Here is a 63387-nt window from a genome sequence, read left to right as displayed (position 1 = left end):
ACCTCTCCAGCCACTTCGTCCCAGCAAGAAGAGAGAGGTGGTGGGGCCCTCCTGCCACCCGGAGTTGTGTTCCCGTAAAATCTGAATTATCTCCTCCCCACAGCCAAATCAACAGTGTCCCACACGACTTCTCTGCAAGCCTTGGGGCCTTCAATAAGTCACTTTACCTCTCTGGGCTTCAACCCTGTGGATCTGGCAACTCTCCTAGAATCGGGGGAACTTGGGACTTCAATGTCCCCAAACCCCTGTCAGGGCACCAGAGCCCTCTCTGACCACTTGGAAAGGGAGAGGTACCACTTGACATTCCTGAGCTGCCACTGGGCCACTGCCAGAGTGTTGCATGTAGGGAGGAGGAAGGGGAACTAGCCAAAAGGGAGGGTCTGGCCAGCTGAAGCACTTTTTTTTTTTTTTGGGTGGGGGGAACTTGAGGTTTGAAGGGAGTCCCTCAAACCACTCAAATACAGCCCTTGTCCCTGCTCCTGCTGGGCTTCTCCCTGCCACGAGCTGCCACACAAGCCTCTTGTTGGACATACTGAAGTCTCCACCTCTGTGGAGCTACCAGCCACTGTCCTGGACCAAATGATGCTTGTACAGGCCAGCGGGGCTTGGGCAAGAGGCACAGGCATGGCAGGGCCTAGTCAGGCAAATTTAGGAAAAAGCCCTGGGCCTCCCAGAAAGAGCAGTCACAAAGCCGGGCAGTGGCTGTGCAGCAGACACACAAAGCGGACTCAAGTCAGAGCCTTAGGACTTGGCCTTGAGTTAAAGCTCACCACCCTGGGAGCTTGGTTATTAGGCCCTGGACACTGCTCTTCTGTGAAGGCTGAGGTCTGGGGAGGCAAGGGCCACAGAATTACTCAAGAGCCGTGGCCCTACCACCCACCCACACAAGACTCTCCCTGAAGACACTGTGTGATACAGTAGAGCTCCTTTGAATGAATGCCCCTTAGTAAAAAGATGTCAAGCAGATGGCCAACCAGCACACAAAAAGATACTCAGCATCGTTAATACAAATCAAAACCACAGTAAGCTATCACCTCACAGCCAACAGAAAGGCCATTATCAAAAAGTACCAATGTAACAAGCATTGACGAGGATGTGGAGAAACTGGAACCCTCGCACTCTGCTGGTGGGAATGCAAAAGGTCCAAAGGCTATGGAAGACAGTATGGAGGCTCCTCAAAAACATTAAAAATGGAATGACCATATCATCCAGTAATCCCACCTCTGGGTAAATATCCAATGGAATTGAAAGCAGGGTCTCAAACAGCTATCTGCACTCCCATATTCATTGCAGCATTATTCACACTAGCCAAGAGGTGAAAGAAACCTAAATGTCCATCAATGGATGGACAGATAAAATGTGGCATATGCATACAATGGAATATGTCATTCAGCCTTAAAAAGGAAATCCTGTCCCATGTTACAACATGGAAGACCCTTGAAGACATTATGTGAAGTAAAACAAAAAGACCAATACTGCCTGATTCCACTTATATAAAACATCTGAAGTAGTCAACTTCACAGAAACAAAAAGTACAATGGTGGTTGCCAGCAGTGCGAGGCGGGGAGTTGTTTAATGGGTATAGTGTTCCAGATTTGCCAGATGAAAAAAGTTCGGGCATCTGTTTCACGACAACATGAATGTACTTAACACTACTGAATTGTACACGTAAAAACGGTTCTGATGGTAAACTTCATGTGTTTTTAACCACAGTAAAATGAAGGAAAAAAAAGAGATGGGGGCTATAAAGGTCATTTAGTCCAAACTTCCCAACTCACAGGTGAGAAAACTGAGGCCCAGAGAGGAGCAACTTGCCCAGTTGCACAGCCCTGGAAGAATCAAATCAGTACAGGTGTGGCAGATTGTGAAATGTGACTGCAGAATAATGCGTAAGGTCATGGTGGGGCACAGCTCAGGCTCAATGGCCACAGTCCACGCTAGCTTTCAAGAGGTGGCTACGTGTGCCAGGGGCACTTAGAGAAGCCCAAGTGAATTATCTAGAAAATTCACTTCAGAGGAACAACGCCTGTGTGGCTGATGTCAGCCAGCTCTCCCCTCCCAACTCCAAGACCCAAAGCCCTGAGCTCCTTCAGAGAGTTCCCATCCCCACCCCAAGCCAGCAGAGCTGGGGTGGGGGCAGCTGTAAGGGGATAAAAGTGTGGGGAACAAACCTAGATTCAAATCTGCCTGAGCCTCAGTTTCTCCATCTCTGAAAAACAGAACGGCCTAATTCATTACCAGGCACATGGTTAGTAAAAGGAGTCTAGTAAAAGGACAGGTGGTTAGTAAAAGGAGTCTAGGATGCTGGTTAATACTGTGGGCTCTGGAGCTGGGCTCATTCATTCATGTCCTTCCATGCCTCAGTCTATTCATCTGTAAAATGGGGGAAACAGAACCACATTGGGTTGCTGTGCAGATTAAATAAATTCGTTTTGGAACCAGGCCCGGGATATACCGTGTTTTCCCGAAAATAAGACCTAGCCGGGCAATCAGCTCTAATGTGTCTTTTGGAGCAAAAGTTAATATAAGACCCGGTATTATATTACATTACATTATATTACATTACATTACATTATATTACATTACATTACATTATATTATATTATATTATTAAGACCCGGTCTTATAGTAAAATAAGACCCGGTATTATATTATATTATATTACATTACATTACATTACATTATATTATATTATATTATATTATATTATACCCAGTCTTATAGTAAAATAAGACCCGGTCTTATAGTGAAATAAGACCGGGTCTTATACTAATTTTTGCTACAAAAGATGCATTAGAGCTGATTGTCAGGCTAGCTCTTATTTTGGGGGAAACACAGTATTAGCTACTGTCAGGAGATACTGGGGCCAGAGTGTGCGTATCCCTCTGGTCCCTCACCCAGAACCCCTGGTATCTCAGTTGTTGTTTGCTCATGATAGCCCCACCTGCGCCTTACAACAGACGTGCCATCTATCACAGGGGCAGGGAGAGCAGATCTGGGGTGTGGAATTGTCTGCCAGACCTCTGAAATGTTGCCTGGTGTCTCCTGGGCACTGGGTGTGGTTGGGCCAGACATATGGGAGCTGTGGGCAGGAATGGGCAATTCCAGGACCCAGAACTTCATCCTTCTTTGTGCCCCGCTTTGCTATCACAAACCCCTGCCTGTGTTGCTGGCAGACATCACCAATCAATCCGGCCACTGTCCTGTACATGCAGGTAGCCCCAAAGCTTTGACCCTGAGCTCCAGGCAGGCTTCCCTTAGATGGAGGCAGGGAGACTGGAGGGGGATCTGCCCAAGCCCCCCAGCGAGGCAGAGGCAGAGCCAGCCTCAGCATTGGGTCCCCCTGACAGCAGCCACTCCACAGGGGACAGGAAGCCGGCCTCATCCCCCCACGGAACACTGGGGAAGACTCCAGTAGTACTCCCTGCAGCAGTCCCTTTAGGATTTGGGCTTAATCCCAAGCACGAGGGTGGGTGGGCAAGGAACGGATTTGGTTTCATTCCTTTAGATGCCCAAGCCTTGGCCCGAACCCTGGGGCGCAGGAGTGAACGCGCGTGGCTGCCGGGCATCTACCAACAAAGGCTTCCTTTATTAAATAGAGATCGCATTACATTCCTTTCGGAGGAGGAAATCCGACGTGGTGAGGGACGTGTCCAGGTTGTACTCCGGTACCGAGTGGGCTGTGAGGGGTGTGGAGGGGCCCCGGTCCGGCCACCCCACCCCAGTCCTGTGTGTAGGTCTTGGCCACCTCAGCCCTCATTGTCTGAATAGCCACCCACAGCTGAAAACAGGCGTGATGTCCTGAGCTCCTGTCTGTGTTTTACCTTGGGAGAAAAGTGCCCTCCCGAGTCCTTCGAGTGGTGGTGGGGGCAGGGCCTCCTGAAGCACAGGAGGGGATGGAGAAGGTCAAATGAGAGGGGAGGGGGAGGGGACTTGATCCATCTTAAGAATCCCTGGGGGACAGTTCTCAAGCAGATACCAGTTGGCGTGGAAGTCCCTGCCAGCCCCTCCATGGCAGGCCCAGTGGGGCAGTCCAACAGGATGGCCACCTGAGAATGGGGTGAGGGATGGCCACAAGGGGATGCTGGTGGCCCCGGGCTTGGGAACTGGGGGGGGGATACCCTGGCGATCAGGTCACCCAGCATGGTCCCTTTCTGAGGACATGGCAGCAACAAGGTCCAGGTCAGCAGCAGCTCCCAGGACTGGGGGTGGGGGGTGCTGGCGGCCCAGGTGTCCCGTCACAAGGGCTGAGCCCCTGAGTATGGGTCCAGGCTCGTTGGTCTTTGGTACTTTCTGGAGAGTCTCCTGGTGGCTATAGAACCACTGGGAAAGAGAGAAGAGTCACCTCATGATGTCCAGTCTCTCCTGGGATAGACATTTGGTACCGGCTCAGGGCTGTCTCCAGGGCCGGCCATTTGTCTGTCTGTTCCGCTTCCAGTTCAGGGGTGGGTCCAGGATCCTGTCTTCCTGTCTGTCTGTCCGTCCTGGGGCGGCTGTTGGTTCCAGCTCTGAGCCCCCCTCCAAGCCTGGGCCAGGCGCTAGGCCTCCTGGGGGAAGAAGCCCAGCTTGGCCAGTGACATCTCCTTCCGCAGCCTCGTGATCTCCCAGAACATCGGCTCTGCTGCAGGCAGAGAGAGGGCGGACAGGTCGGTGACCGCTCAGGGTCACCTCTGGCAGACGGCCCGGCCCCCGACCCCGGCTTTGGGCAGGGCAGCTGGCGGGCACTCTAGGGCTCCCCAGTTCCCCAAGAAAATGACCTCAGTCAGTGGCGGGACCTTTGTGAGGCTCCACTCAGGCCTTGCAAATTGTTGAGTGCTGAACACACTTGAAGAACCTGTACTGCACTGGTGGAAGAGGTGACAGTCACTGCCACAGTCAGACACAGATATGCCTGTGCGCACTGCCACACACTCGACAGGCTACACGCGTTTCCCAACCCCAGCTCGCTGGGCCGCACGGCAATGAGCGGGGCCGCAGTGCCAGTTCATGAGCTGGGCCGAGGGGGCCCCGCAGGGCTCACCCCGGTCTGGCTTTGGCCTTCCTGGGGGACTTGACCCTCGAGCTGGGGAGGAGAGGCTCAGACTTCAAACTGGTTTGGGAGAACTCATCAGGAACAAAGTCTGAAGGAGCAGGAAGCTAGGCTTTGATGGGAGGAGGGGGACAATGGGAGGGGGGAGGACCTGCTGGGCAAGGGCGCACTGGGAGGCCCGTGTTCAGCGGACGGTGAGGGGGTCACACCTGGAGGGGAGAGGATTCACAGGGGAGGCCCCATCAGGCACGGCCTCCAGTGCCACGCCAGTAACAGGGAGCTGTCCCCTCAGGCCCCAGGGACAAGGAGTACAGGGGTGGCATCAAGCTAGCTTTCCTGGTACTGCGGAGCCCAGGAGGCCCTTTACTAACGCCAAACCTCCCCCCTTGCTGAGCCCTGGCCTCAGAAGGGGAAGCAAAACCCTGGGTTGATGATACTGCTGCAGCTCCTCACCCCTCCCCTCCCGGGCGCCATCCCGCCTCTGGCCACCAGGGGGCGCTCACCGTCCTGCCGCACCAGGCCTTGCTGGATGTAGCGGATGTAGGTAAAGAAGTTGCACACGGCTGTGATCTGTGGGCAGATAGCGGGAGGGTGTGACCAGGCTGTGGTGTTGCCCAGTGGCCAATGGGCTGTCATGAGAGCCTCATGAGCAGGGAGTGGCAGGGAACAGTGAGTGGGCGTCTCCCCCTAGGACTGTGCTTTCGGGACAGAGCTCTTCTCCCTATGGACTCCACTCTCCTCCGTCTCTTCAAGGTGGGAGACACATCCTAGGGGACCGTATCCTAAAACTTACACCCTTTTCATCTCCCATACGGGTCTGCACAACACAGTGGATGTGCAGGCCTATAAGAAACAAAGTTCTAGATTTTGCTACGGGAATGTCTAGCATGGATCCTTCTCTTGAACCCTAGTTGGGATTGGAAAAGGCAAAAGGGACTGGTGACCACCAAACAAGGCTCTGGGCACAGATACATGGGGTGGGGGCTGCAGTAAAAAGAGGCTGGGTTCATAGTGGGGAGACCCGAGGCACACCCCTTTCCTTCCTAAGGCTCAGACTCCCTTTAGGTAAATGGGAGACCAATTCATGGCTGGGGGCATTTGCCAGGACAACACGCTCAGATGTCCTGTGGAAGCAGCAGTCAGGAACATACAAACTGTCCTCACTGTCTAATCTGATACCCAACACTGGGGACATCTGTCCACTTTCGTCCCCATGAGGAGCTCACCAAGCTTTGGAGTTTCCTAACATGTTCTGTTTAGTTCCTTACAATTCTCTACAGCCTATGAGGGGACAAAAGAATGGAGACCACCCCACCCTTACCCTGCAGCTTGTTGAGTTCCTCTGATCCAGCCTGGGTCACACAGCCCAAGAGGAAAGAAGCTGGGAGTCCTGGAGACCCCTCGGCACCCACGGCTGACTGTCAGGCTTGTGTGACAGACATGTCTTAGGACCCTTTCCAAAGCCTGTGGCTGGAGCCCAAGCTGGGGTCAGGAGCCTGGAGCTGTAACCTGAACTCTAGTGTCACTCCCTTGATTAGGGTACATTAAACAACAGAGATGATGGATGTCACTCCTATGATTTCTCAAAGCAAGAAAATGGATACCTCAGTCCTTCAGCCACAAAGGAACTGAATTCTGCCAACAGCCACGTGAGCTTGGAAGAGGACCCTGATATCTGGAAAGGATGCAGCTGGCTGACAAGTTGACTGCAGCCCAGGAGACCCCCTGTGTCCAGACTCCTGACGCAGGGAGAGGAGACTAAATGGGTGTTGTCTAAAGCCACTCAGTGTATGGTAATTTGTTACACAGCAATAGCCAGCTAATACATCTGGCTTCGCTATGTGGCCTGAGTCAGTCTTTGCACAGCTCTGAGCCTGGTCTGTAGATCAAGGTTGTGCTCCCAAGCCTGGGGCCCAGAGTTACAGCCCGGGGGGCCCTAAGGAGTCAAGTGACATTCCAAATGATGACTCACCCTGGCCCGGGAGGACGGCGAGATGTAGTAGTGACTCTCAGAGTCCCCGAGCCGGATTCGGTGGCGACAGGTGCGGGAAAGGCCGCTCAGGGCACATGTGCTGGGGGAAAGCAGAGGAGGCCATGGAGGCCAGCTGGGGCTCGCCCAGCCAGCTCATGCAAGGAGGATGCAGCAGCCAGGAGGAGACACAGAGGGAGGGGCAGCAAGCAGACGTGGGAGTGGGACCTGGCATCCTCTCCCCAGCCCAGTTTCCCACAAGCCCAGGGCCAGGCCAAGGGGTGGGGGAGGCAGCCCCAGAAGTCCCCGAGATGGACCTTTAAACCAAGCTGGACCCCACCTCAGAAAGCTTCTCTTCATCCGCTGGACAGGAGAGCTTGGTCAACCTCATGTCAGGTGTACCAAAGCCCTACCCCCTGTAACCACTAAAAAAGCATCTCCCTACTGTAGCCCTCAGACCCAGTCACCTCTTCTCCCAACTAATCAGAAGTCCACTCTCCCCTGCCCTTGGTTACCAAGTCCCCAGGCTAGGTCATGCCAGCAGGGCATTTTACCCAGCTCCCTCAGCTGGAAGCAACCAGGCCTGTGCCTCATCTCTCCCCTTCTCCATGTTATAGCCAGGGCTCTCCCAGAAATCCACATCGATCCTATCTTTCCCTGCCGCTTTCTTACTGCCCAGAAATAGTTATGGAGAATCCTGAGTAAAGGAAGGTTAAGTAGGCACCTTGGCTGCGGAACTTATTAGAGCCTTTGTTGCCTGCAGCTTCACTGTGACTCTCTGATTGGACCAGGGAACCCTCTTTTCAGGGATGTCTTTGGTGATCTGTGAAATGCTGGCCTAGCGGGTTAAAGCCCAAACCTCATCTGAGGACTTTTACACTCTGGTCCCAAATACCCCCTACCGCCTCAGCCCCATCTCCCTGCCCACCCCACTGATCCACCAGCCAACTCAGTGGTGTTTCTATTAATACCCCAGCTTCTCATACCTGCCCTCATTGTGTTCCTTCTGCCTGAAAGGCCCTTCCCTACTGGGAAAACTGCTATTCATCCTTCAAACCTGGCTCAAATGTCCCCATCCATGATGAAGCTCCCTCCCTTGCAGGCCAGACCCTGGGCTGCTGAGGGGAAGTGCTCCCCGATCTCTGCCCCTTGCTCCAGCCTGGCTATTTTGTTGTGCTCTAGCCCTGCTCAATGTCGGTTGAGTAGCAGGAAGGACAAGATGCTACGGTCGTTCGTTATTTACTAGCAGAAGGCAGAGCTAGCAACTGACATCACTTACATGTCAATCAGAGCCCGGAACCCACTGTGGGAGAGGACGAGTGGGAGAGGGATGTGTATCAGGTCAGCCAGGAAGAGGGAGATCCCAGCTCCCAGACTCCCTGGAGAGCCTGGGGGGTCCATGACCAGGGGCAGGATGGGTCAATGGGCACAGTCAAAGATGCCTCCTTGCCCTCCGTGGGGGAAGCCACTGTCCCTCTCCTATCAGGTGCCCCTGTAGTCCTCCCCAGCCTGGCCCGTATGCCACTGCTCCTGCCCACCCCCAGATGCCATACCAGGACACCCACAGGCAGACCTGAAGCTCAGTCCTCCCTGGCCACCCCCTCGGTAGAGTCAAGGTCAGTGGAGCTTTCCCAAGTAGGCAGGAAGGGGTGACAGGGGCTAAGCTTACTTGGTGCTGCCATACTCGACTGCAGCCACCTTCACTGTGGGCAGTGTTTGTGAAGCCACAGGCTCGATGGTGAGTGTGTTGTCTTCCACGGCAGCCCGTACCAGTGCCGAGAGCTGTGGCAGACCAAAGCGGCAGGTGGGGTGGTGAGGGGCGGGCCTCTGGCTGAGGGGCTGGCCCTCCGGCTAGCCACCTCTGCCCCGCCTCACCTCCTGCATGGTGAAGTCCAGACAGGGGCCCACGTCCTCCCGGTACACCCTTTCCAGGAAGGGGCTGGTCTTGTCCAGGGTGGGCGATTCTCTCCAGGCCTGGAACTCTGCAAACAGGGTTGTGTCCACCTGTGGGGGAGGGTGAGCAGGGTGGGGTAGTCAGGGCGCTGGGGGCCAGCACAGCAGAGACGGGCAGGTGAGGACCAGGCAGAATGCAGGGCAGGCCACAGCATGCCAGCGCGCCTGTCCCCAGTGGCAGTGCAGAGAACAAAGTCCTGAGAAGAACTCCCTTCTTCCCTTTGCATCAAAGGCTCAAGAACTCAAAGTTTCACTTCAGGTTTGTTTTCAGTTTCCTGGCACTAGAGGATTACAGACTTGGCTCCAGGACCTGGCCCTGAAGACCCTCACTGCCTCCTTGAGCAGGGAAAATTGAAGAGTGACCCCGCAGGTATACACCGGTAACCCCAGGCACACATAGGCGCATGCACACAGGAGGGAAGACACACAGGCTGTGAGAGGCGACTCTCTGGCTGCTCTGGGGAGCATGCAGAGAGAGTGAGGCTGGGAGGGGGCAGAGGGGCGGCCCCTCTCTGGAGCCATTACCTGTCGGGAAAAGGAGAGAGAGGTAGCGAAGGTGGGGGCTGTGGGCGGCTCCCCAGGCGGGAGCTGCCAGGCTGGCTCGTAGGTGAGGTGAACCGCCTTGCTGGGGACCACGCAGAGGAGCAGGGAGAGGAGGGGGGGCAGCCCAGGCTGGGCAGGTGGGGCCGGTGGTGGGGCAGACAGACAGACAGACAGACAGGTAGACAGAGACAGATAGGAGGAAGCAGATATTAGTGTCCAATTGGAAGCTCAGAACTCAGAAGGGGGACAAGCGGCCTCTCTGGGAGCTCTGGAGACACAGGACAGCATGGAGCTGGGGGCCACCTTGGTGTTAGAGACCCCCAGGAAGGTGAATCCCACTAGAGCCCCTGTGAATGCTCGCTGGGTGCAGCCCTGAGCTGAGGTCCTAACAGTCACGTCTTGTCAATTCCTCTAGGGTCCCAGGAGTCCCTATTTACTATGTGAGGAAACTGAGGCACTGACAGGGGACCTTACTTGCTCAAGGACCCATCACCAACATCATAGCCCATTGTCCAGCCTGGATCAGGTACCCCATGTACCCAGCCGAGGAGGGGGAGACAGCCCTGCTAAAGGCCAGGCTTGTCTCAGCACCACAGCCAGAGGGTGCCAAGGACCCTCAAGTCCCAGGGGTGTCACAAGGTAGTCCTGGGCCTCAGGGCTGTGGCCACACAGAACCCAGGCAGCCTCTCCAGAGGCCCAGTAGCGGCCTCTTCAGGCCGAGGGAGTGTGTGTCTCTGTGGACCCCTGAGGGTACACCCTCAGGCCCAAGGCCAGCCTCAGGTATAGAAAATATCACCTACTGCTTGGAGGGGTGAGAGGACGTTATTATGCCCCCCAGATTGTACACCCGGAGGCTGAGGGTCAGATGCCTTCTATCATGAGGAGCCTGCCCAGCCCTCATGGCTAGAGGACACACAAGCCCAGAAAGGACAGGACAGGCTCCAGGTCACAGCAAGGGGGTCAGGCCTGGTCCTGTCTCCCTTTCCTGTGTCCACTGCCCACCCATTGCCCCTCACCTCTTTTCCCTCCTTGTCCTGGGCAAGAATGTGGCCTGCAGCAGGGCACACGGCAGGGCAGAGGGAGCTGCTGGTGCTCTTATGACGCAAGTGGCCCTTGCGGGGCCCAGCCTTGGCGGGGCTCAGAAGCTGCGGGTGGAGCTCACGGTTGGGAGAGGCTGGTGTGGACGTGATGACCAGTGTCTTCAAGGCTGTCACTTCTGCCTGCAGCATGTCAATCTGACCAAAATGAGATGGCTGCCAACCTTAGTCCAGAGTTGATGCCACCCTGGCTGCCACTGTCTGCCACCCCATCTCAGTTCAGCCTGTTCCAGCCGCAACTAGCACCTAACACCAGTTACCCTTGGAACAGCCTTCAAGGTGGGGATTGAGACACCCATCTTACAGGTAGGGAAACTGAGGCTCAGAGAGGCGACATGGTGTGCCTGAGGTCACACTGTAAGCCAGGACTCCATTAGAGGCCCACGTCTGGGAGCTGCTTTGGCCTCACACTGAGGGGCCCCCAGGAGCCAGGAATAGACCAGCCATCATTTTTATAGGTGGGCAAATGGGCTCCAAGACAGGAAGGTACTTGCCCAGGCTCATACAGCCAGCCTGAGGTTTCTGCTTTGTAAAGGGGGTGCGGGAGGAGGGAAAAGAAATGAAAATGACCACAGGATCCTCCTAGCCCCTGGAAGGCCCCAGAAAGATTTAGGTGGTGCAGTAGAATTGCAGAGGCAGGCAGCGTCACCTCTGCCCCATTTTCTGGGCCTCCATTTGCCCATCCCTGGTGGCCCCAACGGGCCACACAAGGGTCTGATCGGGTAGGAAGGCCAGGACTTGCAGGGCTAGGAGAAGGGCAGGAGCTCTGGGCAGGCTTTGGCAGGTGGGGCCTCACCTTGCCCCTTGCCTCCTTCAGCTGCTTTTCTGACGCCGCCTGCTTCATATTGGCTTCTCGAACCATCTTGTGGGCTTCCTGGGAAGAAGGAAGGCTCTGTGTGAGTGGTGAGGAGCCACTGGATGTCCAGCAGACCCAGTCCCTTGCACCCCCAGCTGGCCAGCCACCCGTACCTCGAATAGGCTGGCTGTCAGCTCCTCCAGCTCCCGTTCCAGTTGTTCCCGAACTTTGGATAGTCGCTCACATTCTTCATCCTTCAGTTTTAGCTCCTGAGGGGCGCGAGGCAGGTGGCTGTCAGCCCCTCAGGGGCCCCTACACCTGATACTGGGGGAACACCCCCTGTAGCTCCATGCCCCAGGTCAAATCACTGGAGCCTCTGGGCTCTAGCTTGCCTCCTCTGTTCCCCTAGTTTATGATGCGTTTTCCATTTAGCTCCTGGCTTGAGGTTGAAACCCAACAGTCAGTCCATTAGCCTGGAACAGGTTTTCAGCGAAGTCAAGACTTCTAAAAGTCATTTAAAAGTCACCAGAAGAACTGGTCCGTCCTTTGTTTGGACTTCCCTCATGCCTAGCACAGGCCTCACACAGTTGGCCTTGATAGGTGCATGAGATCTCTGGGTATTCGATAAGAGCCCACAGCTCTCCCAGGTGGGCCCCCGCCCCCCTCAGACCCTCACCTTCTGGGCTTTGTGCAGCTCCTCCTTCAGGAACTCAGAGCCCTTCTCGCGGATCTCCATGGACGAGCTGCGCAGGCGTGACACATCCAGCTGGGTGGCTGCAGGGCCCTTCTCACCTTGGGCCTCCTCCCCTACAGAGGACTCCCTGTGGCTTTTGCAGGAGATAGTGCTCTTCCAGGGGACTGAGACAGCCTCAAGGGGTGGTGGGTGGCCCTCGTCAGGATGGGGCTGGCTGTGAGGCAAACAGCAGACTTAGGGTGGGGTCCTGAGACCTGGAGAGCTGAGCCTAGGGACCAACCCTGGGCAAGGCACTCTGGGCCTCAGTCTCCCCATCTGTAAAATAGGGATGCTACCAGGGAGGCCGTCACTAGGGTTGTCACAAGGGCAGAATGACCAAACATGAGGTCTCTCGGGGGCAAGGACAGGATTCATTCATCTTTGTCCACCACGCCCTCCAGTGCAGGACCTAGGGCTGTGTGTGTGGCACACAGTAGGTGGTCAGTTGTGTTTGTCCAACAGGTGACTGTCAATGCATCAGTGTTGAGAATCTGAGTTTCCACTTCCATAAAGTCGTGACAATCCCAATGGCCCTACCTCAAGGGTCATAGAGATGTGCATAAAACCTCGGCACACAGGAGGCACTGAAGTGAGAACTGCCTTTGTCATTAACGTGACAAATTAATGACAAATTAATTTTATGCAAATTTAGGGCGGATCTGAGAGGAAGGACCTAGCCAGCCAGGGCAGGCAGGGCTGAGGCAGGAAAATTCTGCAAACAGCCCAGCAAGGCAGACTCACTTCCTGCCCCCTGGACCTTGTGGGGAGCTGTCCCAGCTCTCTGCTGGTCTGTCTTGTGACCTCAGGCAAACACCTCCCCCTCTGGGCCTCAGGACCCTCTTTTCCCTAAGTTGAAGACCCTGGAGGCACTGTAGGGTGGGGACCACCAGCCTCTGCCTTCACCTCCACCATTCCCCTTTCACAACAGACCCTGGGGAGGGAGAGAAGGAGAGAGGGAAGGAAGAAGGGGGGGAGGGAGGAGGGGCCCCAGCAGCAGTGGTTTGTGCCAAGACAGCACCTCTGGACTTGCTCACTCAGCAAAAGCTGGCGGCTCCTGAGCCAGCAGCTTCTGAGCCCAGTGGCTGGGCTGAGGGTGGGGGGCTGGGCCAGGCCGCTGATAACAGTGGGGAAGTGGAGGGGACAGGGCTCAGACAGGCCCACACAGGAGGGAGGAGAGACAAGGCCCAGGGGTCGTGGGATTCAGGATTGCTGAGAGGAATGTGTGAAAGGCAAGGCTGGACACTGTCCTTCCTCCTTGTCCTCTGGACCCTGGGACAGTCACCAAGCAGACCCTGAGCCTCAGTTTCCCCTAGGGTAACACAGAGGGACTAGGCACCCAGGGACCCAAGCACTAAGCCCATTCCCAACCCTTCCTTCACACAGCCCTGTCCAGCTGCCCTCTGCTTTAGAACTGGCTCAGAGTGTGGCCTTGAGGTTCCTTGGGCTGCGTCCTGCCTGGCCGGGACACAGGGCACACACATCTATACCTCCATCAACAGTGTCTATGCCAGGCAGGGGTCTTTCCTAATACCCTTGTTTAGGAAGAGTCTTGTTGGAAGAGAGTCCTGAGGCTTGAGGGGCGGTGGCAGTGAGATGGTGGCCCTGGGCTGGCGTCTGCGTTCAGGGGACTGACACTACGCTGGATACTACACAGGGTACTCTTCCCATGTTATCTCATTTCACACTCTCCACAGCAGCCGTGGTGTCGTCCCCATTCTACAGATGAGGGACGGAGTCTCAGAGAGGTGGTTGGTGGCAGTGCTGGGACAGGTGGCCAGGTCTTCAGCCCAGGCCCAAAGCTCCCAGTGGGAGGGGCAGTGAGTGGAGGAATCAGGGCTTCTGTCTCAGGATCCACGCCTGATGGGCCCACGGGGACTCAGGAGTCTCTTCCTTGGCTGTACCAGGGAAATCTGACTCAATCCCTGCCCGAACTGGCTTCTCAGCCTCTGCTCAGGCCCAGAAACCACCTTCCAGGAGGGAGGGCCAGGGCCAGAGGAGGTGTGGCTGCGAGCAGAGGCCAGAGTCAGGCGAGCCCAGGGCCATGCCAGGTTCTGACCTGGGGTACATGCCAGCCCCTGGGAATGCTACTGAAATCCTCTGCTCCTGCTTCCGTTCTGCGGACGGTGGTAAAAACCAGCAGCAGGTGCACTAAAAATCAAATGAGAAGTTCCTGGATATGGCACCAGGTGAAAGGTGTAAGTCCTCAGCCACACTGGCAGATACCCCCACCACGCCTGCCCAGGCTCTGAAACTGCCCATCCTGGACAGCTGCCATGCTGGCAGCACAGAGGCCAGGGGCTCGGTCCCATTTCCTCAGGTGAGAAAGAACGGCAGAGTCCCTCAGGAGGAGGCAGCAGTCCCCACCTTGGTGGTGCCCACTTCAACAGAATGAGCAAGAACCGTCGGCCAAGGGTGGGGTGACCTACAGGGACAGCACAGGACACGGACAGGATACCAGGTCTCAGACACCCCACCCCAGTGCCTTTCCCACTGCAAGGACCACCTGTCATGGCCCACGCCCCCTGCCTAGGAGAAGAAGACTTCCAGCCTCTCCCATGGGGGCCAAGCTTCGTCCACTAGTGTGGTCTGGGCCTCTGGCCACAGTGAAAGACGTTAACTCTCCTGCTGGTCCCATGGGCACGGGCTGGGGGTGTGGCTGGACAGTCCCCCATCATTTTCCCAACCACTGCTGGGTGTGGAGGGGTACGGGGTGGGCATGGAGGGGCTCTATTCTGCAGCTAGAGGAGAAAAGGGACCTGGGAGGCCTGAGACAGATCTCTGTGATACCCTCCCCTTAACCCTAGGGGGAAAGCCCAATGCACAAATCCCAATGGCAGAAAGCATGGCAACAGCAGGACCAACCGCCCTGCAGTCACCAACTGTCCAATGCCTGGGCCAGAAGTGCAGGAGCAGGAGGGAAAGAAGGACCTATCCTGCACTGGGAGGGAAGCTCCAATCTACAGACCCCTCCCACTTCCGGGCTGTGAGGCCAGCTTGGTGACTCAGAAATTTCAGAGGAAGGAGGGACCCCAGGCCCCTCATCCCTCGGGTCCAGCCCAACCCAGATTCCCCTATCCTCCACACTATTCAGCCTTCCAGGGCAGAGGCCCCAAAACTTGGATGTGAATCCTACAGTGGGGTGGACTCACGCCGCAGACGTGCAGACGCTACCACTTAAGTTCTGCTGCCCTATATCTCTCCCCCTCAAGTCCATGCCCATGACCTCTGCTCAAACCTTCTCAGTGCCAGTTCCCTGCAGAAACAGAGTCTAGTGTTCAGGATACAATGCTGCAGAGGTCACTGGGAAGGGGTCTGCTCAGGGGCGGGAGATAGTAGGAGTCAAGGTCACAGGTAGGTGAGAGCCGTTTCCTAGAGCCCACAGCAGTTCGTGCAGGAAAGGCCCCACTGGGTCACTTCCCCTGGAAACACACAAGGGTGGAGGGAATGCAGCAACTGCAATCCTCACCCCTGACCCAGGCCTGCCCTAGGAGGGGCAGCAGGTTTTTGTCCCCATCCACAAAAAATGGCAAAATGAATATATGAGGACCCCTGGATTCTATGGTCCCCAGTCACCCAGCAACTCCCACTGGGCCAGAAGGGCCTGTCTAGAGGCCTCTCCTGAGGCTAGAAGGGCCCAACTAGGGTCCTGTGCGCCCCTTCCCAGCCCCGGCCCTACCAGCCTGCCCCTCAGCCTCTCCCTCCCCAACCACCAGTGCCCAAGTCACCTCTTTCAGTTAAAGACCCCTGTGCTAATGGGCACAACAGGTTCATTAAACAAGCAGGCGGGTTGCCAGCAAGGGAAGCTCTGAAACTGGGGGAAGAAGAAGGCTGGGAGGGCACACTGGGACTGCTCTCCCTCTGCTTGGGGCCACCAGGTCCACAGTTTAGGGTGGCTGCAGCTGGTCCGGTCAGCAGGAACCCAACCCAGGGCCCAGCTCCAGGGCAGGGCCATGGCACAGGGGCCTCATTCACATTCGCACTCATGCACTCAGGGACAGTCCAGTAAGCCCTGAGGGCACTGAGGGTGACAGCCAAGTGATTCTCACCAGGGGCCAAGGTTTCAAGGTTTGGCTTCCTGACTGGACTCCAAACCCAGCCAGGCTCAGCCTACAGACAGGGGCCAAGTCTTCAGCTCCAAACACACCAGCACGTTGGAATCCCAGGCCCACACGCACACCCACACCAGCCCACCACTCCACATACCCACAGATATCATTGTGTGTGAACCTCATTATGCCACTGCTGGGAGATGCTCTCCCCAACCCGGTTGGAGCGATGAAGCACCCAAGGTTCAGAGAGGGATGGTGACCTGGCTGGAATACACAGCAAGAAAGTGGCAGGGTGGGAACTGAACCCAGAGCCCAGGCAGTACTGAGTCATGGGACCTGTCACCCAGAGAAGCCTGGACAGGAGGAAAGGGGACGAATGGTGGTTTCGGAGAAGTGAGGCAGGATGCAGACGTTGTTTGAGGAAGTTGGAGACAGTGGGCAAGTGGTGGTGGTAGTGGGGGGTTCCACCCAAGGCTGCTGTGTAAGCCAGGCAGGCTCTGGGCTAGGAGGGGACACGCAGAGGGGACACACAGACACATAAGACTCTGAGACGGTGTTCCTGGGAGAACCAGGGGCTGGATGGGGGGACAGAAAAAAATAAGTTGCAGAAATTAATATAATTGAAAACCGAGGAAAAGGTGAATGAGGAGAATAGTGGTACACAAGACCAGAATGAAGAACTGGGACAGGGTCTTTCGGGGAAAGGAAAGAGGGCGGCTGAGGTGTTTGGGAAGTGGCAGCTGAGGGGAGGCACCAGGACAGAGGAAGCAGCTGCAGCCAGAGCCTGGGTGACAGGATGGGTGACAGAGGAGTTGAGGCCAGAGAGCCAGCATGGAGATCTGACGAGGAGCCATTCCAGGGATTGGAAGGGAGGGTTCCTGAAGAATGGGACGACAGTGTCACATCACACATGGGAACAGAAGAACAGGACCCCAGGGGTGGAAAGGGTGGGTCTGGACCACTCCAGGAAGGGGGCAGTAGATGTGTGCACGGGAGGCAGGAGCAACATCAGCACCGTGCAGAAGAACAGGGAGCAGGAGAGGGGAGAAGGTCAGGGACGGCCTTGGGATGGTAAGGAGGGAGGTGAGAACACCTGAGGCTGGTGGGCCAGGCCACGCCTCTCCCCACTACAGCTCCAGGCCTGACGAGGAAATCCAGCCCTGGGTCTCCAATCAGAGCCAGCACAAGGCCTGAGAGGGTAGGGGCTCCCTTCTCTGCGGGCGCAGGGCACACAGCACTGCCTCACAGTCACCTGTTTAGTCATAGAAGAATCTGATACCCCAAGACCTCAAACGTTCAACACATGCACAGTGAGCACCTGTGCCAGGCACTCTACCAGCCCCAATCCACCCAATCTGCATGACCACACAGATGCTGGCAGCAACATCACCAAGCCCCTTTTTCTGACCATGTTCTAATTCATTTTGCTCCCCCTCCCCCACCCTATTGGGCACAAATCCCTTGAAGGCAGGGGGACAGTCTAGGATAAGCAGGACACTAATGAGGGTCTGAGTCCAGCACTTAGATGTGTTGTTGATTAAGGAATAACAGGAAAGCTATCACCACCTGTTGAGGGGGAAGGGGAGGTAGTAATTCATGGAGGGCTTCCAGGAGGAGGCAGCAGAGGGTTGTACAACCCTCTTCCCTCTGGTCCTGACCCTGGAATCCCCAGGCCATACTTCAGAACTGTCTCAGAGCTATAGTCCCCTATGACTTAGGCCCTATAGACAGGAGCTCACAGATCCAAGCCCCTTAGGGAAGCTATGGCCCAGAGAAGTTAAGTGACTTGCTCAAGATCACACAGCCCTTCTACAGCCCTGGAGCTCCCTAGTATCCTGTCTGCTGCAAAGACACAGTCCCTCATTCCTGGGAGAGTGGGGTGATCTCATCTCATTCCTGGGCAGTCCATCAGACCCTGGCCCTCCTTAAAGATAGATATGATTAGCCCCATCCTCCAGATGGGGAAATTGAGACTGAAGGGCTACATCAACATCATGTGGCCATTTAGTGGCAGAAAACTAGCCCAGAACCCAATCTCTGACTTCTGTTGACCAAGTCCCAAGTCCAACACTGTGTTAGCTGCAGAAGTACCCAAGATGCCATCCTCACTCCAACCCCTCTGAGCAGGCTTGGCACTCAAGACGATGGACATGGAACACTGTGGGGGATGGGGAAGGGAGCAGACTGGTTTGAGGGGAGCTGCTTCTGGGGCAGAGTTCATGATGGCCCATGCTCAGGAAGGCCCAAGAAGGAGGCCACTTGAGCTCCTGCAGTGTCCTACCACTGCCACTAACCCCAGGGGAGCAGCCCTGGGTCCAGGGCCAAGGTGGCCAACTGGCACCAGGCCCTGGCCCTCAACAGCAGTCACTCAAGAGAGATATTTCAGTTCATCTTACAGATGAGGACACTAAGCCCCAGAGACATCAATGGCTTAGCCAGGGTCACTGACTCCTAATCCCAGATTCCTTCTAATCTAGGATGAAAGACTCCAAGTACACACCTGCCCAGAGTTGTCATGAGCTACTGGGGGCCACAAGCACAAACAGCTCAGTGAGAGTCACGAGGGCAAGTGTGACCCCAAGCAGAGTCGCTCCCAGCAGCTTCTGGGGTCTGGGCAAGTCCCTAGGACACCAGGCCCCCAGTAGGTGCTGGCAGCTTGGCCCTGATTGGTCAATGCCTGCCTCCAATAGTCAAGGGAGGAGTCCATGAAAAGGCAGTGGTCCAGGTAACCTAAAAGCTCTGTCTCTCACTCCCCAGGTGCCCAGCTCCTCATTCTTCCCCCTCATGCTTTCCACCTGCATTTATGAAACACCTACTTTGTGCTCTACCCTGGGCTAGGTCCCAGGGAATGCAAATGTTCATAGAAGTAGTAAGCTGACTGAGGATAGTGGGGTCAGCTTGACAGCCTGGTTCATCCACAAGGGCCCGGGGATTACGGCAGAGAGGCTGGCCTGGGACCTTCTCCAGACTTTGAGTAGTCTCTTTGATAGTGTCCTTGAACAGAGCGGCCGTCTCCTGGTGGTTCCCAGCCTTGTCTGTCTGGCCTTGGCCTGGATGTCTACAGGGAAGGACATTGTCTGGCACTGGATCACTTCCTACCCCACAACCTGCTCATTTCACCGAAAGGCCCAGAGCAAGGAGGCCATACTCTTAAGATCACATAGCAACTCAGTGGCTGTGTTTTGTCTTGGGCGCACCTGACATAACAGGTCAAAAGTTTCCTCCAGACCAGGCTGCTGCTCCAACAGTTAACCCCAGGAAGAACTGCTTACTCCAGGTACCACCAACCCACCTCAGCCACTTTCTCCCTAAACTCAGTCTCCTTCCCCCAGGGCGCAATTCCAAAGAGTACACCCTTTACTTCAACTGCCTCCCTTTAAGAGTCTCCTGCTTCCTCTTACACCTCAGCCCTTCCAGGATTCCATTCCCTCAGCACCCCGTTCTTCCTCCCCTGGGTGCTCCCCTCTCATCTCCGGCTTTGCTGAGTGCCATGGAATACAGTGGATCCAGCCTGCCAGCCTCCCCAGGGGCGCTTCCTTTACTCCGCAGCTGTGGCTGGGAGCCCTGTCCTGGGACCACCCATCTGGCCCAGTTCTTTCCACGAATACAATACACTCCCACTCTGGCTGCATCCCCTCCAGGACCTAGTCTTTCCCGGCCATGGGAAAGAGGAAGTGTTTGCCCAACTCCCTGAGAAGACCACAGCCTTTTTGCACATACAGGGCAGGGGTCGGCCGGACCCGGGGACCACCTCTGAGAGCCACTGAACAGATATGGGTACTGGGGCCACGAACCCAGCATCTGGCTCCAGGCTGCAGGGAAATCCCACCCCACACTTCTGAGCCCTGCCAGCTCCAGGAACCCCCCAGGGAGAGGCTCTTCAACTTGCTAGCGACCTTGGCAGAGACCCAGCCCCCCTCCCCACATGCACTGCTTTCTAAGGGTTCGTCCAAGCTGGGGGACCCTCTTCTAGGTGCGAAGCCCAGACGTACTCTGGTTTGCACCCCACCCTCCCATCAAACTTGCTCTCCCGATGAGCTAGGAGGAGTGGGCGCAGTGAAGCCGGGACGCCCTGCCGCCCGCCTTTCACACTCCCCATCCCCAGAGACGCCAGCCCTTCCCGGCGGAGTGTCCTTCCGTCTCTGCGAGGACGCCCGCTGTCCTCGGGCTACAACGGGCTCCTCCTCGGCCGCTGGCAGGGCTGGGGAGCCGAGCACCTCCAAGTGGGAAGCGCAGGCCCCGCAGCGCTCCGCGACCCTCCCAGCCCGAGGCAGCCGCAGCCCGACCCCGCGCAGAACCGCGAGCGCGCGCGGACCTACCCACTCCACATCCCGGCGCCTCGGGGCGCCCAGGCGTCCGTCCCCGCCGCCGCCGCGATCTCGCTGTGCCGCGTCCCCGCCGCCGCCGACTCCGCCCCGGGCCGGCCGGCCTGCCCCGCCGCCTGTCTGTCGGTGCAGCCCCGGCCCGCGCGTGGGCCCCCAGCCCAGCCCCGACCCTGCCCTCAGGGGGTCACGTGGCAGACAGGGTGGCCCGAGGACACGTGCCTGACCCCACCCCCCTCCGGCGGCCAGCGCAGAGCTCGCGCGCTCACGCCCACCCCCACGGCCGTGGGCCTCGGGGCTGTGCCACCGGCGGAGTGCGGGGAGGAGCGTAGCCACATCATGCGGCTGGAGCGCGGCGTTCAGACGCTCCCGGCTGCTCCCTCTCCAGTCACCGCCCCGGCCCCGGCACCGGGGGGGGGGGGGGGGGGGGGGGCGGCACCCACCCTGGGTCACCCTGCTCAAGAGCCTGCAAAGGCTCCTGGGCTTTCAGCTCCCTCATTCTTAACTCAGAGCCAGCAGACAGCCTCCCCCCCTCACCTGGCCCTCTGGCCATCCCTCCTTCCCTGGGCTCCCTGCTCCACCCTGTCCCTGTGCCACATCCTGCCTGTTTGGCAGACCCCCTAACAAGTGTTCTCCGTCTTTGCTCTGAGTGCTTATCCCAGGCAGGACCCACGTTTGGCCCAAGTCTCCAACCCCAGCCTCTCCTGCCATGCCAACCCTGCCCCTCCGTGCCTTTGCCCAAGGTCTTCTGTCTGGAGGAATACACCCCGCCCCCATGCACACACACACACCTGTCTGGTCCTTCATCCGTTGCAAAACTTTTCCCTGAATCCCAGACCACTGGCTTTTGTGTCCCTCAGTGTCTGTGTCCCTGTCACCTATCCTGAGCCCTTTGCCCTGACCATCTGGCTCAACTTCAGCCTGGGGCTGGATCCACTGAGAGCATAACCCCCTTTCTCTCCTGGGGGGACAATGGCTCCCACTCTCTGTGTCTAGAGGAGGACTGGGAGAGTTAAGAAAGTGCTTTTCCAGAAGCTAACAGAACTCTGGGCGCTACTCTTCCAGCCTCATAGAACCAGGGCTCCAGGCTTGAGTGTGTCAGGTTTCCACCTGGGGACACATATTTCATTCATTCATTCATTCATTCATTCATTCGTTCATTCAACCTCTTCTGAGTAAGAACTATGGGCCATACAGGGCTGGGGACACAAAGGGAAACTGCCAGATACAGGCTCTGTCCTCCTGGGGCTCCAGTGTGGTGGGGGAGATGGAAGGAGGGGGACATACTCTCAAGGACCTCCACTTCCAGCACCACCACTTGTCCAAGGCACACTACCTTGCTAAGTGAATGGTATCTTTGTTCCAAAATGACAATGGTACTCCTTTCCTAGGTGGGCACACCAAGGTGCAGGACTTGGTGCGTGGAGGGTAGGCTGGATTTCGTCCCTTGTTCGCTCATTCCTTTGGCTAGTGCCTTGCACAATCAACAACCTGGGCGTCCCTTCCAACGTTGCAGAATCATTCTGCCCAGGCCTCACATACCCTTCACTCTGCAGGGCAATTGTTTCAGCAACTATGGCTTCTGAAGGATGGGGACCTGCTCCTTCTTGGCACTTGTTTCTGCACCTACCCCAGCCCAGGGTCTGGCCGAAAGCAGGTGTCATCATGTTTACTGATTTGAATCCTTCACCAAATAAGACTTGTTGAGCAACTGCTGTCTTCCTGGCCCTTGCTCTGCTCACTATTTAGGGAAAAGGCGAGAAGATGACACAAAGGGCTCTCAGGACAGGCCCCTTACCCTCCAAATCTTCACGAGCCCAGACAGGAGATAAGACCTGGTCCAAGTCTGACAACCCAGACTGGTGGGAGATAAAGAGTGAAGGGTGTGTCCGCTCAGGGCTATGGCTTTAGAGGAAGAATCCTCAGCCTGGAAGGGCTGGTGGGCTGTGGAGGCCCTTGAGCGAGGCCTCAAACGACAAGTGTGGGGTCACCACTATGGGATCATTGACACACCAATTACTAGCCAAAAATATCCTGTCTATGCAGCCAGTTACCTCGGACTCCCAGGCCTCACTAGCTTCTCCTATAGTCCAGAAGTTCTGCTCCTCAGCTGAAAAGGATGGGCTCAGAGAAGTTAAGGAAACTGCCTGATGTCACACGGCCAGGGGTGGTGGGACTGAGACCCCTTACACCAGTGTTCTGAGAAGATAGCCCAGAAGCCAGCGGCCTCACTGGAAGCTGCAGCTGTATGCAGTCAGGCAATAAGAGACGCTACTGGGTGCCTGGCCCACAGGTGGGGAGGGAGAAACAAAAGGTGTGTCCTCTGCCTCCAAGCCCCTTCCTTCCCCAAATCTAACCCCCTGCAATTCCCCTGACTACCCCCATCACAGACCCTTGGCTGGAGGCAGATGAGGAGCTGAACTGCCAGCCAGGATGACCCAGGCCGATTGTGTGCTCAGTTCGCTGTGTGATACACGATGAGTGTCATGCCCTCTCTGAGCTTCAGATTCTGTATCTGTATAACCAAATCAGACAAGACAACCGTGGCCACCCCCTGGCATTCACCTTGTAGGAGGCTCATGGAATTCCTCATTGTCCTAGGCCAGTCCCCGGTTGGGAACCTGGCTTCTCACACCCTCCCCCCACTTTCCTGTAGAGTGGCAAAATGCATCCCTCCCGTCCATGTCCCGGGTCACTAGCTCACCTGTCTGTGTCCCAGGGCGCCTCTCCCAAGTTCCCCTCAAGTGCAGCATAGCGAACAATCCCTGAGCTCATCGCCAGGTACACGGGGCATTTCCCTCGGGCAGGGCACCTGGTATACTCCTCAGAAGAGTCCATGCCTGGAGGGCTGGACCCACGGTCCCTCTGGAGAATGCCAGGCGGCAGGTGGCAGAAGCCTTCTCCCTACCCGCAGGCTCACTCTAACCTTTGCTATCTCTGAGGAGCAGCTGCGTGTGAGGGAGGAGCCTCCCAGACAAGCTTCTATCTCCTTAAACCCCGTAATTATTAACTCCTGTGGCTCAGCTGACAGCCGAAAACGCTGGGGCCATCCTTCCTGGGCTCTGGGCCAGGGAAGGTGAGTCCTCAAAGGGAAACGGGAGCCTTCTTCTACATGCCCAAGGCCCCAGGGCTTCAACTAGGCCCACAGATACAGCTGCCTGTCCCCTCCTTGCCCAGGGTGGCAAGTTGGAAATAACCTGTCCAGCCCTGGCTCTATCACGAGCTGGCCATGTGGCCTTGGACAAGGTTCCCTGCCTCCCCTACCCTGGTCCCTGGCCTCAACATCCCCTTCAAACCTTTAACCACCAACAAAAAGGCACCACTCAATAAAGCAGTTAAAAACACAGGCCTGGAGTCAGGCTGGATTCTACTCCACTTCCAGACTGTGAACCTCTGGGCGTGTTACCCTCTCTTACCTCAGCTTCTCCAGCTGTAAAATGGAATCTCACCCTCTAAGGCACACCAGGCCAGCTGCCCTGATATACCCTACAACCCTCCTTTTCCTCACATTAACCCCTCTTTCTTCGGCCTGCATCCCATTGCACCCCTGCTGATACATTTCTCTTTTGTCATACCCCCTCCTTCAGGAAGCCATCTGTGAATTGCTTTCTTCTTCTCTAGGCATTGGGCTCCCACGCTCAGACGCGTGGTGAAGTGTCATGGCAAGTGCCCCATGGCACTGTTGGACACCCCCACTGAGTGACTCGTGGGCATAGACTGGCACACACTAATCATCAAATCCTCAGTGCCCCCTTGCTAGGCACATGGTTAGCCTTAATCCACCCCAGAGGATTTGAATGTTCCACCCTGTCTCATCTGGCCAGAATTCTAATCCTAGTTCTGCTATTCCCTGGCTGTGTGACCTTGGACAAGTCCCTTAACCTCTCTGGGACTCAGTTCCCTCATCTATAAAATGGGAATAATTCTCCCCTGAGATGTTGTGAACATCTAAGAAGGGAACATTCCTGAAGTGCCTGCCACAGTGGAGACGAAAACAGCGTTTCCTATTCCCTTCTCCCTCGCCTTCCCTCTTCTTTCCTGTCAGCCTCTGAGCTCCCACTGGGGAGAAGCTGCCAGTTCCTGACTAAGTCACACCCCGCCCACCCACTCGCCTGCGGATAACAATATCTCCCACTCAGGCTTTGGGCTTCGAAGCTCTCTCTCTCAGTCTAATGCAAACCAGATGCTGGCCTCCCTTTCCTGGCAATGAAGTTTCCATGGCTTGCTCCCACCCCCTTCCTGTTTTTGCTCCTCACTGATCCCCCTGCGAAATTCTTCCGTGTCCCCACCTTCCTCTGCAGGGCAACCTCTGGGCCCACCTGGAAACAATTAATGGAAAACAGGATGTATGAAGGGGGGAGTCTCCCCATCATCCTAACATGGCAAAAAGGGAAGAGGCTCTGCCTTGTTGGTAACAAAGTATATGACAGATAGTCCCTCCCTGCCAAGCCTCAGCCATCCCTTCAGGGGGGAAACTGAGTCAGAGTTGCTTTGGGAACTGTATAGAAAATTTTGCTACTTTCTGGACACTTGGGCACAGCTGGGACTGTATGGAGAGCTGTAAGAGTCTTGTCCTAGTCTGTGACCTCTTAGAAAAATCAGAGCCAGAAGAGGCCCAATCCTCTCCTGTTGCAGGTGAAAGAAACTGAGGCTTGGAGACTTATCCCGGGTCACTGGTGAGTTGGAGGCTAGAGGCAGCCAGCTCCAAGACTGCAAGCCAGTAAAAGCTGCTGCCGGAAGTGACCTCTGGGGATGCTATCTCAGCATCATTCCCTCCTGCCCTTCCCCCGCTGCTTAGCCCAGTCATGAGGGAAGGCTCACAAGCCCTCCAGCCGCCCACTGTCTAGTCACCTTCTCGCCGGCAAGCAGGCGCTGAGGTGGTGGTGCACATCTGGCCCGGCAGACATGGATTTTCCTCACCAGGGGCTGGGCACTCGGGACGGAGACCTTGGGCAAGCCTAGGAGTGCCTGTGTTGGGGGCTCTTCTTTTATCCTCTGGGCCCTGTGAACTCCATAGGGCAGCCAGGGCTCGCCCTCCCAGTGAAGACTCCACCATTTCCATGAAAACAACAGCCCAAAGGCTTTCAAAAGCCCCAGCTCTAGCCGCCCCTCCCTCCGCCAGCTGTGCAGGGTGTTTGGACAACTGGATGGAATGTTTTGCACGGACAGTCCTCCCTGGATCCCTGAGCTCAGATTTCAAGAGGGAGGGAGGAGAGGATTTTGGCTCCAGGAAGAAGGGAAGAGGATCAAGAAGTCAAACGTGGGCCTGGAGGTCCCCTTCTCAGGACTGACCAAGACACTGCCCACTCAGTCCCAGCATGGTGGGGAGCTGGAGCCAGGCCCAGGCTCCTGGAGCAAGGACAGGGCAGAGGGTGGAGGCAGCCGAATGCTGTCAGATATTTGGTGGGGCCAGACTGGTGAAGTCAGACCCCAGGGACATTCTGGGCTCCAGGAGGGGCTGGACCAAGACAGCACTTCGGGAATGTTAAGCTTCCACGACAGAGATCATTCCATCTACCACCCCCATTTTACAGGTAGGGCAGTTGGGGTCCAGAGAGGGCAGGACTTCGGCCCAAGTAAGTGAACAGCTGGGCTGGAATCCTGAGTTCCTGATCCTAGCTTGCTGGTCTCACGGTCCGTGTTGTCCCCGCCCTCACCCCCAGCCCCAGACACATACATACCCTTGCTCTTTCCCAAATGATGACACAGGTGAGATAACCTACTCAAGGTTCACAAAGAAAATACAGACACTGAGCTCCCTGCCAGCATGTGGATAAGCGGTGGAGACCCTGAGAGCCAGGATTCATGCGCCATCTCCTGCTCTGGGGCCAGAGCCCCCCTCCCCCCATTCCCCACCACAACTGCCCAGGCCTCTGAGAGCCTCTGAGTAAGACTGAGAAGTTCAAGTCCTAGATCCAACTGTATGAAAAATAGTTCGAGGCTCAGTTTACCTACCTTAAAATAGGATTGTCCTTGTTCTGCTTGACTCACCATACTGTGAGTACTGATGGTGAAGGCCAGTGTACCCCTTTGGAGACTTAAACATTTCCCAGTGACAAAACCCCTGTGCTCACATGAAGAAAGGAGAGAGGAGATTCCTTTGGGTCCAAACGGGTGTGGGAATCCCACCAAGGTGACTAAGGGCCTGGGCTGGATTCCTCCAGGTGGAACCTGTTTGCCCACTCCCATCTCCCAAGTAGGAAAGCTCAGCCACCTAATGGAATTCGAGAACCAGTCAAAACTTCAGGGGTGGATGTGACTAGAGGGACAGAGTAAGGTACCCCCACATGTGGCAAAACGGCAGAATGTAGAGTGGGCTGGGACCCTGCTAGGAGATGTACATTTGATATCAGACTTAATTCACCCTCACAGTGACCCAGTGTGGTCCTTCATTGCCTTCTGTTTCCATTTCAAAGACGAGGGAACTGAGACTGAGAAAGGTTAAATGATTTGGCAACAGCAAACAAATGATGAAATTTGGATTTTAATCCAGGTTTGTCTGACTCCAAAAGCTCATGTTCTTATCCCTCTACCATTTACTCTCTCAGGAGGAAGAGTAAGGTGAGGCGTTTTTTGAGAAAGGAGGCCTTGAAGAAACAGCAGAATTTAAATATTTTAGAAATCGAGGATGGGCATTCTATGCAGAGGGACCATCAGCAACAAAGGCTTGGAAGTGGGACAGAGCAGGGCACATACAGAAAGAAGTGAACCCTTCACTTTGGCTAGAGCTCTAAGCTGATTTGGAAGACAGTAAAGAAAAGACAACAGGGGCAGGCTTCAGATGAATCATGAAAAGCCTTGGAAGCAAGTTAAAGAGTTTGGACTTTATTCTAAAGGCTCCAAGGAGACTGCTAAACATTTTTGAGCAGGAGAGGGATGTGATCAGAGCCCTGCTTTGGGAAGATGAAATTGACAGTAGTGTGCATAGAAAATAGAAGTGAACACTTATCAACTATCTGCAGAGAGAAAGACTTTCTAAACTTAGAAGCATTTGAAGAGACCTCAAAAGAAAAATCAATAGATCTGTTTACATTAAAATTTAAAATTTTTCTGTGTTCCTCCCTGCACCAAACAATAACTAACATTAAAAGGCAAATAGCCTGGGGTAAATATTCCCAGCAAACGGCAAAGTGTTAACATCTTTAAAGTATAAAGAATTCACAAAAACCAATAAGAAAAACAGTAGGAGCCCAGTAAACATGTTCATTCATTCATTCAACAAATATGCAACAAATATTTAATGAACACCTGTGATATTAGTGGACAAGACAAAGTTTCTGCACTCATGAAGTATACAGTTTTGGGGATGGGTGTAGAGAAGGCATTCAGACATCTAATTACAACACTGTGTGACAGGTACAAGCATGGGAAGTATATCAAGCACCTCCTAACCTAGACTTGGGGTCTGGGAAATGTTCCCCAGGAAAGAGTCTGGGAGTGAGAAGGGGGACTATTGAGAGAGAGGAGTCTGGGAAGATCACGCAGGGCCTTATATACTAGGTAAGGAGTTCAAACTTTACACTTGAGGACAAAGGAGAGGCATTGAAGTGTTTAAGCAGGAGTGTAATGTGATCAGATTTACACATCAAAAACTGACATGTAAATGGCTCCTATGGATGTATGTAGAATGGGTTGGAGAATTCTGGTTCTAGTGACTTGGAGCACTGGGGAGCTTTCATTCTACAGAAAAAGAATATCCTATAAAGAGGCCATGATTCCTCAAGGCCTTGTTGTCTCCAACATCTCCACAAACCACTTCCTAACTCATAAAGGAAAGTAAGAATGAAGCTGGGAAGCTGGCCAGGAGGAGGAGGGACAGCTGAATCTTGGGCAACTACGCTGAGCCAGGAGCCTCACGGAGGCTGAAGTTCCATGTTGGTGGCAGCCCCTGGCTTTTGGCAGAAGCAGATGCAAATACCCTATAGAGAAAAGTTTCAACTTTAGGTATGAAGGATTCCCATTGGCTAATATGGAGCAGTGAGCTCACAATCAGAGATGGCTAGCACAGAAGGAGGCTAGCCACTATGAGCACGTATCAGCTGGAACAACACACGACAGATTTACATTCTATAGGACTCCAGATATTCAGGTCCTTTATGCAATATAGAAAGGTTATGTATTAACTTCAGATGAATAAATAAGAGATTATCAAAAAAGGACCAAGTAGATTTTTAAATGATCAAACGAAACACACACACACACAGGTATATATATTATATATATAGTTATATACGTATACATTTATTTATCTCCAAAAGGATATGTTAAATAGACTAGACACAGCTAAAGAGAGAATCAGAGTCCTGGAACATGTGTCTAAGGAATTCATCAGAAAGCAGCACAGAGAGTCACACACAGAGGTGGAAAATATGAAAAAGAAGTTAAAAAAGAGAGATAGAAAATAGACTTATAAGGTCTATAAAATCAAAGAATAGAAATAAAGCATGGAGGGGAGGCAATATTTGTTTGGTACGTACAAAGTTTCAATTTGGGAAGATGAAAAAACATTCCGAAGATGGATGAGGGTGACGGTTGCACAACAAAGTAAATGTACTTAATACCACTGAACTGTACACTAAAATGGTTAAAATTATTTTTAAAAAGCATGCATCTGACACACCTCAACGTAAGGATAAGGAAAGGTTGAGCTTGAAAAGTTATGCTAAGAAAACATAGAACAAAAAAAATGTAGTATACCTATATTAATAACTGACCTTTAAGGCAAGTGTCATTATTTTTTTAATTAAAGTTTATTGGGGTGACAATTGTTAGTAAAGTTACATAGATTTCAGGTGTATTCATTCTGTAATGTATTCATTCTGTAACACATTATCTATATCTCACATTGTGTGTTCACCATCCAGAGTCAGTTCTCTTTCCATCACCAAGTGTCATTATTAAGGGTAGAGATGGCCACTATGTAGTAATAATAAAATAATGACAATATTAAGTAAAATAAAAGTTAAATTCACAGAAAGATATAGCAATTATAAATGAATGTATCTAATAAAATAGCCTGAAGCTATTAAAGCAAAACTCATTAGAGCTATAGGAGGAAATTAGACAAACGTATAATTATGGTGTGAGGTATCAACAATCCTCTCTTAATTATGAATAGATCAAGGAAACAACTTATCAGGAACTGGCAGAAACAGAGACCTCTAGCACTGGCAGTAAAGGCTAAAACATTGAGCTCTAGATCAAAGCTGACTGAGAAGCAATTAGATCTCTACATTTCCTCCCCTACTTCACGTCGCTGAGCAACTTCTTTCCAAGTCTAGCATGAGATTGGAAATGTATTCTCTGGAGATGGTAAAACAGAAAGCCTTTGAGCCAGTAGCTGACTAAAGGGATTAAGTGATTGCATACAAGTTGAAAACTGAGACCGCGCCCCCCCTTCCCCCCATCCTCTTCCCTCACTTGGCAGCCAGAATAGTGGCAGTCAGACCTTAACCCTCCAGGAAGTGTGGGTTGGAAGAGCCTTCCCTGGGGACGCTGGCCAGCCCAAGAAGAAAGAACTGAAGACCTTAAGATTAGTGTTGCCCAAGGAATGCCCAGTAAGAACAACAGCGTGAAGCTCAAAGTCAATATGCTTAGAGTCTCCCATCAATTTTTAAGCTCCCATTCTTAATAATGAGCAGACAACCAAAACTATTAGACAACTGAGAAGAACCTGTAACATGAAAGAAATCAAACTAGTAAGCAGAATGAAAGCACCTTGCAAGAAACAGAGACTTTGTAGAGAAAAGAAAAAAACTCTATCATTAATATCCTCAAAGAGAGAATAAAAGTATTACATTCATGAAATAAGTGTGTGATTTTATAGAAGTAAACATTCAGAGAACAAAAAGAACTCTTGGGAATTAATATTTTTTAAGAAAACATCATGGCAGAAACAAAGAATGCTGAAGAAAGGTTGGAAGATGAAACTGAGGGAATAACCCCTAAAATAAACAAAAATTAAAACATGAAAAATAAAGGATTAGAAAATTGGAGTACAAATTTAGGGGGTTCAGCACCTGGATAACAAAGATTCCACGAAGAAAGGAAAGAAGAAAGTGGAGGGAATAAAGCATCATATAAATAATTCAAGATAATTTCCTCAAACTAAAGGATATGATATTTCAAATTGAAAAGCCCCCCCCCCCTTGTGCCTAACAGAGTCAATGAATTTACTAAGATACATCAGAATATGATTTCAGGAAACCGGGGACAAACAGAAGATCTTACAAGCTTCCAGAAACACAAAGACAGTCACAAAAAAGGATCTGGAATCAGAATGGATTTGGATTTCTCAGCAGTGACACCAGAAACAAGAAGAAAATGGAAGAATGCCTGGGCGGCCGGTTGGCACAGTAGTTAGAGAGCGCAGTGCTCATAACACCAGGGTTGCTGGTTTGATTCCCACATGGGCCAATGAGCTGCGGCCTCCACAACTAGACTGAAAACAACGACTTGACATGGAGCTGATGGGTCGTGGAAAAACACACTGCTCCCCAATTAAAAAAAGAAAAGAAAAGAAAATCAAGAAAGCCTTCAAAATTCTGAAGGAAACTTATTTTTAACCTAGATTTCTCTGCCAGCCAAACTATCATTCAAGTATATATGCAAGGTCTCAAAAATGGTTAACTCTTACATACTCTTTCTCAGAAACGGCTGAAGGATGCACTCCAACAAAATGAAGAATAAACCAACAAAGAAAACGGTTAGATCAGGAGACAGGAAGGCCAACACAGGACAAAAGGAAAGGGAATCTTCAGAATGATAATGAGGGCAGATGCTGGGATCCTGTGAGGGCAAAGATAAGAATTAGTCCAAACTGGAGGAGAGAAGATCAAGAAGTTGGTATGATGAGGGTGGTCATCACCATACCGTCTGCCACTGTACGACCACTTTGAACCCATGAACTATTACAGGGCGTGGTCAACCAAAACAGAAGAGTAAGCCACAAGAAAGAAGGAGAATACAGGGAAACAAGGAACCTGACCCAGGAGAATGAGAAAGATTAGTCCAAGGATGAGAAGAAAGTCCCAGGACAATGGCTACATAGCAGCACGGTGAGCACCAGCCCGGATAGAGAAGAATAATGGTCACTAGAAATGATGTCTCAATGGAAAGTCATTGGAACTGATAGATTAACTATGTGACTGAAGATATTGGAAAGTGTGGGAAGAATTAACAATCTGTACAAGAAGAACAAGACAATTGGTAACTTTAGGAAAAACCAAAAGTAGAAAATAGAATCATAGTTTCTAAAACTCAGCAAAGAATGATATTTGAGTAGGCATAAAAATATAAAGGTCAACTATTCCCTTAGCCCCTATTATTTTAACCCACAGTGGTACCAGATAAGTAAATTTTCATCTATCAAATAAAAAGTCAATAGATTGAATGATTAATAAAAGTTGTCAGTCAACTCCTGTGTTATTTAGAGATATGAAGATGGATAAATCTCAGAAGTAACAACTAGAGGGGGACAGGAGGGGAGGTAGGGGTGGAACAGAAAACTGCTGTATTTCATTACAAACCTTTTTGTGACTATTTGATTTTTTAAATTATATACATGTTACCACTTTGATAAAATCAAAATTAATTTTAGAAAGAAAAAGAGAAAACCACTCCAGCTCATTCTAAGGCCAGAAACATAAGAAGAATAGTATGAGAGTGGAAAGTATAAGCCAATCTCATTAGTAAACACAATGAAAAAAAAATTTAATGCAATATTAGCAAAGTAAACCCAACAACGAGCACATAAGGATAGAGATATAGACAAATGAATAGAATTGAAAGTCCAGAAATAAACTCATACGTGTATTGTCAATTGATTTTCAACCATTCAATAGGGGAAAGAAAAACCTTTTCAACAAATACTGCATGAACAACTGGATATATGAATACCAAAAAAATGAAGTTGGATCTGTACCTCACACCGTATACAAAAAATTAACTCAAGCTAGGTCAAAGACCTAAATATAAGAGCTAAATCTATAGAACTCTTACAAGAAAACATAACCTTGGATTTGGAAATGGTATCTTAGGTCTGACACCAAACACAAGCAACAAAAATAAAAATCTGATAACCTGGACTTCATCAAAATTTTAAAAATTGTGTATCAAATGACATTCTTAAGATGAAAAGACAACTCACAGAATAAAAGAAAATATTTGTAAGTCATACCACATATCATTTAAGGATCTAGGACCCAGAATATGTAAAGAACTCTTAAAACTCAACAATAAGAACATAAACAATTCAATTGAAAATGGGCAAATGATGTGGATGGACATTTCACCAATGAAAATATACAAATGGCCAACAGGCACACGAGAAGATGTTCAACATCATTTGTCATTAGGGAAATGCAAAACCACCATGAGATACCATGCACACGCGCTAGGATGGCAGTATTAAAAAATTACAGAAGAAAAATAACAAGTGTTGCTGAGGATGTTGGGAAATTGGAACCGTGATACAATGACAGTGGGAGTTTAAAATGGTGCCGCTGCTATGGAAAATAGTTTGGTAGTTCTTCAAAAAGTTAACCATAGAGGGGCAACTGGATGGCTCAGCAGGTTAGAGCACGAGCTCTGAACAACAAGGTTGCCGGTTCCATTCCCACATGGGCCAGGGACCTGCGCCCTCCACAACTAGATTGAAGGACAACGACTTGGAACTGATGGGCTCTGGAGAAACTGTTCCCCAACATTCCCCAATAAAAAATAAAAGTAAAAATAAAGTTAACCACAGAATTACCATATGACCCAGCACTTCTGCTCCTGGATATGTTCCCAAAAGAACCGAGGACAGAAGTTTAAACAAAAACTTGCACAAAAATGTACATAATAGCCAATAAAATAAAAAGAGGAAACAACTCAAATGTCCAACAGCTGGTAAATGAATAAACAAATTGTGGCGTATCCATGTTATTTATCACAAAAAGCAGTGAAGTGCTGATAAATGGTACAACCTGAATGAACTTTGGAAACAGTATGCCAAGTGAAAGAAGTCAGACACAAAAGGACAAATACAGTATGATCCCACTTATATGAAATGTCAACAGTAGGGAAATCCATTGAAATAGAAAGCAATTTAACGGTTTCTAGGGGTTGGGGAGAAGAGTGAATGGGGAGTGACTATATAATCGGTACTGAGATTCCACTTGGAAATGTTTTGGAATTAGGTAGTGGTGCTGGTTGAATGAACTAAAAGCCACTGCACTGTACACTTAAAATGGTTAAAACGGTGAATTTTATAGTATGTGACGTTTACCTTAATATTAAAAAAAAAAAATGACTGGAATGAAATACATTAAAATAATAACTTTTGATAATTTTTTGTTACTGCTTTGTATTTTCCTGTTTACAAGAAACACACAGTACAATCAAATTTAACTCTCTCTTGTCCTTGTCTGAAGGAAGCCTCTGACACTTTCCTGTGAACACAGATCTCCTGTGGAGTTTGTTAAAATGCAGATTATGACTGAGTCATCTAGGGCGGGGCCTGAGAGTCTGCATTTCTAACAAGCTTCCAAATGAAGTTGTTGCAACTGGGCCCCAGACGTCTCTCTGAGCAGCCAGGTTCTAGAAGTCAGCAGCAGGCGGTAGGGGACCATGGAGCAATTCACTGAAGCTGAAGTGCCAGTACAGAAAAGACTGTTGCTCCTGGGTGCTACCCGCCCCCTCCCTCCCCACAGGAGCCTATGTAACGTAGGTCTTACTTGTGGAAAAGGGGTGGAGTTGTGGTTGTCCAGGCAACCATGCCTCAGGCATCTGGAGGCAACCCGAGGCAGCTTGCTAGGTGGTCCTGTTGACCTGAGATGTCACCAATGTGGCTTACTCTTCATCTGGCATGCCCTTGTGCCACTCTCTGCCTCTGCCCTGGGGTCTGTTCCACCCACCTGGCCACCTCCTGGGGAAGGCTCCCTGGAAACTTATGCACAGACTCTTAAGAGAGGCTATCTGGTCCAACCCCCCGCCACACACACACCCAGCATAGGAGCCCCTCCAGGATGTGTCTGCCAGGCTTCCTCACCCCAACCCCATGGTCAGCAACTAAGGGCCCCAAAGCAGTTTGCACAGTCGTTACTGTAAGGGCTTTGGACCAGGCCGACTTTGGTTTGAGTAGAGGCTCAGGCAAGTTATTTACCTTCTTCTCTGGGCCTTGACATCTACCTGTAACAGGTGGATAACACTTCCTATACCCCTGGGGTTTGTTCTGATGATGAGATGAGATCATTTCTAAAAATTGCTTAGTGCCCTGCCTGGTACCCAGTAAATGCTGAGGACAGTGGAGAAACAGTTGTTCCTTCTCTTCTTTCCCTCCTACAAGGCCCACCACAGCGCTAAGTAAGCACAGCTGCATTTAGCACGTGCTTGTGGAACTAAAACCACAGGAACAGCCTGGAACAGGACACACCCTGCTCTGACCTAGACAGCGACCTCCTTATACCTTCCAGCTCCGGCTCTAAATCTTGGTGACTTGAGGCAAGTCAACTTCTTCCTCTACGCCTCAGTTTCTTTGTCTGCAAAATGAGCAGCTGGATGAGAAACCATTCACATTCTCTCATAGTGTATCAAACAGTTAACATACCCATTCGACAGATGAGGAAACCTGAGGCCACCGACTTGTAGTGAATGTGTGACAGCATCCAGGTCTCACTCCCAGTGCAGTTCTCCAGGAGAAGCCTGACCTGTGATGCTCCTCCTTCCCCTTACCTGCCCATTAGTCCCCATTCTGAGTTGGTGGGGTGGCTGGGTGGTGGCGAGGATGGGGTCTGTGCCTCACCTGGCTGGCTTCAGCGAGGCAGAGTCCATGGGGACAGGGCCGCTCAGAGGTCAGTGTTCTCCCCAACGCTGTGAATCCTCTTTCCTTGTGTCTCTAGTAGAGCTGGCTCTGGCCTATTCATGATATTCCGCTGTCATTGGCAGGACTGGGATTGGTGAAGCTGGACCCAGGCGTGTCCCAGTCTCTCCTGGTCCCTGTGTCTTTCTGCAGGAGCCAGAGCTTATACGTTCATCTCTTTGAATGTTGGGTCTATCAAGCCCTTCAGGGCTCAGGGCTGCCTGGCCCCAGCGCAGAGGTGTCGTCTGTCTTTTTTCCAGGCCCCAGGCTGGCAGTACCCCTCTTCTCCCCTGTTGAGCTGTGCTAAGCCTTCCTTTTCTTTCTTGGCTTCTGCCCTGTTTGTTCTGTGTTTGCCTTAAGAGAGGAGTGTGGGCTGCCAGGTACCGTACATAGAGCCTGGACGGAGCATCCAGACCTGGCTGGCCCACCCCAGGGCCCCTGCCCTTCTTTCTGCCCAGTTGAGGCAGGGTCTGAGAGGACACAATGGCAGGCCCTCTATGATGCCCCTGTTGCCATGGTGATCCTAGAAGAAGGCCATAGCATTCTGCCTCTAGAAGCTGCCCCCATTTGCCCAGCTTTGCTCTGCCTGCCCCTAGAGAAGGCTCTCTGCCGGGGGGCTCCAGAGCAAGAGCTCTGCTGCAATCAAAGTCTCCCCATCCCGTCGACCTCCCTTCAATCCCAACAGAGACCACGACCCTAACAGGTAGAGCTCCACCTCTCAGAACCTGACCTCCACTGGCGAGGTGATGGTGAATAGTGGAAAGGCACAGGATTCAAAATGGAAGAGCCATGTTCCAGTCCCAACCTAGCCCTTCACAGCTGTGTGACCTTGGACAAGGCAGGCCTTGAGCTTTAAAATCCTTCTCTGTAAAATATAGATGATAACGCCATATTGAACCGTTCCTCAGTAATGCCTCTGTGACTTTTCATGGGCTGTTCCCCTGACATGTAATGCTCTTCCATCCTTCTCAGCTCAGCTGAATTACTACTCGTGCTTCAAGACCCCGTTCAAATGCTCCCTTCCCCGTAAATTTTCCCTGACCTCTGTGCACTTGGCACAGATATTAGGCTTGCTGTTCTGTTAGAATTATTTGTTTCCCAGGTTTTTATTTGGTTACGAATTCTTGTTCTTAATTTATTTTTCAATTACAGTTGACGTGCAGTATTATAGTATTAATAGTTTCAGGTGTATAAGTGATTTGACATTTATATAATTTACAAAGTTATCACCCCAGTAAGCCATACACAGTTATTACAATATTATTGACTATATTTCCTGTGCTGTTCTTTACATCCCCATGACTATTTTTGTAATAGGCAATTTGTATTTCTTAATTCCTTTCACTTTTTCACCCATTGCCCCCAACCCCTTCTCATCTGGCAACCATCAATTTGTTCTCTGTATCTATTTTGTTTGTTTTGTTCTTTAGATTCCACGTGTAAGTGAAATCATATGGCATTTATCTTTCGCTGTCTGACTTATTTCACTTATTTCACTTCAGGTCCATCCATGTTGTCGCAAATGGTAAAATCTCATTCTTCTTTATGGCTAATATTCCATTGTATGTACGTACCACATGTTCTTTACCCAACCGTCTATTAATGGACACTTAGGTTACTTCCATATCTTGGCTACAATGCACAAGGAGTGCATAAGTAATGCTGCAATGTACATAGGAGTGCATATATCTTTTCAAATTAGTGTTTTGGATTTCTTCCGATAAATTGGCTATGAATTCCGGGAGGCAGGAATCAGGCTGGTCTCAGTTTTGAGCTCAGAAATGGTTTGTTGAATGACTACTTTGCAGAATGGAAAGCAGAAGAGGTCGATTCTGACTGGGTTGGGCCCCATCCTCAACAGGGATCAATCCTGGGGCCTTTTGTCCAAGCATGGCATCGATTAATCAGAGCCTGGCTGGCTGGGGACATTTTCATGGCCAACATCCAGTGGGAGAGACCATGACTTACGCCTGGAGTATGGCTGTCTTAGTACTGGGGTGGTGTCAGGAGCAAATGGCTGCTCATGGGGTGTCTCTAGGGATATTCTGGGGCATCTGGGAGGGGAAGGGGCTGGAGCAGCACTGTCAGTTGGTCCTGGGGACTTTGGAGATATTGTGAAGAAAACTGCAGTTCAGGGGAAAGGGAAGGATTCCAATTTTTCCCAACTCCCTCTCATGGCTTCTGATCAGAGTCCAGGAAATAAAGGATAAAGGAGCCACCAGTGTCCCCTCCAGGGTCCACACAGACTCTGACCAGCAGATCAGGCTTCTTGGGCCAGCTAGAGCCAGCTGGTCAAGGGCGCCCTCCAGTGGCCAACACAGGGGAGGCAAGAACCTGACCCAACAAAGGCTGATGTTGCATTTATTCCTTCAACTAATAACAAACTGAACATCCCTGTGGCAAGTGTGGTGCCAGGCACATGTTTCAATTGTAATTTAAAAATATGTATTTATTAATCATCTGCTAAATGGAAAGCTCATTCTCAAACACTGATATGTGTCGGTGGGGGAAGAGGGACTACAAGGTAGGAAAATACAACAGTGGTTCTCAACTCAGACTGTCCATTAGACTCACCTGGGGAACTTGAAAAAATACCAGTGCCTGGACCCTATCAGGACTGATTGACTCTAGAGGGGTGGGACGAGGCACTAGGGTTTGCAGACGGTCACCAGGAAAAGTTAACAGGCAGTCAGGCATGAGAGCCACTGGCTTGGAGAGTTGACTAAAACATTCCCCATTCAGCATTCTCATCCAGCTGCCAAAGTGGGTGTTATTGTCCCATTTCACAGATGAAGAGACTGAGGCTCAAGGAAACCTGCCCCTTTCCTCAGTTCAATTAAGGACAGAGATGAGAAAGGTGTTTCCCACAGGGTGCGAGGCAGGGATGCAGCAAATACTCCCCAAGGCTGTCCCTGATCTCTGAAAAGATTCCCTCATAGTTATCTGCTGTGATTAGAAAAGAACCCAAGGTCGAAGTGAAATAGTTTTTTTCTAGGCATTGAATTATCGAGGGATAAATGGTGTGTACCAAAATCATCTGTGATCTCAGCATTGTGAACACTTAGGAGTATGTCAGAGAGACAGAGAGAGAGGGGAGGGAGGAGAGGGGGGTGAATTTATTCTAACGTCCAAGGTCAGATTGCAAATCAGAGCTTCTCAAAGTGCTGTCGGAAGACCACTGGCATAATTCCATAGTGCCTGTTAGAAATGCAGTATCTCCTACATCACAGAATCAGACTCTGGAGAAAGATCCTGAGAATCCACACGGTTAACAAATATTCTTAGCCAATCTTACGGCCACAGAAGAAACAAGGGCCACTGTTGCTTTAAGCTTTCCCTTAAAACAAGAGGAACATGTCCTAGACACGCTTCGTTTCCAGCAGCTTAGGCGGGCCCTCGCGTATTGATTGACGTATTAAAATGTATGAAGCCAGCTGCTGAGATATTAACCAGCTGCTCTTGGGGACCTGGGTACATACTCTATTTCGCATGAGCTGGCTGGGAGCCAGCAGCATGAACACCAGAGCTGCTGTGTCATCCCACACTAGGCCCGGGCCACACACAGCAGCCCCCTTCCCCCTTCTTCCACAGCTCAGACAACCTACTAACTGGATTCTGTCAGCCAGTCACAGCCCAAATAGCCTATGATGTCACCAGCAGCCAATCAGAGCTCCTCACCTGTACACACAGAATTCTGTCATTCTTACAGATAGGGACACTGAGGCCTAAAGAGGAGCAGAGGCCCACCAAGAATCACTGCACACAGGTGACAGGGCCAGGACTTCTGACTGGCTCACAGTGCTGCCAAACCCCACAGGGCCTAGGCGGAGGCTCCCCCTCTGTGGGCAGCTCCTGGCACAGCAGCTGAGGCCCTGCGTCCCCGGCCCCTCCTCCCCATAGCTCTCCCAGCAAGATCTCAGGGGTCAGAAACAGATCCCTTAATCTCTGGATTTTAGGGTCCTGAGAAAATTGCAGGATTGGCAGGGCCTGTGGTGGAAGGGGTTGCCCGAAATTTCTGCCCTGCTCTCAGCCCCACGCCCCTGACCAGGAAGGAATTAGAGGGGTCCTGGCAGATTTTGCTGGCTGCTGCTTACCGGCAGATTACGAGGAGGGGCCAATACGAGGGCTTCTTTGTGGAGGTGCTGGCTTAGGGAGTCAAGTGACCACTTAGTACACGTATGGGCAGTGCCAGCCCTCAAGTGTGGGCAGAGACACTGGCCACAGGACCCCAGAGAGTCCCACAAGTCTAGTGGCCAGACCTTTTGTGGGCTCACCTGACCAGCCTGGTCACCAGACCCATAGGTCATCACCAGACCCCCCTATGAGAAGGGGTTGCCCAGACGGGCTGGGCTGGGGTTTTGAAGGCCTTTGGCATGGATGATGTCCCTGCATATGTGTGTGTGAGGTATACATGCGGGCAACACGCGTGCAGCTGTGTGGGCGCCTGTGTGTCTGTGCAAAGGCCCTGAGGTGGGAATGAGCTTGGTGTGCACCAGGCACAGAAAGACAGCCAAGGTGGCATCAGAGCAAGTGGGGGAGAGTGGGTGTCAATCAGCGCTTCAACAAATTGTAACTGAGCACCTCCTTCGAGAACACAAGATAGAAACCTTCATTCTAAGGAAGGAATAGGCAGTAAACAGGCGGATGGCCTGTAAAATGTATCAGGCTGGTGCAAAAGTAATTGGCAGTTTTTGCAATTCTTAACCTTTTAAACTGCAGTTACTTTTGCACCAACCTAATAATTTCAACTATAACATGATTAAGTGCTGTGTAGAAAACCGGAGCTAGGCGAGGGGACAGAAAGTGTGGGTGGCCCTGGGATGCTATTTCCAGGTAGGGTGGCCGGGGACATGCTTTCTGGGGAGGTGACCTGAAGTGGGAATAAGCCACATAGTTAGATGAGAACGAGTATACCCAGGGCAGAAGGACCAGCAGGTGGAAAGACCCTGAGGCCATCACTCAGTAAACATTATTTGAACATCTCTGCCAGCAGGCTCTGTTCTGGGCCCTGGGACAGGAAGGTGGACAAGGCTGACCAGACTCCTTAGCAATTCTTGCTCCAGGGTGGTTAAGGAAGCTTGGGGAGCTTATAACCAAATGGGTTCAGAACAGAGGACTGAGCACAGTGTGTGGACTTGTCCTATAATTTATGGGCATAGACTTATCTGTGTCTTCCATGCCAAGGCTGTGGGCAGCCTCTGGGCTCACTTCCCACAGTGCACAGGCAGTCAAAGCCGGAAGGGCCTTAGAGGCTACTTCATCACCATCCCGGTGTCCTGAAGGAAGAGCTGAAGCCCAGAGCACGGGAGGGTCTTGGCTAAGGTGACACATGAGTCTAGACAGGCTCTGACAAAGCCACTTACTCAGTGGCTTTCCACCTGTCTGTCCACCAGGGCCCAGCCCACCTGTTGCAGCCCTGGCCGTGACCATCACCTACTCAAGCCAAGTGGCTGCTGCCCGTTGAGGTGCCTTCTCCCGCCTGCTGCTAGGCTGGCGAGGCAGCATCTACAAGCCGCCTGTTCTCTGTTCTCCGGCACATCTGTGACCTCGGTCTTTGGCCTTTCCTGTCTGGGTCCTGGTTAATAAGAGGGACCCCTCTCACGTGCTCAGCCCCAAACAGCACATAATAGGCACTCAGTAATTATTCGCTGAAAGAAAGACGATCGCAAAGGAGCTCCAAAGTCCCTATGGTACCAACTCAGCAGGGACTTAGGCTGAACCCTGGGTCCCCACAGGGCCTGGCCACCTGGCCAGCCACGCCTTCTGCGGGTTCCCCTACCCACTGCTTCTTCATTATGCTGCAGGCTTCATGACCCCCGCAGAACACAAGTACTTAGGAAAATGGAGCTTGCCACACAACAGGTCTGGGTGCCCTGGGTGTGGTTTGCCAACCTGCCAACGAAGGCCTGGATTGGAAGTGGAATCTGGGACCCTGTCCCGCTCCAGAGCCTGCTGACCGCGAGCCCCCACACAGATGGGGCTGCTGCAGAATGGGGAGGGTTGTGTAGGAACAAGGTTTCCTACAAAGAGAAGGCTTGAGTCCCCTGCGAGTCTTCCCAGAGCTTGCCTTGGGGTTGTAGGATCTTTTCCAATAGGATTCTACAGCCCAGTATGGCCCCTCCCAAAGTTCCCTTTCTAAAATGAACCTCTGAGATCCTGGCTCCTTTTTGATAGATGAGAAGACTGAGGCCCAGAGAGGTTAAGTGAGCTGCTCATGATCACACAGCCAGGGCTGGACCATGATCACCAGACCCTGGTACCTGGGGAAGAGCCTGGGAGAGCAGGTGGTGGGCAAAACCCCAACCCTCCGTCCTCCGCCCCCTACCAGGAGATGAACACCTTACGTACATCTGATGTATGACGACCGTATGCCTACGACTGGCTCAGTCTCTCACTGGTGTACACCCAGGTGAGGACTAGGCCAGTGAACATGCTCCTTTGGGAAACTGAGGCTAGGAGGACTCAGGAAGCAACCTGTCATGGCAAGGACTCACTGAGGGGCTGAGAAAGAGGCTCAGCCTGGGAGCTGGGTCTAGAGTTGGCAGGTTCTCTCTAGTGCCAAGTGTGAGGAGTCCAGGCTCCTGCCTGGTCCAGTCTGGTGGAGGCAGTGTGATTATCCCATTTTAAAGAGATCACAGAGACCCAGAGTCACACGAGTGCGTGAGTCAGAGCAAGGCCTTGTCCTCCCAGCCTTGAGTTTCCTGACCCCAGGTCCCCGACCCAGCCCATTTCTGCTACCTCCTTTTCCACCCAGGTGGTGACCGTGGCAGTACGCGGCTTCTTCCTGGCTTGCCTAATTGGGCGGCAGTTTCTGAACCCAGCCAAGGCCTACCCTGGCCGTGAGTTGGCGCTCATTGTCCCCATCTTCACATTCCTGCAATTTTTCTTCTGTGTCCGGCTGAAGGTGAGCCTCACGGGACAAGGCTGAGCTGGGGATATGACCAGAGGGGTCACGGCCAGCCAGGAGAGGACAGTCTCAAACGTTGGAAGTCGGCCCTCTGGCGTCTCTACCTCTTTACGTACAAAGAAATTGAGACCCAAAGGGAAGCGGGACCTGCATGAGGTCTGTTTCTGATCGGAATGCTTCACCCAAGGCCTGGAACTTAGCAGGCATGAGAGACATAGGGAAAGCTCAGTTGTCAAGCCATTTGATGCACCCTCAAGAGAATGTTCTCCGATAGGAGTGGCAGTCAGTGGCAGGCCGTATTGGTGAGGCTACTTCTCACTCACTGTCCCTAGTGATGAGGCCCTGGTCTCAAATTTGTTCCCTTTGCTTAGTAAAACCAAAGCCCTGAGGTTAACCACCCTCGGCCCCCACCCCTTAGAAAGCAGATAAGCACCATCTTTCTTTACTCAAGATGTCTGTTTGGGGTGTCCTTGTCCCCACCCCAAGTGGTTTATCCAAGCATTCCTTCCCATCACATCCAGTGTTTTTCCTAACAGAAGGACCGAGTAACAGTTTTCTCTCCACCTTTTTATCTTTCCATCCATTTCCCACCCACTTGCCCTCTTCCTTATTTTTTGGTAGTGTCTCCCTCTCTCTCCCTTCTGTCCATGTTTTACACACACACACACACACACACACACACACACACACAGTGCTATGCCCTCTCCCCCTCCCCCAGTTATCTACAGATCAAACCCAATCACACCATTTTGCTGCTTGAAATTCTCCTGTGGTGCCAGTGGCTTGCAGGATGTCCCCTGCACTCCCTGCAGCTCACCACCACTGCAGGGCGTTGGCAGGAGATTCCAGAGGTTAGTGTCCAGGAATCTGCCCGCCTGGGGCCACCCTTTAATTCAGCACAGCCTCAGCATATAGCTCTGTTGCATTTGAAAATAATGAATAAAGGAATGTTTGAGAGCATGAATGAGTAACTGAATGAATGAATAGAATTATGCATCTTCAGGTAAGATATAGCGAGGGGAGATAAAGGCGGCGACTGGGTTGAGTGACACACACAGGGCCAGCTCTGGGTATGCAGGGAGAGAGTGGCTTGGGAATCCAGAAGGGAAGGGCAATGCCCACTTGTGTGGGCGGCTGAAGCCCTTACCTAGTGGCTTTAGAGGCAATGATCAGGCAGGAAGGGCATCCTGGGAGGGGTTGGGGTGAAAAAGGCAGGAGCCAAGGTTTAAGGGTGGTGAGCAAGGCTACCCAGAGGCTCATCGACTCCCAGCATGGCAGAGCAGCTCACCAATCCATTTGGAGAGGAGGATGATGACTCTGAGACCAACTGGATTGTCCACAGGAGTTTGCAGGTGTGGGGCTGAGGAAGGAGCCTGTCCCATGGACCCTCCCCAAATTGGACCCATGGGCTCTCCCCAAATTGGATCGGTTGTGTAGGGAGGCCTGACAGTGAATTGCCTCACCCCCCCACCCCCACAACCATTCCCATTCACTCCCAGGGTTCTCACCCCAACTTTTGAGGCTGCAGGTAGGTGTCTGTCTCTCCATTTCACAAGTAGGGAAACTGAGGCCCAGAGAGCTGGAAGTGACCTCTCCAAGTCATCTGGCAAGTTCATGGTCCTGCTTGGATTGATCTTTCTGTTGGACTTCTTCTGTCCCTGGAGACCAGGTGTCCCTGTTGGCTGTGGATGAGACGTGCCGGACCTGCCCCCTGAAGGAGCAGGTCACGTATGTACAGGAATGATGATGTACCTCATCCCCCTGCAGAGCCGCTTCCACCCAGTCCCGTCATCCTTCCTTTTTTGGGGGTAACTTCAATATCAGGTGGGCAGTCCAGGGAACCACTTCAGTGGATAGAAAACCCCAAGTGCAAGGGCCTGCCTAGGACCTTGGAATAGCCTAGTTAATGCATAATCGGTGCTTGCCAAGTGTTGGGCACTGGCCTAAGCTCTATGTACTATGTTAACTATTTTTTTCTTCCCAATAACCTCGGTTTGCTCTCTGCAGTTTTCAGAGGATGAAGTGCAGGTTCAGAGAGGTTAAGTAAGTTGCCCAGCCCACGGTCACATAGCTAGCGAGCAGCTTGTGGGTCAGGGATGTCTGACTCACCTCCACACCTTTCACTTACTGTGTGCCGCTTCAGGAGTCTTAGGTACTTCCAGTCTAAGCCCCTCACTGTGTTCAGAGTTGGAAACTGAGGCCCAGAGAGAGAAGGGACTTATTCAAGTGCAGTCAGTGGCTAGTGATGCAGTTGGGATGTCAGGGCCGGGTCCCCAACTCGGGTCTAGAACTGTGTTTTCTGATAAGCCAGGGTGTTCGCATGGGGAGTTCAGTGTGTGGGGGATGGTGTCCCTGGTATGGGGGAGGGGCAGCAGGCATATTCCAGCAGGAGGCTGGGTCATCCCAGGTGTCTTCGGGGTAGACTTTATGCTACAGAGAAAAGGCCTTGGATAACCCACAGCAGCCAAACTTTTCTCCATGTGGGTCCCGTTTCCCTGGTTTGGTCAGAATCCCTTTTGAGTGGATGCTGGTGCGAGGTGGACTGAAGGGCCGCCCCAGACAGCTCTCTCTCCCCAGGTTGAGAGTGGAGTGGACTTCAGTGCACGTCAGGGTCCATACCATCAAGGTTTTCCTCCACAGTACTAAGCTGTTCTCTTCTTGCTCGAATATCCTATTAAGCTATAATTAGAATTAGCTGGAGTTCCCTAATTGGTGTGAGCAAGATTTAGAAAAGTGATCAAATGAAGGCTTGCTTAGGTCAGAAACATTTCTGGAGGTTGCCCTTGAGTTCTACACGGCCAGTAATCCAACAGCTGAAGATTGGGGAGAAGGAGGGGGAGTAACAGAATAATAATGCCTCCAAGGAACACAGAATTTAGTGAGGGAGCTAACTCTGGACACACAATACAGGTGCGGGACGCCTGGGAAAGGACAGAACATAGAAGAGAGATCACGTTTGGCCACCTGGGAGGTAGCCTCCAGCCGGGCTTGGAGATGGGCCTTGACGCATGGGGAGAATATGGACATGGGCAAGGGCAGGCCTCACCCCGGGGTAGGTGGGCCTTCTCTTGCAGAGTAAAGGCCTTGTGTGCCCAGAAAGCCAGACTTTTCTCCTTGGGGATGCGGCTCTCCAGTGGGAACCACAAATCCTTGGCTTGCCCATAGTCACTCCTGGGCTTCATCTAACTACCCCTACCAGGATACCAGTAATTCAGATTGCCTGGATCGAGGGTCGTAAAAGGGAAGATGTAGGTGATGAAGTTCCCCTTCAATGCCAGGCTAGGCTGTTTGGGTGTTAATGTGGGCAAGAGGGAGCACAGAACAGTGCGGTGAGTCAGAAGGCACAGGATGGGTCAGGGCCTTGTGAGAAGATGTGTCCTTGGCCTTGGGCCAGGAGGGAGCAGGAGGAGGGAGAAGAAAGGTCAGGTTTGGTCCTTTGTTCCCCCCACTCATCCCTCAGTCTCCTGCTTCTTCCAGTCTGCATAAGGAAGAGAAGGAGTTCCAGCCAAACCAGGAGGAGGAAGAGGACACTCACACTGGCGTCATCGGCCGCTTTCTGGGGCTGTGGTCCCATGACCAACCCCCCCCACAGGGCAAGCTCAAAGACCACACTCCTTTTGCCCAAGAAAGAAGTCCTCCATGAGGGCCAGTCTGAGAGCCTCCTGGGAGCCAGAAAGAGCTCTAGGGACCAGCACGACAGCAAGGCCTGGCAGATGAGTGGGGAGGACGCCGTCACGTCCGACGCACTGTATGGGAGGTCAGGCTACCACAGTGCCCCAGACACCCCTCAGCCCCGTCCCAATGGTCTTCCCACCCAGTCAGCACCCTCGTCTTCAGACTCTCAGGCATAGACAACACTGTCAAAGACCAAAGCGTATACAGCCTATGATTCCTGGGACCAAGAAGACTTGAATTGCTCCTGGAGTACGCTGGGGCCTCAAAGAGCACCCACAACTGTCCCGTGAAGACGTCCACTGTGGAGTTGAACCTGACAGGTATGTCAGAGGCCCCTGAAAGTCATCTCAGAGAACCACATACACAATCTACAAGCAAGGCACGTTATACTCAAGGAGCAAGATCCCTATTGGGCCTTGGAAAACAGGTATGTCCTCTCCCCACATCGGGGACACTGCTCTCCCTCCGTGGGTGGCCTCCACCAGCTTCCCTTGCTCTGAACCCATCCTTCTTCCACAATTTTAATTATTTTTATTTATTGGGGTGACATTTGTTAGTAAAATTACATAGATTTCAGGCGTACAATTCTGTATTACATCATCTATAAATCCCATTTCTTCCACAATTTTGTTATGGTACCATCACTGCTAGAGCTGGCCCAGCACTGGCTTGGGGTACACACCTGGGCACCTCAGCAGAGGCCCTAGGGAAGTGTTGCGGAATTTTTGCTCATTTCATCCAAGAACCTGGCATCACCAGGAAGAAGTCCCAGGAATGCAGGTGGAGGAAGATGAGATCATACTGAATGATGCTGGAGGAAGGGCTACCCAGGCAGGCTCAGATGGGCAGATGTTAGCCTGGATCCAGCTCACTTTGAACAGGGGTGGCAGACAGCCATGGGGGCTCTAGGTTGTAGCCCAAGAACTCAACACACTGCCCAGCTAGGGACTGCATGAGCACTGCCCCCTAACCATTCATCCTGAAGCACTCCTGCAGGGTGCCACACCTCTGAGAACTGGCCGAAGGTCAAGGGCACACATGTCCCTTGGAGAATCTTACTGCTCCTGGAACCTCACCAAGACTTCTGAACTTAAATGGGCTCTTCCTGCTTCCTTGGGGTCAACCTAAAGCTGTCACAAAACCACCGATGTTCCCCTTTATTCTGTATTTCCTGGACACTCGTCCAAATACAGATTCACCCTACCTCACCCCAATCCCCATATGGGAGAGAAATTTAACTTCCTATTTCTAGATTCTCAAGCAGTTACTTCTGCAGTCAGAACACACAGCTTTGTGATTAAAAACTTAAAAGGGCTACAGTCTGTCTTGCTGCTAAGGCTAAACAGAAACTTACAAATCACTGTGGCTTATTTAGGAAAGGCTGTTAATAGCTCTGCAGTCTCCTGACATAGGTCACTGGTTTTTAGTATTAAGTCTCAACCTTTGCTTTCCTACTACAGGTAATTTTGTACTGAAATGTTTTGTACCGAAATGAATATGCAACTCGATGTTGCATATTTTTTCCAATTCTCAATAGGGATGAAGCACATTCCTAGCCTGCTTTCCAAGGGGGATGTTTCACCTGCCTGGTCCTGCCTGCATGTACACCAACAACACGCTGACCCAGTCAGCCATATAGCTGTCCACACTGAAGAGTATGTTTTCCTATGACAGCCCGAATTAAATGGTTAGCCCAATGCATAACAAAAAATCAGTAGTTGCAGGACTACTTAACCCTCTTGTACATAAAAATTACAAAAGCTAGAATGAGTCACTGGAAGGAAACATGTAATTCCAAACACCGAATTCAGAATCAGGAGTCCTTTAGTTCTGTCTGAAATCAGCACACACGAACAAGCCTTGGTATCTTTCCCAAACTTAGGAGTTTCATACAACTAAGGATTTTCCTAAGTATAAATCCTCTTAGGCGTACTACATTTTGATTGGTGTGACTGAATTGTGGGCCTAGATATACTTCTAGCCCATCCCAAAAACTCCAAGACAACATCTGGGTACCAAATTACTTTATTTAAAGAAATGGTACAAATGAAAGAACGTAAATAGACGATTTGGTACAACTTATAGAAAGATAAAGGTAACCCCAACATGCATGTACTGCTTTGGTGACCAGGAAGTCACCTCCGTGGCTATTGGAAGCCAGCCAAGGCTTAGCTCTCATTACTGTCTCCCAGGGTGTGCTTGTCAAAGAGATACTCTGCCATGCCAGATTCAGGGGCCCCCATCTTGCGTAAGTTGGTAATGTAGTCACCCAATTCTTTGATGGATTTCACCTGCTCATTCAGGTAATGAGTCTCAATGAAGTCACACAACTAGAAAACAGAAAAGGGAAGAAAGTTATTGGTCAGCTTTCCCAGGCCCTAAGGAAAAAGACTTCCTCCATTTACTCCCACGTTGCCGGTACTCACATGGGCATCATTTTTGTCAGTGGCCAGTTTGTGCAAATCCAGCAGTGACTGATTCACACTTTTTTCCAAGTGTAACGCACATTCCATTGCATTCAGTCCATTCTCCCAGTCGTCACGGTCTGGTTTCTGAATGAGAGGAAGTTAGGTCAATGCATCTATAGTCTCTACCAATAAACCACGACAATTCAGCAGGTACCTAACGTAACCACCGAGCTTTGGCAAAAGGGACATCTGAGTTTCCCTTGACGACAGTTTCCAATGTAACATCCTTGCTCATTACCGTGTGCCTACTTTAGCTAAGATGGTAGGCCTAAAAGAGCACGAAAGACAAAAGCCAAAAGTATCCGTATTGTAAAAGGGCAACTGCTAGTCTGACTGATTTCTGACACCTGAGAACTGCTAGACTCTGCACGCGTGACAGCCGTAGGACCTTTTGTTCACCTTGACATCTTGCAGGAAGATTCGGCCGCCTCGCTGGTTCTGCAGCTTCATCAGTTTCTCAGCATGCTCCCTCTCCTCGTGAGATTGGTGAAGAAAATATTTGGCAAAGTTCTTCAAAGCCACATCATCGCGGTCAAAGTAGTAAGACTGTAAGTGGAACGTGAACATGTTACGTTAGGAGTCAGGCTGTGTTTCTGGATTGAACACAACAAAATTAGTTTCTACTCTTAAAATACAAAAATGAAACCTGGTCCTTGAAATTCAAAGTTTACTACAAGGAACCTTTACAATACCACAGGAATACCAGTATGGAATGTCTGAAAGGCCTGTATTACTGCAAAATTCTTACAGCCAGTGTCAGATTTCCCTGGAGAGGGTGTGGGAGTATTTACCCTGCATTATTAGCCCCTCCTCCCTGATCAACCCCTTTTAAAACATGAGCTTGCCAGCTTATGGCAGACTGAAGGATTTCTAAAATTAACTTACTAGGCAAGGTGACAAGTGTGTGCAATGCTAATGTAGGTAAATATTATTACCAGTAGAAAGCAAAAATTTGACTCGGTTTTGGACACTTGCTACATTCAGGTGTTCCTCAAATGGAATGGCAGTCATAGAAATTCAGGCCTGTTTTCAAGAACATGTCTATTCTTGGATAATTTGCATGATCCTAAGACAATTCTAACTAAAACTCCCCCCACATCAACTAAAACCAGGATGTTGAAAAACGGATTCCACTGATCACTACAGAGAATAGTTCCTTGCCCAGTAGCCGTCAGTGGGTTTCATCCAAGAATTCAGGGTTCAATTATTAGAGGGCTACAACTCTTATTACAGATACAAAAAAAGATAAATTAAGTAGCCAGGCACTAGGACGGGTGACTAAGACAACTTCCTATCCACAGAAAGGGAGATTCTAGAGATAGGCTTCAATTCAAGTGGGACATAGAGATAAGCAGCGCAGAGGGGTGGAGACAGCTGCTCGGGAGTGGTCGGCCCACGGGAGATAAGTCACTTAGCACCAGCCCCCAAGGCTGCTATTCGACACCGTTACCCAGGAGGCTCCGCCATACCCAGGGGGATGGCAGCTGGGCCGCTTCGTCCTTTACCAAAGAAAACAGAGGGACACGTAGACGCAGAGCATGGGATGGAAATGCAGAAAAATGTACCTTCCTAACTGCAGGACTGTACAGCTTGTACGTGCTGCAATCCCGGGATTTCAAGAAACCAGGCTCTCCTTAGACGTAACGGGGTGCGCAGAGGAGGCCTTTGCCAATGACCAGGTCCTCCCAGGGCGCAGTCGGAAAGCGCCAACTGCCCAGAACTTCTGCGCAAGCCCAGCCCCGGGAGACCCGGAGCAGCCTCCATCTCCCCGAGGGGCGCGTGGGGGCGGAGGGCCGCCCGGTAGCCACACCCCCGCTCCGCCCCCGGGGCGCCGCCCCCGCGCCTCGCCCCTCGCGCCGCAGCGGGGTCACCGCGTGCCCGCTCACCATGGACAGGTAGACATAGGAGGCGTAGAGCTCCAGGTTGATCTGGCGGTTGATGGCGGCCTCGGAGTCCTGGTGGTAGTTCTGGCGCACCTGCGAGGAGGTCGCGGTCGTCATGGTGGGCGGCGAAGGAGAGGCGGCGGCGGCGGCGCTGTCGCGGTGGCAGGAGCCTTGGGGCGGTCCGAGGCGCTGGGACGAGGTGGCGGAGGGCGAGGGCCGAGCTGCGGCGGGACGGGGATGAGCGCCGGGTTCCGTCCAAGCACTGTTGAAGCAGGAAACCACGGCAACTCCAGGCGAAGACTGTGGCGCAGGCCGCTGCCTCCGGCCTTTTATAGCGGGAGCGGGCGTCAGGCCCGCACTGACCAATCACGCGCATTGCCCGTCGCACCGGGCCCCGGCTTTTCCGGTGGGCGTGAGGCCCCGCCCCGCTGGGGCGGGGGGGGAGGGGAGGCCCGGAGGCCGCGGCGGGGGCGGGGCTGTGCGCTCGGCGGCGCGCTGGGTGGGGTTGGAGGGACACGGTGGGGAGGGACGGGAGGCCCAGCTGCGAGCCCGGACCCGCGTGGCCTCCTGGGTGTGGGAACCCACGGGAAACGGCCCCGGGGCATCAGGGCCACTCTAGTCCCCAACGGCACCCCAGGCTCTGGGCCAAGGCCGAGGGCTTGTTCATCGGAGCCGCGGAGCCGCAGTTAGCACACCCCGAGGTGGTGACCTCGTAATGCAAATGGGGAAACTGGATATGGAAACGTGGGCCCGGGGAAGCCGATTGAGTCTGTCTGGTTGGACTGGGAAAGGACACGCTTTCTCTTCCTCAAAGTCTCAGAAGCTGCAACATGGAGGCGGAATGGGGGGCCCACGGCCACCTCGGATCAGCCCCCGCCCTCCCGCCCTTTACCGAGAGCAAATATGGCTCCTGGTGCAGTTTATACAACAAAGGCTGGGCGGGCCATGTTTCCCGACAGACCTGACACCGCTTTCCCTGTGGGAGTCGTTGAGATGAGCTCCCTGGGCCCGAGAAAATCACTGGTGGCGCTTTAAAACTCAGATCGAAAGTTAGAGAAAGGAGAAGAGACTTGGACGTGGATCGGGAGGCGATGCTGTGTGGCCATTTTGAAATGGCCTCTTTTATCCGGTGCGGTTTGCACCAGGGACCCTGGAGGGGCAGGTCCACCGCATGAGGCTTGCAGCTACGACCCAGGCGTGGAGCGGGTGCAAGAACTGGAGCCGGGCTCGAGCGCCGGTCCCCCAGTCTGCGGGCGTCGAGGTTCACTATTCTCAGCCAGGTCCTTCGACACAGGGGACACTTACCCAACATGCTAACCTGAAACTGGAAGCTGGACTTCCAGACCTAAAAGAAACGACTGAAATGTCAACAAGTTGCTGATGGAATTATGGCTCTTTCTCTTGGGTCTTTATTCATTTCAAAATAAACGTTACTTTCGGGGGGGGGAAAATTTAGTGGGGCTAGAGCTTCAATAAAGTAAGCAGAAGCAAGCTGGGAGAGGAGAAAAGGGGCCTTAACTCCGCCTGGGATAGGAGATCAGGGAAGGTTTTCCTAAGAAAGTAACACTTGCGCTGTGGGAAGAAAAAGTTAAAAGGAAGGTGAAGTGGAGGAGGGAGATGAGGGAGGGAATTCCAGGCAGAGAGAACAGCACGTGCAAAAGTGTCAAAGTGTGGAAATGTATGGCCTGTCCAAGGTACGTTAAAGAAAGAGTATAGGCCTGGAAAGTAGTCACGTTGGAGAATGCTGGTAGGGTAGTATAGGGGCCAGGTCAGGAAGGAGTGTGTGCCATAAAAGGGTTAAATTTTATCCTGGATGATCTGGAAACACTAAGGGATTTCTACCACATTCGTTTTGTTTTTCAGAAAACTTACACCGAATCAACAGAAAAACCATTAGGATAAGAGTATAGCAAGTCACCAGTTACAAAGCTTTCCTGTATAATAATAACCATCAGTTTAAAAATGTAATGAAAGAAAATTTTTTTCGTTTACATCGGCAACAAATGCTTAAAGTACTTAGGAATAAAGGTAATAAGAAATGTGTGAAGAAATGTTTACTGCTGGACAGAAAAGAAAACTTCCATCAATGAAGAGACACCATGTTTCTAAATAACCAACCTCAGTTTTGTAAAGATGTCAGTTCTCCCAAAATACACCTATAAATTCAATGCAATTTCTATGAAACTGGTTTTTTTTGGGAACTTGACAAAATGATTCCAAACTTCATTTGGAAGAGTGTGTAGAATAGGTGATAAGCATGTGGGGGAAAAGGTTAGGGGGGAAAATTTGCCCTCCGAGACATATATATATATATATATATATATATATATATATATATATATATATATATGTAAAATATTAAGTTACTATGAGCAGTTGGTATTGGCAAAGGAAGAGCTGACTATATCAGTGCAACGAAACAACCCTACCCACCTATGTATAGGAACTTGGTAGATGCTAAATTGGTAATTTATTAGGGGAGAAAGAATGGGTTCAACAAATTATATTGAAACAATTGACAGTCATGTGGAAGAAAATGACTCACTATTTCAAAACATGTTCCAGCTGGATTAGAGATTCAAGCTTTAAAAAACTCTATGAAGTTACTAGAAGAATATATAGAAGATTATCTTTTAGAATTTTGGGATAGGGAGTGTTCTTCTGAGGCTGTCGAAAGCCATAAAAGGACAGTTGGCGATCTGACTACTTAAAAATGAAAAGTTCTGTTTAGAGAGTGGTGCTGGTAACACCAATGTGGCTGGTTCGATCCCTGCATGGGCCACTGAGCTGCACCCTCCTTAAAAAAAGAAAAGCTCTAAGACAAAAGATGCCATAAACAAAGTTAAAATTCAAATGACAAATTGAATTGATATTTGTAGCTCCTATAAGTAGTGAAGATGAATAAACATACTATATATATTCATATGTATAATTATATACATATAAATCACACCTTATAATTGTCTTCCCTGCTACTGTATACTGTAAGCTGGAGGGCAGGCATTCTGGGCTCCCAGCATTGTGCAAGGTGCTTGTTAGTTGGTGCTCAGTATTTGCTGAATGAACAGATGGATGCGCGATTGAATGTGGAAGATGGATTAAAGTCAGGCCAGCGGGTTGGGTACCAGTTGGGAGGCAACAGCCCTAGTTCTCAGTGAGCAAAGAAGACAGAAAGCAGATCTGAGAGATATGGAGAAGACAGAACAGACAGAATGAGGTGGCTGATTGGATATTGGGGGTGGGTGGTGGTGAGGGGTGGGAGGTGGGCAAGGGAGCCTCCCACCTGGGCTGCAGCTGCCATTCACAGAGAGAGCACTGGAGGAAATGCAGTTTTGGGGAGAGGCCATTGGGGAAGGCAAGCTAGGTTTTGGACTGGAGGTGCCGAGTTTCAGGGCCTCCAGGACATCCAGGTAGCCAGAGCCAGCCTAAAGTTGGACCCACCAGAATGAAGTTGGTCTGCTGCAGAAAGAGATTTCATGAACCACTATTGGCTCTGTGCTTGGTTAAACACATACACAGTTGTCGAGAACGTCATGGCAAAACTGAGGGACAGTCTGGGCTGTAGAAGTTCACTGGGGAGGTCGGCTGGGAAGAATGAAAGGGAAGTCTTGTGCTGGGAGTGTGTGTGTGTGTCTGTTTGCATGGGGAACCCAGGGTGTCAGAACTGCCATCTCCAAGCTTCTAGATTCTTCCGAAGCTGGAGCCTGGTCTTTGGACCTTTGTTAACCAGAATTTGGCCTCCCTCCCCTTCAGCCCTAGCTCCTCGTGATTTTGAGGAGGTGGAGAGTTTGGCTGGCTTCCAGGGACTGCAGCCTCAGAGGGAGGAGGCACAGAACCACCTGGCCAGTGGTTTTTGCAGAGCTGAGGAATTCCAGAGCTGAGGAATTGCAGAAGTGGGGCAGGGGTTTGTGTTGGAAGTTGCTGCCCCACCGTGACTCAGCACTCTGCTGGTCTGGAGGGGTTGGGCTTGGGCTCCAAAAGTGCTTTGTCATGGAGGGAAGGGGAAGGCTGAAAGTCTTGGAGGGTTGTGACTTCACTATATGGAGAGGGAGGGAGAGCCCCTCCCATTTCCTCTTGTGACTGGCTGCCTAAGCTGGTCCAGGAACAAAGGTGTCTAGGTCTGCCAGCCAGGCCCCACCGCTTTTTGCTGGAAAGGGGGGTGGGTATGGCTGTCACTTTTCCTCCTTATCTCTCCCTGAGTGCCTTCCTGCCTCTTAGCGAGTTCTCAACAGTTACTGGGTATCTTCCTTCTTGGGATTGTTGCTGCAGGCATACAATTTAGGATTCCACAACTGGAAAATCATAGACACTCAGAATGCTAAGGCTTAGAAAGGATTTTAGAGTTTCCAAATCACCATATTTTACAGATAAAGAGATGACAGACCTGTAGGAAGTTAGGGCTCGTCCCAGGCCATAGCCACTGGAAGAAACAAATGCTAACATGTAGGAGAGGGCACTTGATGGAATACAGCGTGGTCATTGAAAATGACAAATTTGTCACTGCAATGTGTATGTGAAATGCTGTGACGCGAAAAAAAAGCGGAGTCCAAAATAGTTCATGCAAAGCTGATTGTACAAAGAAGGAAAACCACCCGGCTGGAAATGTCAATGAGGATTGGGAGAGAATGGGTTGAGATGTTTTCACTGAATAGCTGATGTTTTAAATGTCTGGGATTCCCCCTGAAGTTAAGTAAGGGAAGTGTGCAGGCAATTTGAGTTTCAGAATTTTGAAATTGAAACAAACAATACTGAATGAGATTTGGGTACATTTCTGGATGATGCAACCATGATTCAGAGTGCTTGTCTTTAAGCCATTTTCTTGAAAACCCATGGGGCAATGTAGACTCAAAGTCTAGGTACTCAGGATCCCCCTTTTCCAGGAGATTAAGGTCAAGAGCCAGGACCTGGGATGTTAGAGATGATTGAGAATGGAGGGTCCTCTTCTTTAAGGTAACTCAGGCCTTGCTTCCTCTGTGGGAGTCCCTGAGGGGAGAGCCCAGCACACCACACTTCTGCCAGACCTTATCCCCAGGCCCTGGCTGTTGTTTGCTTGTCTGCCTTTCCACTAGACTTTGAGCTTCATTTTATGCTGTGTCCTCAGACCCTAGCACAAGCTATCATAATAGTTTGCAGCCCCAGAGATGTCCTCTGGGACTACCGTGCTTCCCCCAAAGTAAGACCTACCCGGACCATCAGCTCTAATGCGTCTTTTGGAGCAAAAATTAATATAAGACCTGGTATTATTATATTTTATTATATGATATATTAATTATATATTATATGATGTATTATATTATTTTATAGCATATTAATGTTATATTAGACCTGGTCTTATGTTATAGTAAAATAAAACTGGTCTTATTTTAATTTTTGCTCCAAAAGACGCGTTAGAGCTGATGGTCTGGCTAAGTCTTATTTTCGGGGAAACACAGTATCACACCCAGTAGAATATCTGAGTCTACCTTTGAACTATAGGCCCCTAGAGGTCAGGGATCTTGCTTTTGATGGTCTCCCTTGGTGTCCTTCCAAATGACCCCCTGGGTATCTGCCCACATTCTAGACACTTCGAAGAGGACACCTGGTCTTTCTGAACTTCGATTCCTTTTTTATTACAGTACCCGGAGCCAGCCCTCCCCCATGTTACTGTGGGTGCCCCCATCCCACCTTTGGTACCCTCATCACCACAATTCATGTTGCACCCCATGACCTAGTCCCCAACCTCATGACTTGACCTCATCACCCAATTCAGGCTGAGTCATGCCCACCCTGGCCAGATCGTGAGAGGCCCTGTTCAGCACAGGCGGCAGCAGCCTCAGAAAGAGGGAAAGAAAAGGGTTGATGTGCATGCTTTGGCAGGGGATGGCGGCTAGAGGCTGGGAGTGCCTCCTCGTGAAAATACAGACTTGTGTCTGCCTCAGACTTCCACGGTGTAGACATCACACCTGCGGAGCCTGTTCAAGCAAACACAGCTCCTTGTCTGCTGGTGATGGTTGGCTTGCTGAGGGAGAAGCTTGAGTGTCAGCATGCACATCGTTTGGGGGTGGGGATGCCAGCCTCCCTTGGGGGGGAGGGGGAAGGAGGAGGGAGGTGGGGGGCAAGACAAAGAAGCTCATTAGGAATGTAAGAGGTCAGCAGCCCAGGACAGAGAGGGGGAGGAGTCATGGGCAGCTGCTGACCAAGCTTGGAGGCAGCAGAATGAGGCCTCTGGAATGAGAAGTCAAGTGACTTTTGTTCTACCAGTGAAGGTCCCTTAGGTGCACTCTGGACAAGCTAGTTTTTCTGGCTGGGCTCTCAGATGGGGCCCAGTAGTGAGCAGAGGGGAGTCCTGATTGTTCTATGAGAGGATCAGGACCCCAGTCCTCTTCGTTAGCGTGAAAGAGTCGTGAAAGAGTCAATGAGCATCGCAAACTCCTAATTTCCTGCCTGCTCCCGCCTGCAGCCTCACCCCTCTCTAACTGGTCTCCCTGCCGCTGCCTTCGCAGTCTTATGAAATGCTTAGGAAGCACTCCATTCCTCATTTCAGACCCCTCAAAGTTCTCCACTGCCCTAGGCATAAAAGTGTAACTCGAACGTGTGGCCCAAGACCCTGCCCATTTGGGACTTCCTCTCCAGACATTCCCTGCGGCCCAACAGCTGTCCCCTCACACCTTGGGACTTGGCACAGCTGGTCCTTCTGCCCAACTGCCCTCCCTGACGGTTCTGCCTGAAAAATGACCCAGCCTTCAACAACCAGCTCACATATCCTCCGTGAGGCTTGCCTCACTCCCCCTGCAGAGTTGAGAATTTCCATTATTTGCACCCTCCTGTTGCTCCACACCACCACACCATACTGTGGTGACCTCTTCTGTACCTGCCTTCTTTCCTGGAAGGGGGATTCCTGCCCTCCTCATCTTGGCAACGCCTCTCCCTTCCCCACCTCAGTACTCAGCAAAGCGCCAGGCTCACCGACTATTTGTCAGATTTCATGTAAGACCCAGCTGTTACTCACCTTTCCGGTTATTAAAGGATGGGCCTCCCCCCACTCCTCCCCTTACAGGTTTGCTTTTTCCATCTTTGCTTAAGCAAGACGAGCTCTTTCTACCTTCCACATGGAAGATGCAGAGAATAAGTGAGTTTTTCTGAGGTCTGAGGATTGTTTCCTGGCAGAGACCTGAGAACATTGCAAGGCAGTGGGCTCTGGGACCAGTTGTGCCATGAGGATAGTGACACCATGGTCATGGGCTTCCTGCTCTGAGGACCCTTTCCCTTTGCCTGCTTCTGTGGCAAAAGGAATTCGTGGGAGGTCACGAGGGGCCAAGGAAGAGGTGTAGAAGGATTGATTCTCTCTATTAGAAAATGTGCTTCATGCTTCTTGGAGATGGAACTAGAACATTCTTGGGGCCATTATCATCCTTACATAAACATGACATGCCAGAGAGTTTACGCAAAGCATGTTGACACCTTATTGTGGCTGAAACCAACAACACCTCTGAGGAGGAGGTAGGGCAGGTAGCTGTGTTGTAAGCAGTCTCCTTTCAGAGGGGGAAACTGAAGGTCAGAGAGGTTCTGTGACTGCTTTGCCTAAAGTTACACCACTGTTAAGACATAGTGTTGCAACTGGAACCCAGAATCTATTGTGGGATAATTTTCCAAATCCTGGGCCCAGATGCCCCACTGCACTTTTTTTTTTTTTTTTTTTTTTTATGATTTAAAAAAAGTTTGTTATAGTCCTGAGGCAGCTCCAGAAGACTTAGCTACTCTGGAATGGTTCCCTTTTTGAAACACAACCACAGAAGACAAGTAATTCCTTAATAACATCAACTCTTTAGACGAAATAAACGTTTCTCCATTGTCCCACAAACACCTTAGAAAGAACTGACTTGTTTGTCTCAATCAGGATCCAAACAAGATATGCAACCGGTTAGTGTGTCTCTTTAGACTCTGGTAATAGATTTCCTCTCCGTTCCCCCCTCCCTTCACCCCTCCAGTCTGGATGTTGCTGACTGTATCTTTGTGGTGTTATTTAACGTGTTTCTCTGTCCCCTAAATTTCCTGTAAATTGGAAATTAAATCTAGATGCTTGCTCATATTTGGGGGGGCATATCTTTTGGCAAAATGACTTTACTGGTGGTATTATGTTTTTCCATCAGGATGCACATCATATCTGTCTTTCTGCTTGTTAGCAGCTGTTGATCTATTCATTCATTAGGATTTGCAAAATGGTGATATTCAAATCTGTCATTCCTTCTTTGGTTATTATGTGGACTATTTCTATAGAGAGAAACTTCCCCTTATCAACTATTTGTATAGTTCTTAAGGAAAAGACAGAATAAATGCTTGATCTCACCTTCTTTATTTACTAGTTTTCCTAATAAATTAGTTCTCTAGTATCCACCAAGGTCATCAGTGAGGTTTTAAAAAAAAATCATTATGAACTCAGAGATTTAAACATATTTGAGGGCCGCCCGGTGGCTCAGGCGGTTAAAGCTCCATGCTCCTAACTCCGAAGGCTGCCGGTTCGATTCCCACATGGGCCAGTGGGCTCTCAAACACAAGGTTGCCAGTTCAATTCCTTGAGTCCCGCAAGGGATAAGGGATGGTGGGCAGCGCCCCCTGTAACTAAGATTGAACACAGCACCTTGAGCTGAGCTGCCTCCCGGATGGCTCAGTTGGTTGGAGCGCATCCTCTCAACCACAAGGTTGCCGGTTCGACTCCCTAAAAGGGATGGTGGGCTGTGCCCCCTGCAACTAGAAAACGGCAACTGGACCTGGAGCTGAGCTGCGCCCTCCACAACTAAGACTGAACAACTTGACAACAACTTGAAGCTGAATGGCACCCTCCACAACTAAGATTGAAAGGACAACAACCTGACTTGGAAAAAAGGCCTGGAAGTACACACTGTTCCCCAATAAAGTCCTGTTCCATTTCCCCAATAAAATCTAAAAAAAAAAAAAAAATAATAAACATATTTGATATGTTTCCATGGATTACAATTATTATAGTATTTGTACTGATTTTGTCTCATTTTGGGCCCAGTGGCAGCCTGTCTGCCTTACCGTTGAGTCCTTTGGACCACAGCCTCTATATAAGAAGCCTTTGGTAAATTCTTTGCTTTCTGGTATGATGAGCTGTTCCAAGCCCAAGCTCACTTTGTACTTTTGCCCCCCGTTTTGCAATCATCTGTTTCCAAGGGGCCCTGGTTCCTTTTATCTGAAAATGGTATTTAGAGGCCACCATCTAGGTCCTAGAAGCACTTCTGGTTTCTGTATTGTTCAGTAACACTAGGCCTTTTCAGAGAACAGAGACAGGACTGTTTTTTCCTTTTCTAAAAAGAAATATGAGTTCATACTGATCCTTTCAATTCAAGTTCAGAATTCTAGCGTTTTTGCTTAATCTTGTAGTTTTTATATCCTAATTGCTTTTCTCCCATGCTTCGAATCTCAGTTCTCAAGGACACTTACATAATTATTTACTTACAGTTTTCTCCACTGCACACACAACAGTCTTGGAGTAACAATCCCAATACTATCATCAAACAATCACTACTGAAAACAGCTGAAAATTTTGTTTTTGTAGTTGTGTTCTGAGAGTAAATCCCACTAGGCAGATACAGTCAAATTAACGTGTTTTAAAATTACTTGGAATAGTTCCTTTCTGTATATTTATACTACCAAGTCATCACACAGGGGCATTTATGTTGTTTTGCTGTCATTTTTTAGGACTTTCTTTTTAAAATTTAGTTTTATAGTTATGTAAACTATGAGGTAAGACAATTAAGTTCGCGAACTCATACTAGAAAAAGTGTATGAATTTCATACACTTTTCCTCACTACTGAATATCACTACGGTCACCTTTGAAGTACTCCCCTTGGGAAGCTATGCACTGACGCCAGCACCCAGTCCACCCCTCAAAGCAATTTTGGAACTCGTTTCCTGGAATGGTCATCAGAGATGTCGTCAATTACTCTTGATGTCCTGAATTGTCATCAAAATGTCTTCCTTTCAATATTTCCTTTGCGTTAGGGTAAAGAAAGAAGTCATTGGGCACCAGATCAGGTGAGTAGAGAGGGTGTCCCAATACAGTTATTTGTTTACTGGCTAAAAACTCCCTCACAGACAGTGAGGTGTGAGCTGGTGCATTGTCGTGATGCAAGAGCCATGAATTGTTGGCGAAAAGTTCAGGTCGTCTAACTTTTTCATGCAGCCTTTTTAGCACTTCCAAATAGTAAACTTGGTTAACTGTTTGCTCAGTTGGTACAAATTCATCATGAATAATCACCCTGATATCAAAAAAGGTTAGTAACAAGTTCGTGAACTTAATTGTCACGTATAATTTTATAGTTATGTAAATATGTCCATGGTCAAAGTCAAATCTATAAAATAGGATATGTTTGAAGGGATCTAGCATCTGTTCTTTTCCTATACCCCATTCTTTTTTTTCTTGTTTAAACCACCACCATTTATGTTTTAATTATAAAAAAATATTTTTATATTTTTATCTTCCTTTTTAAAAAAAAATTATTGGGGGATATTGAGGAACACTGTGTTTCTCCCATCAGCTCCAAGTCGTTGTCCTTCAATCTAGTTTGGAGGGCTCAGCTCACTGGCCCATGTGGGAATCAAACCAGTAACCCTGTTGTCCAGAGCTTGCGCTCTAACGAACTGAACCATCCGGCTGCTCTATTTTCCTTTCTTACATAAATGGTACATTACGCACACTTTTCTCCGCCTTGTGTTTCATTTTTAACAATGTATCCTGAGGATCACATTGTATTAACATGTAGAGATCATCCTCCTTCCTTTTTCAAAAAAATTGTGTTAAAATACACATAACATAAAAATTACCATCTTAACCATTTTTCAGTGTATAGTTCAGGAGCATAAAGTACATTCACACTATTGTGCAACCATCACCACCGTCCACCTCCAGAACTCATTTCATCTTGTAAAACTAAAACTCTGTCCCCATTAAACACTAACTCCCCATTTCCTGTCCTTCTCCCCCCAGGCCCAGCCCCTGGTAACCACTGTTCTATTTTTTCTCTCTGAATGTAACTACTCTAGGAACCTCATGTAAGAGGAATCATACAGTATTTGTCCTTTGCTGATGGGCTTATTTCATTTAGCAGAATGTCCTCAAGGTTCATCCATATTGTAGCATATCGCAGTTTTCTTCCTTTTCAAGGCTAAATAATATTCCACGGTGTGTATGGACCCCATTTTGCTGATCCAGTCATCCATCCTTCAGTGGACACTTGGGCTGCTTCCATGTTTTACCTACTGCCAATAATGCTGCAATGAACTGCATTATTGTGTGCATATCTTCAAGACCCTGCTTTCAATTCTTTTTAGTATATACCCAGAAGTGGAATTGCTGGATCGTATGGTTCTTCTACTTTTAAGTTTTTGAGGAGCCTTCCTGATTCTTTTTATGGCTGCAAAGTACTCCATTGTGTGGATGTACTACAGTTTATTCTGCTGGGCCTATTGGTGGACATCTGACTTTCTTCCAGGCTTTGGCTATTACAAATAGAGCTGCGATAAATAGCCTTGTCCACGTGTCTTTTTGTACTGTTCACAGTGTGTCTTTAGGATAGATTCCTAGAAGTGGGAGCGCAGGTTCAAAAACCAAATACACATGTAGTTTTGCTAGGTATTGTCAAATTCCCTTCCATAGACACGGTACCATTTAGAATTCCCACCGGCAAAGTGTGAGAATGTCTGTTTTCTCACAGGTTGGACAAGAGAGTACTTGATTAAACTTTTGGATTCGGGCCATTCTGATCAGCTAGAAATAGTTCCTTGGGTCAGTGTGCATTTCTTTACCTGTAAATGAGGCTGAGCACCTTTTCATGTGGTTTTGAAACATTTGCCTTTCTTTTCCTGCAAACTGTTCATATTTGTAGAGCATTTTTCTCACAGGTTGTTGGTCTTTTACATTAGAAGCTCTTTATATTTTAAGGATATTAGCACTCTGTCTGTGATGTAAATTTGAATGTAGTTTTACCAGTTTGTCATGTCTTTTTAATTTTATTTTTTATTTATTTAAATGGATTTTGTTTCTTGGCCATACAAAAGTTAAATTCCTTGAAATTTATTAATCTTTCCCCTTATTATTTCTGGATGTTCAGTCAGAATTAGGAAAGCTTTCCCCACTCCAAAATTAGAGAAAAATTTACCCAGGTTTCCCTTTAGTTCTTGGATGGTTTCATTTCTACACTTAACTGTAACTCCAGTTCCTCTGTAATGTATCCTGGTACACAAAATGAATGCGCCATTGTTTCTGCTTTCACAGGGCTCTCCAGTTATCCTAACACTAACTGTTTGATGTTACCTTTGTCATAGACACCTTTCCATAGGCAACAGGGCTATTTCTGGATTTTGTACTGTTTTCCAGAGGAGTCACTTCATTTCACTCACCCCTGCTCAGGACCCTCCCTGGGGAAGGCTTCCACCTGACAACAAAGCCCTTTGCTCCAGGCTCAGAGGTCAAGATTTGGAGACAGATGCTCTTGAGAGGGAGAACTGTAGGGGCCAGATTCATAGGAATCCACAACCTGTGGATAAGGAGGTGTTTCTGAGAGGAGGGCTCTCTGGCAGCAAGAGGCCCCTCGTTTGTCCCTGGAGGAGGGATGGCTGGGACCAAACATTCTGTGCTCACAACCAGTGCTGGGGCCTGGGGAGAATCAAATGCCTGGCTAAATGGCAACCCTTGAAGGGTCATTTCTTCATATGAAGACAGAACAACCATTTATCACCCATCAACCCACCCACTCATCTCATCAATATTGACTTCTCTACAGCAAACAGCATCCTGCATGCTGTGGGGAAGAGAGTCAATACACTGTTCTTGCCTCTTCTGGGGCGAGAAGAGCAGAAGCTCTGAGAGCTGAAAGTGTCCTAGAAAGAGGTGTGGGCCTTGTTTTCTGAGCAGTGGTCAACACATCTGCTTCAGTAAATCAATGTCCCCATGGAAACTACTGGCTGGAAATATGAGTTCTGGCACGAGGGGGGACTAGAGGAGTGGAATGCAAGGGACAAAGCTTTCATTATATGTTAGGCTATTGTTCTTTAAATGGATGAGTAAAGCAACACAAATACTTTCTGAAAGATAGGCTTGACGTTTAGAGGGGGACAGATC

General features: G+C 50.5%; 3 protein-coding genes across 13 annotated transcripts; 1 reads left to right on the top strand and 2 right to left on the bottom strand.

The window, feature by feature from the left end:
* Positions 1-3560: 3560 nt before the first annotated feature.
* RAB3IL1 (RAB3A interacting protein like 1) lies at positions 3561-44105 on the bottom strand (the record flags this gene model as incomplete). Of its 11 annotated transcripts, none has more annotated exons than XM_081063017.1 (11): positions 3570-4621; positions 5533-5599; positions 7002-7101; positions 8668-8780; positions 8874-9002; positions 9477-9623; positions 10511-10729; positions 11388-11465; positions 11561-11656; positions 12064-12295; positions 23196-23329. In XM_081063017.1, 11 exons carry the CDS (start codon positions 23327-23329, stop codon positions 4539-4541), a joined length of 1398 nt encoding a protein of 465 aa, XP_080919143.1. In that variant the 3' UTR covers positions 3570-4538. The 11 variants fall into 11 exon arrangements, with proteins under 11 accessions (XP_080919153.1, XP_080919150.1, XP_080919148.1 ...); XM_081063021.1 differs by lacking the exon at positions 23196-23329 and adding an exon at positions 20489-20611; XM_081063023.1 differs by lacking the exon at positions 9477-9623 and adding an exon at positions 4758-4844 and having other exon boundaries at positions 3572-4621; positions 23196-23427.
* Positions 43512-46415, top strand: BEST1 (bestrophin 1; the record flags this gene model as incomplete). Its single annotated transcript, XM_081064312.1, is given in 11 exon segments — positions 43512-43592; positions 43910-43960; positions 43962-44001; positions 44004-44064; positions 45718-45829; positions 45831-46012; positions 46014-46073; positions 46075-46114; positions 46117-46148; positions 46150-46293; positions 46295-46415. Coding segments are annotated over 11 exon segments (924 nt in total).
* Positions 46416-47924: 1509 nt separating this feature from the next.
* On the bottom strand, positions 47925-52387 carry FTH1 (ferritin heavy chain 1). Its single transcript, XM_081062600.1, has 4 exons — positions 50270-52387; positions 48783-48929; positions 48342-48467; positions 47925-48245 (listed from the first exon to the last, which is right to left on the bottom strand). The coding sequence occupies exons 1-4, from the start codon at positions 50381-50383 to the stop codon at positions 48084-48086; spliced, it is 549 nt and encodes a 182-aa protein (XP_080918726.1). The 5' UTR covers positions 50384-52387; the 3' UTR covers positions 47925-48083.
* Between the last annotated feature and the right edge of the window lie 11000 nt (positions 52388-63387).

The sequence above is a fragment of the Rhinolophus hipposideros genome, assembly GCF_964194185.1.
Source record: "Rhinolophus hipposideros genome assembly, chromosome: 10".
Classification (NCBI taxonomy): Eukaryota; Metazoa; Chordata; class Mammalia; order Chiroptera; family Rhinolophidae; genus Rhinolophus; species Rhinolophus hipposideros.
Note: the sequence above shows the minus strand (reverse complement) of the source record. Positions and strands in the feature narration are given on the sequence as shown.

Excerpts from the sequence above, each read along its gene's own strand:
- FTH1 (XM_081062600.1), bottom strand. The coding sequence starts at position 50,383 with ATGACGACCGCGACCTCCTCGCAGGTGCGCCAGAACTACCACCAGGAC. Across the intron at positions 48,930-50,269 it reads CCTATGTCTACCTGTCCATG|TCTTACTACTTTGACCGCGA; the intron begins GTGAGCGGGCAC and ends TTCCACTTACAG. Across the intron at positions 48,246-48,341 it reads CTGACAAAAATGATGCCCAT|TTGTGTGACTTCATTGAGAC; the intron begins GTGAGTACCGGC and ends TCTGTTTTCTAG.